Raw genomic sequence first — 72,089 nt, 5'->3', positions numbered from 1 at the left:
CATGTACCAGAAGTTTACTTGCGATCCACACGGTCACCAGCATAGTCAGAATCAGAATACCCTACTAGATGAAGATTTGAGCCCTTGGGATACCATAATCCTAGTGTTGGTGTGTGAGCTAAGTATCGAAGAATATGCTTCACAGCCTTATGGTGTGATTCCTTCGGTTTTGCTTGAAAACGTGCACACATGCAAACACTAAGCATTATATCTGGCGTAGATGCACATAGTTACAATAAAGAGCCAATCATAGAGCGATATACCTGCTGATCGAAATCTTTACCATTTTCATCAGTGCCGAGGTGGCCGTTGGTAGGCATTGGAGTCTTGGCACCCTTGCATTCATGCATGTCGAATTTCCTCAGAACATCCTTGAGGTATTTCTCCTGTGATATGAAGATTCCATTGTGTTGTTGACGAATTTGAAGACCTAAGAAGAATTTCAGCTCCCCCATCATAGACATCCGATATTCTTCACTCATCATGTAAGCAAATTCATCACTGTATCGTTTGTCAGTATAGCCAAATATGATATCATCGACATATATTTGACACACAAATAGCTCATTATCATAGGATGTAGTGAAAAGGGTTGGATCGAGTGAACCAGGTTTGAAGCCTTTCTTCATGAGGAATTCCTTCAATGTATCATACCATGCCCGAGGTGCTTGCTTGAGACCATAGAGAGCCTTTTTGAGTGTGAAGACTTTGTCTGGATTCTTTGGATCCTCAAAACCTAGGGGCTGAGTAACATATAGTTCTTCCTCAAGCTTACCATTGAGGAATGCAGTTTTCACATCCATTTGATATAAGATGATGTTATGATGATTAGCATAAGAAAGTAGTATTCGAATAGCTTCAAGTCTAGCAATAGGTGCAAAAGTTTCATCGAAATCTATTCCTTCAACCTGGGTGTAGCCTTGGGCTACAAGTCGTGCCTTGTTCCTCACCACTTGACCATCCTCATCTTGCTTGTTTCGGAAAATCCACTTGGTGCTGATGATGTTGTGCTTGCAAGGATCTGGTCGTTTGACGAGCTCCCATACGTCATTCAGCTTGAATTGAAGAAGTTCGTCTTGCATAGCTTGGATCCACTCCGGTTCCAGAAAAGCCTCAGCAACTTTCGATGGTTCTGTGATGGATACAAAGGAAAAATGCCCACAAAAGTTAACTAAGTGTGAAGCTTTTGAGCGAGTGAGAGGACCTGGCGCGTTGATGTCGTTGCGGATTTTGTCAAGTTCTACTTCATTTGCAATCCTCCGATGAGCTGGTTGAGGATTTCGTCTGGGCTGAGGAAGTGGTTCTGGTGCAATTTTCTCAGGAGCATCTTCTTGATTTTCATCAGTGATGGGGATTGTTTCTTCACCAATTTCCTCAGTGGGGACAATGTCTTCAGTAGGTTTGAGCTTTATTGCTTCCTCAGGAGACAGCTTATCTGGATCAGAAGGCAATTGCTCTCTTTGCGAGCCATTAGTTTCATCGAACCGCACATCTACAGTCTCAACAACTTTGTTGTGATAGTTGTTGAAGACTTTGTATATGTGCCAGTCCTTTCCACAACCGAGCATAAAACCTTCATGTGCCTTAGGTGCAAATTTTGAGCTATGGTGAGGATCTCTAATCCAACATTTTGCACCGAAGACTTTGAAATAACTTACATTGGGTTTCTTGTCAGTGAGGAGTTCATATGAGGTTTTCTTGAGGAATTTGTGAAGATATACCCTGTTGATGATATATCATGCAGTGTTGATTGCTTCAGGCCAAAAGCGACGAGGAGTCTGATATTCTTCAAGCATAGTTCTTTCCATTTCAACGAGAGTCCTGTTCTTCCTTTCAACGACACCATTCTGTTGAGGAGTATAAGGAGCAGATAATTCGTGAGTAATACCAAGTTCATCGAGATAATCATCAAGACCAGTGTTTTTGAACTCTGTTCCATTATCACTCCTGATATGTTTGATCTTGATGCCAAAGTTCGTCGAGGCCCTTGAAGAAAATCGTTTGAAGATTTCCTGCACTTTAGTTTTATACACTATGATATGCACCAATGTATATCTGGAATAATCATCAACTATGACGAAGCCATATTAAGATGCTGCATTGGTTAGTGTGGCATAGTGAGTAGGTCCAAATAGATCCACATGAAGCAATTCGAATGGACGTGTAGTGGTCATGATAGTCTTCGAGGGATGCTTGTATCTAGTCATTTTCCCAGATTCACAAGCATCGCAGAGATGATCCTTGAGGAATTTGACTGATTCGATGCCGATGACATGCTTCTTCTTCGCGAGCGTGTGCAAATTCCTCATGCCTGCATGACCTAGTCTTCAGTGCCATAGCCATCCTTCTGAGGTTTTTGCTAGTAAGCAAGTGGCTGGTTGAGGACCTGTAGAAAAATCAACGATGTACAAATCCCCTCTTCTTACACCTTCGAAGACTTTGGATCTGTCAGATTCCATGAAGACTACACATCTATATCTACCAAAGATAACAATCATATCAAGATCACAAAGCATTGAGACTGACATGAGGTTAAAACCAAGGGATTCAACAAGCATCACTTTGTCCATATGCCTATCCTTGGAAATAGCCACTTCGCCAAGTCCCAATACCTTGCTTTTACCTTTGTCAGCATATGTGATTTGCTTCAGAGGTGATGGAGTTAGTGGCATATTCATCAGCAAGATTTTATCACCAGTCATGTGATGTGTGCAGCCACTATCAAGAACCCACTCAGTATTCTTGGGTTTGTCATCCTGCAGATGAATTAGTAGAGCTTACCATCTCATATGCTTCAGATTTGAAGAATATGATATCAATTTCATCAGATAAGAATTTCATCACAACAGAATTATAAGGACGTGTGAAGTATTTCTATTTCATCAACATTAGCTTGCGTCCTATCAAGCATTTCCTCAGGTCTCCAGCAAATTCTTCAGATGATGACTTTCATCTGGAGATCTGACCTGCAGAAGTGATTAGTTCGATTTCTTCACCACCCACATCTGAAGGGGTGGCAAAGCATTCATCATCCTGCGAGCACCATATGAGAAAGGTGGCATTGAAGCTAATGCACTTCTCTTAACAGTAGGGGGGTTAAAGTACTCATATGAATATGCAGAGAACTGGTTTGAGGATTTATGAACATAATGATTTGAAGAGTAGCGCTCATATTCATATTCCTTGTAGTTTCCCTGCATGTTAGACGCATTAGCACGGGTACGAGCATAATTTTGACAGTTGAGGATTTTGATCCTCTTGAAGACTTTGGTCCTCCTGAGGAATTTGATCTGGGGTTCAGATTCTTTAGTGGTGGTGTCATGAGGACATTCACCTGAAGATTTTCAAGACAGCTTTTGGGAACCCAGATTTTCCTCAAGGGAGGGCCACTCCTGCAGTTAGTTCCAATATATCGAGCAAATACTTCACCAAATTGATTTTTGAATAGTTTATAGTTGGAGTCAAATGACTCATCTGAGGAATAGGATAATTCACATGAAAAGTCAGTTAGATTAGATGGATCAAAAGGAGGCCCAGTAGCAGCAACCCATGAGGTTTTGGGATACTGCTCAGGTTTCCAATAAGATCCATCAGCATTTAATTTCCTCTCAAAGGCAATTCCTTCTTTCCTCGGGTTCCTGTTCAAGATCTGCTTTTTGAGCACATCACAAAGGGTTTGATGTCCTTTGAGGCTTTTGTATATGCCTGTCACATACAATTCCTTCTACCCTGCATTTTCATCAGTAACATTTGTGTTTTCCTCAAGTGAGGAAATAGACACTACAGGTGCAGTTGAAGAATTTGTAGCAATAGAAGCATTTGATGATTCTGGTGAAGAATTAGCAGTTTCGCGTTCAATGCATTTAAGACATGGAGGAATGAATTCAACTTGACCAGCGCTGATCTGTTGAGCTAGTAATGAATCATTTTCCATACGAAGATCATCATGAGACATCCTCAGCTTCTCTAGATTAAGCTTCCTTTGAAGAAATTCATAGGAAAGCTTCTCATGATCAGCGAGGAGTGTATCATAACGATCCTGAAGAGTATAAAATCTAGACTGAAGACTTTTCACATCTTAAGTGAGGATTTGGGTAAGGTTCATTTCATCATTCAACAGATCATCACTTTTATCTAGCAGTTTCTGAAGCTTTTCCAGGGCAGTTTGTTGTTTGGTGGCAATTATAGCAAGTTTACTGTAACTGGGTTTTTTATAATCATCAGGTTCACAATCACTTGAATCAGACGAGGAGGCATTATTTGGTACCTTTGAACCTTTTGCATGAAGCAATAGGTTGGAGCAAAGTCATCAGCATAGTCATCAGTGTGGATGGTGCAATTATTTTCTTCAAGATTGAAGATTGACTTGCTGACGAAAGTGGTTGCCAGTGCAAGACTAGCCTGTCCGGATTCTGAGTCTTCATCAGAACCCTCTTCTTCATCACATTCCTCTGATTCTGCCTCAGAGTCCATTTCCTTGCCAATAAGTGCCCGAGCCTTTCTGAAACTAGTCTTCTTGTGCGATGAGGGCTTTGAAGATGAGAATTTTGAAGATTTCTTCTTCTTCTTCGAGTCATCAGAACTGCCATCTTTGTATTTCTTCTTCTTTGATTCCTTTCCCCAACGGGGACAATCAGCAATGTAATGACCTAATTTCTTGCACTTGTGGCAGGTTCTTTTCTTGTAGTCGATGAAGATTCTGATTTCCTCATGTCTCTTCTTGAAGATTTACCGAACTGGCCGCGTCGTGTAAACCTCTGGAATTTCCTCACGAGCATTGCAAGCTCCTGTCCACATTCTTTAGGGTCACCAATGCTGTCATCCGAATCTTCTTCTTCAGATGAGGAAATTTCTCTAGCCTTCAGTGCACGTGGTCTAGAATAGCTTGGTCCATATAGATCTTTCTTTTCTTCTAGCTGGAATTCATGAGTATTTAGCCTTTCGAGTATATCAGCTGGATCAAGCATCTTGTAGTCTGGTCTTTCTTGAATCATCAAAACTAAAGTATCAAATGAAGAATCCAAAGATCTCAACAGTTTCTTCACAACTTCGTGATCAGTAATGTCTCGATCTCCCAGTGCTTGCAGTTCATTTGATATGTGAGTGAGGCGATCAAAAGTGTCTTGGCAGCTTTCATTGTCATGCCTCTTGCAGCGATTGAAGAGATTGCGAAGAATATCAACACGAGAGTCACGCTGGGTTGATACTCCTTCATTTACTTTGCACAGTCTCTCCGAGATCAGTGTTGCAGAGCTCAAAGCACTCACTCTTCCAAACTGGCCTGGGCTCAGATGGCCACAGATGATATTCTTCGCTTGAGAATCGAGTTGCTTGAATTTCTTCACATCAGCAGCACAGACACTAGCAGAGATGATGGGAACACCATATTCCACAATATACCAGAGATCATTATCAATAGCTTGTAGATGCATTTGCATCTTGTTCTTCTAGAAGGGAAAGTTCTTTCCTTTGAAGGTAGGACATGCTGCAGTCACCTTAAACATGCCTGTAGTCGACACAACTAAAACTCTAGGTGGTTAAACCAAAATCACACAGAACAAGGGAGTACCTTGCTCTGATACCAATTGAAAGTGCGTTATATCCACTAGAGGGGGGGTGAATAGGAGATTTTTAGAATTTCATCACTAAGGAAATTCCTTTTGAGGAAATTCCTCACTGATGACTAACTTACAGCGTAAACAGTAAAGGATGGGAAGTGCAAAGTTTCACAACAGCAGTATTTCAAAGTGAGGAATGTGAAAACAGATTGCATAGTAAGCACGCACGCAGAATACAGATGATGACTAACTATCGTGAAGAATTTGGGGTTGAGGAAATTCAGAGGAAGTCTTCAGCAAATTCTTTAAACAGTAGTAGTGAAAGTCATCAACACATAATCTGAGGAAAGTAAGGAGTTGAGAATTAGAACCCGTTTCTCAGTGAAGACAGTAGTTGATGACCCAGTTCCAACTGTTGTGACAGTCGTACATCTGGTTTGGAGCGCCTTGGTATTGAAACCAAAGGACACACAGTCCCGGGACGCACAGTCCCTACCGTGTTCTCCTTGGGCTAAGAACACACAGTACTCCCCCAACACTCGTGCTAAGTCTTCAGGGCAGACTTCCAAACCCTCACAAACTTGGTCACCCGGCGATCCAGAATTGACTGCTGGAAAGCACTAGACCATGACGCCTAGCCGTGTGGAGGATGCACAGTCCTCAAAGGTAAAAGGCTTCAACCCCACACAGGAACAACTTCTTCAGTGATGCTCAATCACTAGGTTTGTTTGTGGTTTTGGTGTATGGGGTATTTCCTCACTGATGAATTACTCTCGAAGACTCTGAGGAATTTGGGTTGCTCTTATGACAAGTGTCAGTTCCTAGCGGAGTAGCCAACCAGCTAATGGTTGTGGGGGGCGGCTATTTATAGCCTGGGAGCATCCCGACATGATTTGACACTAATTCCCTTAAATAATATAACCGTTGGTGTGGATAAGACCAATGACTTGGCGTGGCTATCGAAACGGTCAGAACCCTCAACTATGAGAGTCCTCATGTCACTCGTATTCCTCACTTGAGGCTTTTGGTAGGATTAGGCTTGGGTTGAGCATCATGAGGAAATTCATTCCAAAGTGTAACTTCGACCCCCTTTAACAGTATGGTGTTGCTATTACTCAAGTGTGCAGAAAATAAAACAAAAAGAGTAAATCTTCATGCTTCAAAGTCTTCAAAATGATTTTCTTCAGGACACACCGAATTCCTCAATTTCAGTATCTTCATGAGGGATATCCATTTCATCGCAGATTCCTCGCGATTCATTTCTTCAGCTTTAGACCAATTTCTTCAACCAAAGATATACATTTTTGGGGGTCGATATTCATCAAATATCTCAAACTCCTCAATGACTTATAGATCCTGTGTACACTCATAAACACATTAGATACTTAACCTATAAGTCTTCAAACCACCAAAATCACTGAGGGGCACTAGATGCACTTAGAGGTGCTCATGGCCAAGGCGGACAAGTACGCCACGGCCGACTCCGTTATGCGGGTCAAGGTGACCGCCTCGGACAAGGCTATCCCTACGCCGGCTACTCCCAAGCCGGCTGGAGACAGTCGAGGTGGCCAAAACAAAAACAAGCGTAAGGCGGATCAACTAGATTCGCGCTCCAACAACAAGTTGGTAGCGAGCATGGAGGGTGAGGTATCGGCTTCTCAAGCCGGCTCTCAATGAAAGCGGGCCAATAGCGGCAATACGAACTGGTTTCCCAAGCAGAGTTTCGAGCAGCTGCTTGACGCCCCCTGCAAGATACATTCTGGGGCACAACCTTCTACCCACACCCTTCGACACTGCAGTTTCGCACGACGGCTGTCGCAAGGGGAGGGCCTGCCGGCTGCCCCAAGTGCGCAGGTTGCGCCTCAAGCCCCGGCTCCTTGTCCTGCTTCGGCTCGACCGCCGCCGCCTCGCGACAACGGCCGCCTCCACGGCGACTACCCCCGTCAAGACGGAGCCTTCGTCGTCTTCACCGGTGAAGGCGACGACAAGCATAGCCTGCTCTAGCGACGACGTGAGGGAATGCTACGGTCCCCCCGGTTTCCAATACATGCATTGGTCTGATAGGCCAATCAGATAGAGTCGGGTAGACCATCCTGCGGTGATGACCAACCCAGGCTCATACGCGATCGTCCTCGACCCCAGCTTCGCCTCCAAGAGGCTCACCTGCCGGTTCTCCCGGGTGCTGGTCGATGTCGGCAGCAGCATCAACATCCTCTACCTCGACACTCTCCGCAAGCTCGGGCTCACGGAGACGGACGTCCTGCCGACCAGCACTGTCTTGCACGGCATCGTGCCTGGGCAGTCCTGCTCGCCTATCGGCAAAATCCAGCTGGACGTCCTCTTCGGCGACAAGGCTCACTTTCACCGCGAGTCCATATGGTTCAAGGTAGTGGACCTCAGCAGCCCGTATCACACGCTGCTGGGCAGACCGGCTCTAGCCAAGTTCATGGCTATCCCGCACTACGCTTACCTGAAGATGAAGATGCCGGGTCCAAAGGGCATCATCACCATTGCTGGCGACTACAAGAAGTCGCTCGAGTGTGCACAAGACAGCAGGCACCTAGCCGACGCCCTGGTGATTGCTGAGGAGAAGAGACAGATCGACCGGCTCGTGGCTCAGGCTACCGAGCAGCCGGCGATCCCTTCTCTTCCGTCCTAGTCGGCCGGCGAGGGCTCCTTCAAGCCGGCCAAAAAGACCAAGCAGGTGCCACTCGACCCTGCAAACCCCAAGCAGTCCGTCACCATCGGGGCTGGCCTCAGCCCCAAATAGGAAGGCGAGCTCATCGACTTCCTCCGTGAGAATCGGGAAATCTTTGTATGGTCCGCCAAAGACATGCCGGGTGTTCCGAGGAAGTACGCCGAGCACAAACTTCACGTGCGACCGGATGCAAAGCCGGTAAAACAGCCTTTGCGTCGCTTCGCCGAGGGGAAGCGGCGCACAATTGGAGAAGAGATTACCCGGCTCCTTGCAGCCGGCTTCATCATGGAGGTTTTCCACCCGGACTGGTTAGCTAATCCAGTCCTGGTGCTTAAGAAAAACAATACCTGGCAAATGTGTATCGACTACACTAGCTTGAATAAGGCCTGTCCAAAAGACCCTTTCGCATTGCCTAGGATAGATCAAGTGATCGACTACAGTGCAGGCTGCGAAATGCTGTCATTTCTGGATGCTTATTCCGGCTACCATCAAATCAAGTTGGATCCAGCTGATCGCCTGAAGACCTCCTTCATCACACCCTTCAGGGCCTACTGCTACACCAGCATGACGTTCAGTCTGAAGAATGCTGGTGCGACGTTCCAACGCTGCATGCAGCAGTGCCTACTGCCACTGATCAGCACAAACATCCACGTCTATGTGGCTGACATCGTCGTCAAGACGAAGCAGCACTTCAGTCTCCTCGATGACCTGTGGGAGATGTTCGCCAACCTGCACGAGTACAAGATCCGGCTCAACCCGGAGAAGTGTGTCTTTGGGGTTCCGGGCGGCAAGCTCTTGGGGTTCTTCGTGTCCGCTCATGGCATCGAGGTGAACCCCGAGAAGATCGGCACCACCGAGCGGATGGTGAAGCCGGCTCGGATCCTAGACCTCCAGAAGTTCGCCGGCTGCTTGGCGTCCCTTAGCCGGTTCGTCAGCCGGCTCGGCGAGAAGGCCCTTCCACTCTACCAGCTCATGAAGAAGAAGACGAAGTTCGAGTGGAACGACCAAGCAGACGAAGCCTTCCGCGAGCTTAAGCGGGTCATCTCGAGCCTGCCAATCTTGGCAGCGCCGGCTAAAAGGGAACCCATACTCATATACATTGCAGCGACCACTCGCGTGGTTAGTGTATTGCTGGTAGTTTAGCGCAAGGAGGAGGGCAAGGTACTGTTAGTTCAGCGCCCTGTCTACTACCTCAGTGAGGTCTTGTCCGCCTCCAAGCAGAACTATCCCCACTACCAAAAAATGTGTTATGGTGTTTACCTTGCTGCAAAGAAGTTGAAGCAATACTTCCAAGAGCATGCTATCACCATGGTGAGCACTGCTCCACTTTCAGAAATCATGGGCAACCGTGATGCAACTTGCAGGATCGCCAAGTGGTCCATCGCCATGGCGGATCACGATATCGGCTACGAGCCTCGCACCGCCATCAAATATCAGTTGGTGGCCGACTTCCTGGTCGACTGGGCCGAAACCCAGTTTGAGCCACCACCTCCATACTCCAAGCATTGGTGGATGCACTTCGACGGCTCAAAGATGCGGACTGGTCTGGCAGCCGGCATCGTCTTGACGTCTCCGAAAGGAGACCAGCTCAAGTATGCTCTCCAGATCCACTTCGCCGCCTCCAACAACGTCGCCGAGTACGAAGCGCTCGCTCATGGCCTCCGGCTCGCCAACGAGATTGGCATCCGGCGGCTATTCTATTTCGGCGACTCAGACCTTGTCGTGCAGCAAGTTTTTGGCGAATGGGACGCCAGGGGCGCCAACATGGCAAGCTACCGCTTCCTCATCCAGCAGCTCAGCGGCCCCTTCGAGGGTTGGGAGTTCCACCACGTTCCCAGGGCGGACAACGAGGCAGCCGATACATTGGCCAAGATTGCCTCCATGAGACAGGCTATCCCAGCCAACGTCTCCCTCGAGCAGCTCCACAAGCCGTCTATCAGGCTGTCTCTAAAGTCGTCATCTATCTTCCTGTCGGCTGATTCTTTGGTGCAAGCGCCGTCGGCTTCACCAGCTACGCCGGCTAGATCTCCTGTGCCGGCTACATTGGCGGCACCGTTACAACCATCTCGCCGGCTACGACTACTTCGCCAGCTACAAAAACAAATCCGGCTCCGCCCTGCCTCGAATCCTGTCGTCTCGACACCCAGTGGGTGGACGTCATGGAGGTAGACGGCGAGCTAGCCGCCATGGCGGCATCAGAGACACCTTGTGTTGAGCCCACGACTACTTCTTCATCAAGCGCTGGGGCTGCAGAAGCCCGTGACAGTCAGGTCAAGACGGAGCCAGCCCTTGTGTCGGTTCCGTCATGGGCTCAACCCATCCTGGCCTTCCTCCTTCGCGACAAACTTCCTCAAGATGAGGCGGAGGCGAGGCAGATCCAGCGCAGATCTGCAACCTACGCCATCATCAATCGCGAGCTGGTTCAGCATAGCGTGACTGGCGTGTTCCAGCGCTACGTCGAATTAGAAAAGGGACATGAGATCCTCAGAGACATTCACCAGGGGGAGTGTGGGCATGATGCCGCCTCTAGAACCCTGGTGGCCAAGGCAGTCCGCCACGGATTCTACTGGCCCATGGCCCTCGAGGAGGTCGTGGACATGGTCAACAAATGTGAGGGCTGCCAATTCTTTGGCGCAGAGCCACATGCCGTCTTCGGCCCTCAAAACCATCTCCTTGTCATGGCATTTTGCCGTCTGGGGGCTGGACATGGTGGGGCCTTTCAAGACGGCTCGCGGTGGCATGACTCACCTCTTGGTGGTCGTCGACAAATTCACCAAGTGGATCGAGGCTAGGCCCATCAAGAAGCTTGATAGACCCACGGCTGTCGACTTCATCACGGGAATCTCTGTTCGATATGGCGTCCCCCACAGCATCATCACCGACAACGGCACCAACTTCGCCAAGGGCGCACTGGCGCTCTACTACTCCAAGGTAGGCATTCGGCTCGACTTTGCATCAGTGGCACATCCCCAGTCCAATGGCCAGGTGGAGAGGGCCAACGGCCTAATCCTGGCCGGCATCAAGCCAAGACTGGTGGCACCACTTGTCACGGTCAGCCGGCTGCTGGATCGATGAACTGTCGGCTGTACTGTGGAGTCTCCGCACCACGCCCAACTGGTCAACTGGCTTCACTCCGTTCTTTCTGGTGTACGGGTCCGAGGCCATCATCCCTACGGATATCGAGTTTGACTCACCTCGGGTCACCTTGTACATGGAAACGGAGGCGAAGGAGGCAAGAGAAGACGGTGTTGATCTCCTCGAGGAAGCAAGGGACCTGGCCTTGAGCCGGACGGCCATCTATCAACAGAAGCTGAGATACTACCACAGCAAGAAGATCAAGCCTCTCTCTTTCAGAGAGGGAGACTTGGTGCTCAGAAGAATCCAACGCACCGCAGGCCAGCAAAAGCTTTCATCCCCATGGGAGGGACACTTCATCATCAGTAGGGCATTGCACAACAACGCATACTACTTGATCGATGCCCAAAAGCCAAGGAAACGCAAGAGGGACGACTCCGGCCAGGAGACGGAACGTCCATGGAAAGCGGCGTTGCTTCGCCCGTTCTATTGCTACAAGGCAAGTATCAAACATGGAAAGAGCATGTACATATGTATCTTTATCCTTCTTCAGGGATTTCCAATGAATGCAATGAAAAGAGCATGCATTATGCTTCTTTTTAAGTTCATATCTAGAGTGCTCACTCTGTGAGCACCTGTCCGGCTCTAATAAGCTCGGGGGCTCGCTAGCCGCTCAGACGACTTCCTTATGTTGTATAAAAACACATAGTGTACGCCGGACCGGTCCCTGGCCACCTCGTAACAGCTATAGACTGGCTCCCGGCTGTCCGGCTAGCGAGGCGACGCCAGGTAAGGCCATATGCATGTAAAGTTTCACTACAAAAAAGGTTGCAGGCTCGGGTTGGCTTGATCTATTTCAGGATCTCATTCTAGCCAGCCTCTGCTAGTTTATGTCTACATCTTTAAGTCTCGATGGCTTCGAAAAATCAAAGTCTGATATTCTCGAAGTCAGGAACCTCGACCCAGTCACAAACCGACTCCCGGTTGTCGGGCTGGCGGGGTGGAAACATGGGGGGTAGAGGAGTTGGAGAAAAAAAGTCAAACATGAATCAAAAGATAAAGATATAAAACAACACGCATGGCAATACGAATATAATGCTGAATCCATACATTCAAAATGCATTGGCCCACGGCCGAAGTTCATTCCACCCCCAGTGGGTGGAACTGTTGCACTGACAAGATAATTGCAGAAAACAAAAAGAAAAAACATGATCGGCTAAGGGGCTGCGGCCTCGTCGATCGCCCCGGCTGCTGCTCCTGAAGTGGTGGCTTCACCATCGCCGGCTGCTCCCAAGGCGGTGGCGCCATCTCCTCCGCGAGGGCTTCCGGCTCCATCCGTGTCGGAGTCGGCATACGCCCTGCCGCTGGAGGCGGCAACATTCTCCACCTCATGAGCCGCCTCGTCGGAGCTGCCATCGGCGCCATAGGGCTGAAGGCCATGCAGATCCTTAGGGATCACATTGCCGCCTTCGCCCCGCTCCAAGTTGAGCTTGTCCCAGGCGGCGTACGAGGCGATGTCGCTGGCCCTCACGCCCAGCTCCTCCTCCACGGCCTGCAGCTCCACCTCCGAGCCGTCGCGCTAAGCGGCGAGCTTGCCCAAGTCCAGGTTTCGGTACCAGGACTTGGCCAAGCGCAGGGCCATGTAGGCTCCAGCGCGCGCAGCTGAAGCGCGCCAAGCGTCAAGACGGTCTTCGCCAGCCGCGAGCCAGCGGGAGAGCCGGCGCATCGATGCCGGCTCCACGCCCTCAGGCAACAGGGCCTTCACCATCGACGAGCCTGTGATCTGGAGCCGAGCCACGGACTGGCCCAAGACGCGCAGGAGGGCTCTGAGGCCCACCTCGATCTCCTCCACGCTCCAGCCGGAGGTAGCGTCTACCTCCTGCCCAGCCGCGCGGTGCTCCTGGCGGCTCACCTCGACGACCATGTCGGCCGCGTCCCTTGTCTCAGCGAAGAGGCCTCAGATAGGGGAGGGGGCACAAAGAAGAGTAAGAAGAGGAGACGACAAAGAGAATTCAAGACAGAACAAAAGAAGACTCACAGTCGAAGTTGCTATCAGTCTCATGGGTGCTCTCGAGGGCCTCGAGCTCCCGCACCTTACTTGCTTGAGTGAGGTGGGCGACTTTGTCCTGGAGGGCCGCCGCCGCGTCCAAGGCCTTGGCCAGCTGCGCCTGCTTCTGGACCAGGGCGTCCTCCTTCTCCTTCCAGGAAGCGTCCTTGAGCTTCAACTCCCCGAAATGAAGCGTCTCACGACGCTCCACGTCGGCAGTATGGGAAACGTCCTTCTCCCACAGGGAGGCGCGCAGCTGCTCCTGCTCGGCCTGGCGGGCCGCCTCGAGCTCCTTCTTCTCCGTCCGGAGAAGAGTCAGCTGCTGCTGGAGCCGGCCGTCCGCCTCACGCAGGGCGTCCCGCTCCATGACAACCTCGCCCAGTCGGGCTTGAATCTCGCCAACCTGGCCATCAACCGCGTGGTTTTGAGCCCGCAACATGTTGTAGGCTTGCACCTGGGTATCATAAAGATCCTACAAAGCAAGGAAGAAGCAGAAGTAAGATTCCGCCTGGTTAAATCATAACCAGCCCGATTCTCGGGGGCTACACCCAGTGGGTGCGCTAGCGCGCCCCCACTAAAGAAGCAAACCAAGAGAAGAATCTCAAAGAGATTCGGCACGGCTGATGCTCGGCCGGCCCGAGTCTCGGGGGCTAGACCCAGTGGGTCCGCTGGCGTGCCCCCACTGATTCAAGAGGAAGAAAATAAAAAATCAAACATAGAGACGAGGCACTAACCTTGGTGCGCTCCTCCAAGCGCTCCAGATCGCCGCTCACCACGCGGGCCACCTTGAACTGGCTGCTCGCAAACATCGATACCAGCTCCGCGACGCCATGGAGCACGGTGCCTGCGGGCAGCTTCTAGCGCTCCAGGTTAGCCGCTCGCCAAGCCTTCATGGGCCGGCTCCCGACTCTGGGACCGGCTCCTGGAGCAGCCGGACCACGGTTGGAGATGACGATGGTACCGTCTCCATGTGCTGGCATGGCGGACGGCTCCACCGACGTCCCAGCCCGGCGCCGCCTCCTTAGCAGGAGGTGGATGGGCCGCGTCCGGCGCATCCATGTCCACTCCTGGCGCATCCGGGGTCACGTTTGGCGCGTCCAGGACTAGTTCCGGCGCGTTGGGCGCCGCCTCGGCCCCAGGTGAATCAGGGATCACCTCAAGATCCACCGGCGCAGAGGCGTCCGCCTGGGAGGGATGGGCCTCCTCGGTCCTTGGGGAGCGCTTCAGGGTCGCCTCGCTAGCTGGCTCCTCCACGCGAGCACGTGTGGAGGGGTCATGTCTAGCCCTCATACGCTTCTCCTCCGGCTTCTCGGCCCGACTAGAGCGCGACTGGCCCTCGGCCGTCTACCTCGCGGCCGCATCCCACCGGCGGGTGGACTGCTCCTCGAGCTCCTTCCGGGCAGCGTCAGCCGCTGCCCAGCCGGCTCGCTCGGCTGCGGAGGCAGTGTCTTCCTCTATGTCTTCTGCCTCCCTGCCAGGCGACATTTTGAGGAACGAAGCTTCACACAAGACAAAATAAAAAGAAGGGAGGGGAACCCTTACCCTGCGACGATGGGCACCTGCCTCCTGCCAACACCAGCACGACGCTTCTTAGCACCACCTGCTCGTGTTTTGGCTGGAGGACCCATCATCGGGCACTTAGGAGCCAGCCTGGAAGCTGTGGCACCCTTGCCCTTCTTCCGGGCCGCCTCATCAAGTCCGGCCGCCTCGGCCCTATGACGCCGTCCGCGCGTCAGAGGCGGGCTGGTGACCTCCTCCACCCCGTCGGAGTCTTCCTCGAAGGCTGCATCAGATATGGAGGAGGGAGTCTCGTCATCGCCCGTCCAATCTACAATGGAGGGCCGCATATGCTCACCATACGGCTCCGTCCCTTCCGACTCCAGTGAATTCTCCGAGCCTTCGTAGGAGGCAGAGTGGGACTCGATCATGCCCTCGTTGTCGATCTCCGAGGCGTCAAACGTCGCCACGTCAGGGGCAGGCCAGTTGAGTGCTGCCTCCAGCTTCTCGAACACCTGCGCGAAGGAGTTGACGGCCAGCTCAACAAGATGGCCAACCATTAGACAAACATCAAGAATAGAGCAACGAAGTATGCTTACCACCAGAGGAGGATGGGACCTGCTGTAAGGGATCATCCCCCACGCCCAGTTCCCACTATCGTCCATGCGGGCGACGGAGATCTGGTTCACCCCCCGCGCCACCGCGCCCGGGGTGAATCTCTTGGTGGAGGTCCGGCAGGGGTCATGCCAGCCACTCATCTGGCAGACCAGATGGGGTTGCCTCTGCAGCGGCAGAATCCTGCGGGTAACCATGGTGGTAAGCAGGTCACGGCCAAGGAAGCCGCGATCTTGCAAGACGCCGAGGTGGGCGCCGATCTGCACCACCTCGGGAATCGGCTTCGGGAACTTCACCCCCAGTCCAACTTCGTCGGAGGATTGATGTTGAAAGGGGGCATGTTGAGGGCGTCGCTTGCAGGGTCGGCATTCTTCACGTAGAAGAAGCCCCTCTGCCACTGCTTGATGGACTCCTGCAGCGGCAGCTGGGGGAAGTCGGACTTCGAGCGATGATGCACAAGTGCGGCTCCGCACGGCGTCATCGGGTGTGGCCCGGTGAGCTTCTCCAGCTCAGCCTTCTCCATCGCAATGGACAACTGCTTGAAGAAAAACAAGCTTCGCCAGAGGTCGAGGCGGGGCTCGATCCCCAGGAAGCCCTCGCACAAGATAATGAAGGCCGACAGCTGCAAGATGGCATTCAGCGCCAGGTGGTGTGGCTGCAGGCCGAAGAAGTTGAATCAGTCGGAGAAGAATGGGCTCACCGGGAGCCCAAAGCTTCTGTAGAAGTGCTCGTCGAATATGATGATCTATTCCTCTTACGGTGTTGGAGCTGTCTCGGCGCCACGGATCCGCACCAACACCTGGGAGGTCGGCGGCAACATCCGGCGCTGGCGGAGCGCCTCGATGCGGCCTTCGCAGATCTCGCTGCCAAACCAGGCTCCCTGAGACTTCTTCAAGGAGGAGCCGCCTGCCATAACTGCGGGCGGCGGATGCTCGGGAAGGCTGGTGGCGCAACGGCGATGGAGAATAAGAAGACGAAGGTGGACGGGCTCTTTCTCTCTGGGCTCAAGGAGGAAGAGGGCGTTGATGTGGGGCGAGAAGGGGGCGAGTGGCCTCTTGGAACCCCCGCATCCCATTTAAACCCCATGAAGCGTCACGGGGAGGGGATCCGGTGCGCGCGGAGCCCCACTAACCCCGTGTATTACGGGCATAACGCTTCCCGAAACCAAGCCATCGCGGAGTAAATCCGCAGAGGATCTTCCGCGCGGAGGCCGAGGGGGCGTCGTGCCGGGGCCCAGGGCCCAGGCTCGGTCCCGTCACCAGTAATAACCATCATTACGTCAAGCTGGGCCTGGCACGTGGCGCGACCTGTGCGGCCTGTGACGAAGCCGAGGTGTCGCTTCCAAGCCAACCGGCTCCCGACCCGGCGAACCCTGTCGCAGGTGGCGGCAGAAATACAATGACGAAAATCAAGCCGGTGAGGCCACCCGCCAGCATGCGGCGGGCCTCTCCAGCTTCAGGGACTACTGTCGGGGGGATAATCCCGGGGTAGGCTCAGTGAGCCTGCTCCCTTATCTCCGGCCTCAAAGGAATGACCAAGAACCATTCTGCAAGTCCCAAGTCCTTTGGCCGGCTAGGCCACACCTATCGGCTAGGGGCCAAGACGGCTAACTCTCTGGCCGGCCAGGCAACACCTGCCGGCTAGAGGCAAGACGACTACATCTTCCTGGCCGCCTAGGCCAAGCCAGCTGGCTAGGAACGAGGTGGTCGTGCCTAAGCCGGCTAGCCAAGCAACCTAGCCGGCTGGGGATCTCAAGTCACATCCGATCGTAAGTCAGGACGAGACCCTACGATTAAAGGTGGCTACGTGTCGGCAAAGGTACTGGATTGGAGTGCGCGACAGGTACCAGCGTCGGCGTCCACGCCGCTGACCTACCCCGGCTCTGATCCATCACCCAGCATAGTGTCGGCCGTCAAACTCCCACTCCATTACTGCACTCGGTGTGGGAACAGTGGAGGCGGCCGTACCGTCTGCCCATGACGAATCTCGCTGGACGACGCCGGACATACCGCGCGTGCCCCGTGTCAACCTTAAGCGAGAGCTCCATTGGCTAGCCGGCGGGTCCCACAGCCAGACGGGACCTCGCAGCCGGCGGGCCCCTCAAGCGACAAGACGAGACCCTCGTGGCCCCCCTGGCAAGCCGGTGAGGCTGCCATCAGGTCCCACTCTTGTACCCTTTATCCATATTGTAGGCCGGTGGGTTCGTCTATAAAACCCCCCGGTCCCCCTCCATGCAGAGGGTCGGTCAACAGATTACACACACCTTCACCAACCACATAGGAGAGGCAGAGACGAGTCGGCTGCTCCCCTCTTACTCCTCGACAATACAGCTCCAGGAGCAACCTTGTAATCCCATCCATATACATCATACACTCCGGCAGGGCTAGGGGTATTATCTCTACGGAGAGCCCTGAACCTGGGTACATCGTGCGTTCCATGCTTGTACCAACCTCGTACCCAGCGCCCTCAGTTGCCACTTCGGTTCTCACTGACTTTAGCCTACCTATGGCATATGTTGTGAGTATTCACTGACAAACATATTGGCGATGATGATGAGTCAGAAAAATTGGGTGCCGAATAGGACGATGGCTAAAACTGATGGCGGGTCACAAGTGACTTTTCCCCCACAAATAAACTTTATCCTCTCGTATTTTTGTATCAAAACATCTTTGGATTTTGATGAATCCTGATGTGACTCTGTAATAGGTGAGTAAATACTCTGAGACGCTTCTGGTCACAACATCGAGCGTGCTTATTTTAACTAGTCACCAGAGTCTTTATTGCCATAACTTTTATGACCCGGTTGTGCATGATGATCCAGTAATGCAGCCTCTTCCCGAAAGGTTAAGATATAATGCTTTTTACCTTGAATCTTATATGCAATAGTCCAGCTCAATGGAACACGGTAAAAACGTCGATATGAGCTTGAGTTGCACAGCCTACCATCATCTCACGTCATTGTTGTAGGAGAAAATAAACTTTAAAAACTGGTTCAACATGTCATAATCCTATTTTATGAAAACTTGTAGATGGTACTCGCTACTGAAAAATTTCTAAAAAAATAACATATCACGTAGAGTATTAGTCATGATTCATAGGCCGACTTAGTGAGACGCGATTAAGAAAATATAACTGACTTTTGAGGCCTATCCTTGCTTCAACGAAGCGGGTATATTAACCCATGATTTATCCTAGCTTTCGATATGCCGACTCTCACGTGACATACCCGTGTTTCAACCTTGCTAATTCAGGGTCCATAATGGATTGATTAGTCAAGATTAAATGGAGTCACCTTCTTCGGAGTCGACAAAGCATACCAACAGGTTTAACCATTTTGTGTCGTCTTTGCCGATCAAGAGGGTGAGAAGCTAAAGTCATTGAGTTAGAAGCCCCCAAGTGACCTATGATCATAATTGAAAGGCTTGGCATATGATTGTAGAAGACAATGCTGTTACTACTAAACAACCCTCGGGCAGTTAGCCCCCTAGATAAGCCGGGTTGATTCTATTGACCATGATAATTTATTTGAACTTTGTACCCCCAGCTAACATATTGGATGGTAAAAATCTCAAGCTCAATTTTTTGCTAAAAATGAGCTTTATTAGATTCAAATATCATAGAAGTAGGAACAGTATTTGTGGATCGGTACAAAAGATAATGAGCCGGTAGCTCCTAGTATGATAAGGTCGAAAATGGGCCGGGTTGGATTACTCAAACATGTGGCTTACTTGAGGGAGGCTATACCATGGTTATCTATTAGGACTTTATCTTTTCCAGAACACATGCTGATTCAGCATAAGCCGCGTCCCCTTCCTCACATTCTTGAGCTATCTTGATGCTGCCTCCTACTGTTATGGTGCCTTTGGGACCCGATATCTTGAGCTTGAGGTAGATATAACAAGGACGGGACATAAACCGAGCGTAAGCCGGCCTTCCAAAGAGAGTGTGATAAGGACTCTTTATTTTTACCACCTCAAACATTAGGGGTTTACATCTGGAATTATGTTCACCCCGAAAAGCAACATTAAGCTTGATACGCCCAACCAGGTATGTTGACTTCCCAGGAAAGATTCCATGAAAAAGTATGGAAAAAGTTTGCAAGCTGTTGTCCCTCAGGTTCATCCATCAGAAAGTGTCATAATATAATATGTTGATGCTAATCCCTCCATCCATCAAAACTTTTGTGAGGGTGTATCCACCAGCCTAAGGTGCTACTACCAAAGCTAGGGGTTATCGACCTGGGGCGAGTGATCCTCACGGCTACAAATAATTGGTTGTTCGGACCAATTGAGATATCTGGGAACTGCTGGCTCAACCATGTTGATGGATGTCTGCTTACGCTTCATGCCCTCCTTGCGGCCATTGGTGGTGAAAACGTGGTATTGACTATTTTTCAGCTGTATAGGATTGCTCTGAAATCTAGACTGATTTGTATTTTGTTGATTTCCTTGGTCAGAACATTGCCTATTACCATCATTCCCTTGGTGCTGATAAGCTGATCTAGAGCCGACTGGTTCATTAAATCTCGACCTTGAGAAACCTCTAGACAAGACGCCTTGCAGGTCGGGTTGTCCATACTGATCCATATGTCCACCGTTAGCCCCCTGGTGGCCCTGAAAGGCTTGATTCATAAACTCCTACATGATATAGCAAATCTCCCATGAATGATTAGACAACTTATCCTAAGTGCAATGCTTCGAGAAAGGCGCTGCAAGTGCCTCCTCATAGTGGTGCGACTTATTCCCGTTATAAGGCCCTCTGAAACGGCGCTGGTGTTTGAACCCAGTCTTGGTATTGGCCACAAACTCTGAACTGCCCTCAGGCTGCTTCCGTTTATTCTTGTGTCTTCCCTGGTTTCCACTTTATTGGTTACCGTTGGCACCTTCGCCTTTCTTGCCCTTGTCGGCCTTGTCCTCATCTGATCTGCGGTATTTTGTGCCATCTGACTCGGCATACCTAGTGTGAACATCCATCAAGTCACCCATCTCTCGAGTCTTCCGCTTCAAACGACCCAACTTAAGCACAAGTGGATGGAAATGGCATTTTTTCTCCAGGATCAGAATGGCTTGCGAGGCTGTTATACTATCCATTGAATGGATATTTTATGAAACCCGACAAGTCTAATGATGGGCTGACTCACCCATGCATTGAATGCAGTACCGGAGATCCACAATTGTCATCGGGACCTTTCACGTTCCTTGAATTTTTTTATGAAATGTTCCTTCAACTCTGCCGAAGTGTTGATGGAATTGGATGGAAGATTTTTAAGCCAATTTAGAGTCGGTCCTTCTAACATCATCGTCAAATACTTTGCACATACTAAATCACTAACGTCGAGCATGTCCTTGGCTAGCTCGTAACTTTCAATCCACGCCACCGGCTCGAGATCTGCTGTATAGTTTGGTATTTTGCGAGGTACTTTCAAGTCTTTCGGGATGGACTCACTCCAAAGAGTCAGAGATAATATGGGAATGCCAATATTCCTGGTGCTATTTATGTCTCCGTGCGTAGCTGACCGGGGTTCCGTTACCTGTGGTTGAGCCGTCTGCCTTGTGGCCGCTTCTGCCTCCACCTGATGAGCGACTCTTGCTGCGTCCACCAAGTCTTGGGCATTCTGCAATCCTGGGTGGGTCAGGGAAACCTAGATTGTCGTTGTCACGCATTACTAGAAACAACCAGCGACTCCCCATGGCGGCTAATATAAGGTGTGGAGTGCATTCGATCTCGACTTTATGAGTACTTCACCTGTTGGGCCACTTCCATGTTCAGCATCTCAATGGCATTCCTACCTTCAATTTCCACCGGGGTGTGTCCGTCTTTAGGGAGCGCCTCCAAGTTATGCGTTGGAGCCAACATATTGTCAACTGGGTTTGAAAAATGACCCTACGGTGTGTCAAAATGTTGTGGCAATGCCTGAGCCGGCTGAGCCTGACCCAGCTGAGCCTGAGCTGGCTGTCCCTGACCATGCGACGGGTTCTGCATAGAACCAGGAGTGCGGGGACTACCGAATAGGCGCGTCGGTGTCACGTCTGGTGGTAAACGAGATTAATGCCTCCTCGGGTGAACCATCTCATTAGCCTCTTTTCGAAGTCCAACCTGCCATGCCTCTACCCGTAAACGCTCCAGCTCATCATGGATTAAATCCTGCTTATCTTCCATCCGAATGTTTTCAGCGTCGATCTCTTTCAGGACCTTGACCATTTGTGTGCGGAGTTTTGCTAGTTCTGCATTATGGTCTTCCCGGTTCTTGTCGGTGATTGTATCCTCCAAGAGTTTAGTCATCTCGATCCCCAGGTCGCTCATGGCTTGAGCCGGCGTTTTACTTGACCTACCAGCCTGATTGGTGGCTCCCTCCGTAGGTGGATCTGGTGATGGCGTGGCTCCACCCATGTAAATAGTGACTTGCCGAGGCGGGTCGCCTCGCTCCCCAGCATCTTCTCCCTCCGGAGCTCCCCCCAAGCTCGTTGCTGAGGGTAAAGATGGTTTTGGTGTCTCCTATGGAAGACTTGCGGTCATGGTTGTAGTTGTCAAGGATATCCTCACAACTTTTCGATTCATCCACAAGGCTGAGCCCTTGGGTGAGTCCAATGAAGACATGATGTCGACCAGCTTGACATCGACCACATCGTTCGCGTCAAGTCGGCTCATTGATGTGGTGCAGATGTCCGACCCGAGCGCCATTGCACATATGTGACAAAAGGGGACCTGCAAATTAGTTTGTGCTAAGCCGACCTTAAGTCCCCAACCCGCATAGTCGATGTAGCAATCGTTGCAATGACTCATGATCATCATGGCCACCAAGAGACTCCCAAATCCAGGAAGAGTTCCCTCTGAGAACTCAACTCCACCTTGCGATAGCTCCGCGGTGGGCACGAAATGTCGTGGTTTTGTCACGGCAGATGTCCTCGTGAACGGACTTAGTGGTGTGGACATCATCACGGTGTGGTGAGTTGAAGGGGTTGATTGGAAAATGAGAGGTGGATTTACCTAGGTTCGGCCCCTCCGATGGAGGTAAAAGCATGCGTCCTGCTTTATATCTGTATTGATGGGAATCTTGATTACAAGGGTGCCGAATTGCTAACCAAACTCTCGAGGGTTTTATTTCTGAATCTTTCTGACTAGAGGGTTCTCCTTTATATATAGGTAGAGTCCCTAATCTTACAACAGAGTCTGGGTCAAATAAACACCCGTGACTTGCTATAAATCTACCTTATCTTTCTTCCTAACTCAGGAAAGCTTCTAGCGTCTCTTTTCTTGTACGTCTTTGAGCCTCCTTCTGGTGATGGGCCGCTTGATGTCTCATCCACTAAGTACTCTGGCCCATCTTCTAATATTGTCCTTGCGTCTTGACCGCCCCCATAGGGCTGGTTGAATCCTGGGGTTATATCCCCAACACTTGGGAACACACTCGACCTTGTCTCGGGGTTCTTCCTCAAATAAGTCAACACGTTGCTTCTTCTCATAACCAGCTTGCTTGCACAGAATTTCTTCGAATTACTTACTTTCGGCAAGTCTCTTGAAGACACCTCTCTCTATAATCCCTTTCAATAAATCATTTTCTTTCTCAAGTGTAACTTGGCTAAGAGAATCATTAGTGGAATCAAGAGAGCTGCTAGAAACAATATCATTTGATCTAGCTTTAGCATTGTTGTTACTAGATGAAGAAACTTTCTTGCCTTTGTGACTAGTGTTCTTTGGTATAACGTGTGGAACAAAAGGAGACAAGAGTAATTATTTGGCTAGATATGAGGAACTTTTCTTTCCAAGTTCATTGTTGATTGCTTTTAGAAACTCATGCTCTTGCTCTAAATTTAGCTTCTCGAAGCGTAGCTTCTCATGAGTTTTTGCAAGCTCTCTATGATCTTCTAGTGTAGTTTCATGAGCTAACTTAAGAGTGTTTAATTCATTAGTTAGTCGTTCAATCTCTTTCTTATCATCATCATTCAATTTCTCTTGACTAGCATGAATATTTTCAAGTTCATTTTCAATGTTATCACTAGTCTTACAAAAGAGAAAGTAATCATCTCCTAACAAGTCATCCTCATTACTATTAAAGTCAAAGTACTCGAGGTGTGATACCTTGGGGCCTTTTGCCATGAAGTCGTTTCCAATCCCTTCATTTGGTGAATCAAATAAGTCGTAGGAGTTGGAGGAAATGAGTGCAAGACCGGCAACACCTTCATCTTGACTATAGTCGGAGTTGGAGTGATAGCTTCTCTCGGTTGGTTGTTAGACTAGGAGCCGGAAACCCATTCACCAACGTGAGCTTGATGTCTTCTTGTTGAACTGCTCTTGGTCTACTTGTCCTGCTTCTCCGATTCTTTGCCTCTCCGGGAGTGTGTTCGTTCATTATTAGCTTCTCCACTCCTTCTCTGTCTGCGAGGTGACTCATCTATTGAGCTTCATCTTCTAGGTGACTCATTTCTTCGTTTGTGGGGAGCCGAGCACTCATTCTAATAGTGTTCGTGCTTTCCACAGTAGTAGCAGTTTTGGTCACGACTAGACAAACTCTTCTCATCATATCTTGAGCTTGAGCTTCTTTTTTTGCATCTACTTTTGTAGAACTTGTTGAATTTTCCGATCATAAGGATTATCTCTTAATTGGTAACAAGGTTGTCACTTGAAGTAGCCGGAGTATCACTTGAAGCTTTGTAAGAACCGTTTGACTTGTTGTGAAACTCATCTTTGTCTTTGAGTGACATTTCATGAGCAACAATCCTTCCAATGACTTCAGTTGGCTTGAGATCCTTGTAGTTTGGCATCATTTGGATTACTGTGCACACTGTGTCGTATCTTCCATCCAAGGCTCTAAGTATCTTCTTGATGATGAATTTCTCGGTCATCTCTTCGCTTTCTAAGCCGGCAATCTCATTTGTGATGAGAGCTATCCTAGAGTACATCTCAGCTAGTCCTTCAGCATCCTTCATCTTGAACTTGTCAAGCTGACTTTGCAGCACATCCAACTTAGATTCCCTAGCAGAATCAATACATTCGTGCGTATCAATCAAAGTATCCCAAATTTCCTTTGCATTCTCAAGGTGACTGATTTTGTTGAATTCTTCGGGACACAAGCAGGTGAACAGGATATCACGGGCTTGAGCATTGAATTGCAACATTATCAGTTCTTCCGTTGTCACATCATGATCCGGTTCTTTTCCTCGGAAGAAATCACCTTGCACACCAACCTGAACAACACCCCAAACGGTAGGATTATGACCAAGAATATGCATTTTCATCTTATGCTTCCAACTAGCGAAATTAGTGCCATCAAAATATGGACCTCTACGGTGATAATTTCTCACACTACGCGGCATACTCTCGTAGGTTGTGAAACCAATGCAATGGAGACCAAAGCTCTGATACAACTTGTAGGATCGAAAGAATGTCTAGAGGGGGGTCATTTGACTACTTGACAAGATAAAAACTTAGCCTTTCCTAATTTGAAGTGTGGGCCAGTTTTAGCAATTATGACTAGTCAAGTACACCCTACACATGCACATGTAAGAGTATAGCAACGGAAAGTAAAACATACAAGTGTAAAGTAGAGGGTAAGGTAGGGAGATCAAACCAAAGTTGTCAGAATCGTGATTGTGAATCGGATCGGAGCTCTGTTGCTAGGATCATGAATCATAGAGTCTTAACTATCAGGATCATAGAAACTTAGATTGTATGAGCAAAATCCTAGAAATGGAGGGGCTAGTATGGATCCTAAGATCGTAAGATTCTAAGACTTGAGTTGCGATTCTGACAATGTTTGATCAAACGCAAAGGTTGACACGACGATTTTTGGCATGGTTCCGATAGGTGGCGCTACCATACGTCCATGTTAGTGGAGACATCAACCACATAGGGTAATGGCTGCAAGAGTCCACGTAGGGCTCCACCCACAAGGTTCCACGAAGAAGCGGCCTTGTTCATTCTACCACGGATTGTGTCCACACAGGACTAGCCTCACTCACGGCAGACATTCAGGAAGTAGGCGATCTCCTTGCCCTTACAAACGTCTTGGTTCAACTCCACAACACGAAGTAGGAGGCTCCCAAGCGACACCTAACCAATCTAGGAGGCACCACCCTCCAAAAGGTAATAGATGTGGTAGAATGATGAACTCCTTGCTCTTGTGCTTCTATAGATAGTCTCCTCAACACTCAATCACTCTCTCTCATATTTGGCAGGGCTAGGAGAGATTGATCTTGTGGAGAGTAACTTGGGGAGGCTAGAAATCGAGGTTCAAATGGTTGGAATTGAATATCTTGATCTCAATACATGAGTAGGTGGCTCTCTCTCAGAAAAATGGATCTGATAACTGTAAGTGTGTTCTCAGTGCTTCCTCTACGAATAAGAGGTGGGTGGAGGGGTATATAGAGGCATCACCCAAAATCCAACCGTCACAACATTATTTCTCAACTTGGTGACACCGAAATGAATCTCGGTAGTAATGAATTGCACTAAATGTGGCAACTTTTGAATTCTCGATGAGAATGATATAGAATCTCGGTGGTATCGCTACGATGACCTAGACAAGATTCCAAATCTCAGTGAGACCAATTTCAAACTCAGAAATTCCGATTCTTGAAATCATCTCAACAGAAAGTTGGTCACGGAATCTCGGTGGCAGTGATAGGAATGTTGGTGGTACCGAGATGGTAGGGTTTGGCATAGGTTTTGTAAAGTGTAATATCCATAGTGACGAGTGGAAATACTTGGTGGCACCAAATTTGCTGGTTTGTGTTTGGACAGATATATTTTGTGGGAGAATGGTTGAGTATTTTTGGTGGCTACCTTTAAGCACTTCAGCAACCAATTCATCATAGTACCTCATCCCCTTTTAATAGTATTAGCTTTCCTATGGATTCAAAGTGATTTCCCACAAACGTAAAATGAAGAGTCTTTTTGCTTGAAGCTTGATCCAATCCTATTCCTTACTTGCATCAAGGGGCATCTCCTCACAATCCTATAGCCAAAGCATATTTGAACTTTTCTGAAATATACTTGAATAAACTCATTAGTCCAATGATGCATATGTTGTGATTAATTATCAAAACCACCTTAGGGAGAAATTGTGCTTTCAACAACCTCTTGCCAAAGCCCATTACCAGTATCTAATTTCGACCACAATTTTTTATGTAGGGCAACATTTTGTCTATGCAGATTCTTGACTCCAAGACCCCCTTTCTTAATTGATCTACGCACTCTACCCCATTTCACTAAATGATATGTTTTTCTCCCTTGTCCGCGCACAAGAAAAAATTGCATTTGTACTTGTCTATCCTCTCAATGAAAGTTTTTGAGTGGAGGAACATAGACATATAGTAGTAAGCAATACTAGATAAAGAGGAATTAAGCAGGGTAAGTCTCCCTTCTAAGAAATAAGAATCCCCAATCCAAGAGTCGCATCTCTTTAAGTATCAAACAACAAAAAATTCCAGTCCATATTTCTCAAGGTAGAGTAATTGATAGGTACTACAAGTTATTTCATAAAAAAATGCCCAATTTGACAACCAAAAATATCAACTTATTTGTGGAGGGTCGAATCACCCCGGACGTACAACACCTTTCTTGAAATTGATTTTTAGGCCAGACATAAGTTCAAACAGATTAAGGAACAACTTTAAGGTTATAAGATCTATCAAAATCATCCTTAGTGCAAAGGACCATGTCATCTGCATGTTGTATGATAGCAATCCCATTAGGGACAAGATCATCAGTCAATCCTTTAATGCGATTGTTGTGTTATGCATTTATTATCATCTTAGTTAGGCTGTAAACAACTAAATTAAACAGGAAACTGGACATGGTATCTCCCCGACGAACACCTTTACGGTTCTGAAGATATGTTCCTACAATATTGTTAATTTTAAGACTAATAGTCCCATGATTCTAGTCTTTTCTATCCACCCACACCATTTTTCATTAAATCCTCTAAGCTTATGACATTGAAGGAAAAATTCCTAGTTGACTTTGTCCTAAGCTTTTTTACATTAACCTTTAGGACTATGGCAACTTTTTTCTTCACATGAGTATGATGTAATATCTCATGTGAGGTTAGGATACCATTCATAATGTTGTGCTTCTTAATAAAAGCATTTTGATGGTGACTAATGAGGTTATCAGCGAAAATATCAACCCTGTTATCATGCACCTTAGTGGTCAGTTGATAAGGACAACATAGGAGACAAATGGGGCAAAACTCTTGAATTCTTTTAGCCCCATCATGTTTAGAAATCACGATTATAATCCCATAATTCAGTCTATCTACATCCAAAGTCCCCTCATGGGAAGCTACACACAAGTTTATTATGTCATCTTTGACGATATCCTAACAAAACCGATAAAACTCCACACTTATTGTCACACCCTGTGTTTGTACCACGTTTTCACATTATGTTTTACAAAATTTGGCTTTTCGAGTGATTGTGATGACTAAGTTGATTGCAACTTGCTTGTGTGCTTGATTGTGTTTTAATTCACCAGAACTACTTTATTTCTAAAAAATCCTATCTTTTGCCCCAAACCATTGCCCAATGATCATGCAATGTGTATAGGATCAGAAACTGTTCTTAATAAAATATTATTTCAGCAAAAGGCATTTATTTATTTTTAAAGCTTCAAAACACTTAATTGGGATTTGCACTACAAGTACTTAATTTAGGAGGGATATTTTACCCCAAAGATTTTCCTTTGATACTATTATTAAAATGACTTCCCAAAACCACAAAATAATTATTTTAAAGGTTATTTTCCTATTTTATTTAAAAATTCTTTTTTGAGGCCAGAAATGGTATTTCATAAGAAAAAAATATTTTCCTGCCTTAAAAATATTTGAGAAAATTTAGGGAAACTGAGAGGACATGTATTTTCCATATATGTGAGTTTCAACACATGGTCTTGTTTTTAGGATATTGGGAAAAACCCCTCAAACCCCTTTCTGCCTATTATAAGCTTTTGAAATATTTCCTAAGGAAATATTCTCGATAAATCCTAGGAAAACTCTAGCATGTCCCACATGTTATATGAGGTGACCTTGCAAAGTTTCATCCCCATCCAAGGTGATTTGCTTCACCCACTAAACCGAAAAGCATTCTTGTCCAGAACCACGTTGGAACAACTCTACATTGCCAAGTTTGCTCTATTGCTCTCAAATGTTGAAGGAGTGATCCAACCCCCAAATAAGGATGCCACGCCAATTTGTGGATTTGTGGGAGTTGGTGTACTCACCTTGGTTCACAGAAACCTGATTCTTCCCATTTCTAGGGTTTTCCATGTCTACATTGTCAAGCTTGCTCAAATGAGCTAAAAATTGGTGAATTGTACTATTTTCCATCATTTAATCCCGTTAATGCTCATTACATTTGGTGAGGTTTATCTTGCTTAAACAAGCATCAAACACCTTGTGGTGCTTTAGTAAAATAGCTACTTTCAACCATTCTATCTTCTTCCTTCACTACAAACTTTTATCACAGGTCTGTGTTTCAGCCCCACATGTACAGCCAAGAGCCCCAGATCTAAATCAATGGGAGAAAAACAAAATACTCAATTCCATTTCTGGTACATCACAAGCAGAGACTGCCTCTCACTTTTACTTTGACTCCCACTTCTCTCTTCTGCTCCAAAGTATTCCACGGGCATCTCCAAAGCCCACAGACACTAGTAGACACAGTGGGGGCGCACCAGAGCACGCCCGCATGCCGTGGCATGCCGAAACTATGCTTTGGACGCGCCACAGTGCACACCCACATCAAGGGAGGCCAGCCCCTCCAGGCCTCGCGCCCACAAGCTGTGTGGATTTAACTGCCTCAACGACCGTTGCCACCGCCGCGTCGGGCCCCTCCTCTCTCCCTTTCTCCTTCCCTTGGCGACGCATGCCCGTGCTCGCCTGAAGCAGCCAGGTGGCGCTTGCCACCGTGATGCGCCTAAGAGTCAGCCCCGCTCCTCCTCAGTCCCTCATTCGGATGTAAACCACGCCCATGAACACCATGGGCTCGTTCCCGAGCCTTCTCTCCTCGTCTAGTCATTGCCACGGCCTCGCCGGCACATCACCTTTCGGTTCGCATTGCCCCGCCTATATAAAGGTCACCCCAGCCTCTCTCCACCCTCTGGAATCTCTCTCTCACCTCCAATCAACCACCCAATCACCCCATTTGAGCTCCCCGAGCACGAGTCCTCGAGATCGACCGAGGCGCCGCCGTGTCGGGGCTCCGTCGATCTCAGGACACAAGCCCACTCCAGCCTCCATTTCACCTTCATCGTGACAGCATCAAGCCCTAACTTCATGCCCACCACTTCCCCGCTCCTTTCCCTTTGCTGATCATAGGCACCAACCACCTCCAGACACCCTCCGTCGCGGCCTCATCATCACCGGCGACTCCGGCCACTGCAACCATTCCTTGGACGCTCATCTCGAACGACCAAAGTGCAAGGAGTCCATTCTTGCGCTCACTTTCCCTCGCCATCGACGGTGCTGACGCCGGTGATCTCCTCCCCCTTCTGTAGCGAGGTAGAAGTTGACCCTGACAGGGTGACCCTACCTGTCGGCCTCAGTCTCCTTTCTCTCCTCTCCCAATTACTAGCCATGGGGCCCCGCGCGCCAGGTTCAAACATGATGATGCGCGCGCCTGGGCTGGCTGGCTGGCTGGGCCGGCGCAGCTGCTCGCCAAGTCTGGCCTAGGGTGCCGAGCCCTTTTTATTTTTCTATTTTTTGGCATTTGCCAAATTTTCTAGAAGGAAAATTAATCTGCCAAATCCAATTATTTTCCCACAATAAATATTGCGAAAATATGTAATATTTAATAAAACCACTTGAGTAATTTGTACAAAACAAATTATACACACTTTTATTTTAAAACCTAGTTTTAAGTATTTTTAGCCTCTATTAAAATAGATTTTAAAACCTTTTTTTACTCTAAAACCAAAGACAAATATTTTTAGATGTGAAGTTAGTATTTTACAAGATAGGGTAACATTTTAGGAGTGAGTTTTTTGTCGTATTTTTGTTGTGGTTGATGGAGGAGTTGGACATGAAGACATCGAAGACCGTGGAGACTTTGCTGACCAAGGCAAGCAACCCTTTGACCATTCCTAAGAAACATTTACTTGCATGTCATATGGTACCTTAGTTATGCATATATTCCAGTTGGATGGGAGACCCCCCTTGTAGGGTTGTCGCCAAAGAACACCTTATTGAAACCTGCAATTGGGCATGAGCCTACCACCTATGAGGGTTGTGCATATGGTATGTAGATAGTTGCTAGTAGTTGCTACACAAGCGTGGACGGGAATATGCATGGTGACGATGAAGGGTATGTTACGAAGGCTTTTCAAAAAACCCGTCGGGTGCCACTAATGCCCGAGGGTGATGGTGTTGAGATGGATGACCACTTGAGAAAGTAGTGGTGTATCAAGAAAGGTTTTTTGTGTGTGATTTCGGAAATGGGATTAGATTTAAGAATTGTGGACCGTCCCAACCTTAAATGTGTGACCACGATACCCCTTATAGGATGGGGATTTGTTGAATACTTTGGTCGATAATAGCAGAGAGAGCACATTACAAGTGGAGGGAGTGACGTGGTCACTCTCATGACGGGGCCGTGGGGTCCTGCCAGGTAGGATTGTAACACCCAAGATACGACCCTATCCTTATTTTGGCGCGAGGGCCTCGACAGGGATAGGAGCGCATCCCGTCGTTTCGCAAGAATGGATATCGTTACAAGTAGATGTACTGAAGAGAAGAGTATATGGAATGGGCTTACACTCTCCACAAGCTACATCAGAGTCACATCGGTACAATACATAAATATCACGAAGAAGAGTAGGGTTCGACTACGAACGAAAAGAAACTGTAACATCCCAAATTTTGGAATGTTAATAAAATTATAAGATTGTTTGTTTGTTTGCTTGAGTGATTGAAACTTGAGTGAAATTTGAAACTTTTCAAAACTTTTGAATGAGAGGGAATAAAATGACTTTCCCCTTTTTCCTGTGAATTCAAATTCATCTTTTTTTAAAAATCAGCGAGAGGAGATAGCATGACTTCTTCAACTATAAAGAATTTGAATCAAGGTGGCATTGGAATTCCTTTCGATTTTGCTTTGCATTTTGTTTCTTCCACACTCACGAAATGCCGGAACCATATCTTGTCAAGCAAGAAAAAGAGAGGAGAGACATGACCCTCCAAAACCCAGGGATATTCTTTGAAATATTTGAGCTATGAAACCCAAGATTTATTTGAGAAAATATTTGCAAAAAGAAATAAACCAATTTAGGGATTTTCTAAAAAAACATTTTTTTGAAGTATTTATTTTGGTAGTGGAAAAATGCCCATCTTTTTGGATTTATTTTTCTGAAAATTTTAATATATTATACCCCTATATTCCGAGGATATTCTATTTCCTTTTAATCGTATTAATTCCTGTTTTAATAAAAAGGGAAAGAGATCTCTTATTTTAGGAATGTACTTGGGCCACGTTAGGAAACCAATCTGGCCCAATCCCACCTTCTTCTTCCTCCTCACGAGCTTCCTTGTGTGGCCATGGTAGAAGCTTCCTAGGAAGCTTCCCTCCCCCAATTCGCGGGCTACACTTCCTTCCCGAGCATCCCACCACCTCTATAAGAACACCCCTCCTCTCCTCGTTCCATTTTACCCATCACCTCGCCTTCTCCCTGCCCGTAGCCACGACGCCCCCACCATTGTTGTTCCTGCAAGGAGCCGAACAGAAGAACGCCCAGGAGCCCCTGACGCCCCCTTCCTCGCCTCCGGGACCCCCTCCAACGTTCCCCCTCCCCGCCGGCGACCTCCCCACCTCGCCGGAGCAGCTACCTCGCCGGAGTTCTTCCTGTGTGTCACCCATGGTGAGATTCACGAAATCCCGTATTGCAGTTTTTCAGAAAATTGTAAACTTAGAAAATTCATATCTATTAGTCTATAACTTCGAATTAGGTGATTCTTTTTGCGTTCGATCACAAATTTTATGTAGTTTCTGTAGTTATATAATTTGTCTATGTTTGGATTTATAAAAATTGAGTTAGATCAGATTTGAATTAAAGCTTGTTTTGCTTATTCCGGGAGTTTAAAAATAGCTTTTAATTTGATTATTTTTGCTGCTGCTTCCTATTGATCATATCTTTCAGTAGTTTAAGTTTCAGTTTTTTTTACATATTTTTACTTGGGGTTTTTACCAAAACAGAGTCTGTTTTAGCCTTTTTTGTTTTCTTGCTATTTCTTTTGTATTATTTGTTCTTAATTTGTTTTTTTTGTAATTGTGACAAGTTATATTTTGTTTTCTGATATTTACCAGTAAATTTTCAACAACAACAAAATTTTATTTTATTTTTTCTTATTTGTTTGCCTGGAATCAATTCTAGTTCTATACTAACTTGCGAATTGATTTCATTGCTAGTTTGATTTCCTATTTTGAAAATACTTATAAAATAATATTGTTTTGTAAGTTTTACTTCTGTTATCTTAGTTATTTTATATTTTGTTTTCTGTTATTTTTTCTATTTTAGTGTTTTATTTTGAGTTAGAACAAAAAAAACTATTTAGTGTTTGATGTAGTAGAAGACTCCTAGTTTTAGTTGAAGTTTCTTTTGGATTCTTATTCGCTCTCTCTTTTGTTTTGATTGCTAGAATGATTGCTAGTATGAGTGATTATGTGAATGATATGTTTGTTATATAGATTTCATCGGAGAGTGGCGAGTAGTCTATCAAGTTATTTTCTCGAGAAATCTTCTTCGTCAACATCACCAGGCAAGTCATTTTGATCATACTATCACCTATGTTTTATGCATCGTAGTTCTACCATCCTATGCCCAATTGCATGCTGCTTAGGTACTTGGAAATTTTAGTAAAGGTTGTAGTATCATGTGGTAGGCACACAACAACCCCGATACTTGGCCCCGGGACGATAAATTTCATATTGCTATGCTTGAGTAGACGGGATCTCGGTTGAGTGCATAACACGAGTGATGCAAGGTTGATTAAATAATCAAGACCGGTTAAGACAAGATTTTCAAGACCTCGGACGCAATGCAACTCTGGGTGAAGGACGGTTGATCGGCTCCCTGGAGAACCCAGTGGATGACCCGGGATGCTGGAGAGGCCATGAGATCCTGCGGAAAGCTTCACCCAGGCTCAAAGAGACGGACGGATATTTTCAAGACCCAAGGCTTACGTGCACAGCCACAAGTCATTATGGGCTCTGGCTTGGTTGGACAACGCGGCAACTCTGGACAGGCGGTGCTAGCAGATGTAGAAGAATGGTAGGATTGGATGGGCACCGACAGGGATTCAGAGGGACCCGTTGAAAGACCATGTTTTGATCATCCGGTCTTCAAACACCCTGAAGTGCGAGGACATACACGGAGGTGATCAAATCTTGTGGGGAACGTGTGCAAAACTCTACAGAGTACTCAAACCTAATCGATTAGCCGTGTCCACGGTCATGGACAACTTGAGCCAAAGGAACTGAAGTTATCTGAAATTCTCAACACAAATAACAATATTGATGTGGGTATTATTGACAACATGGGTACGAGAATTGGTTGGTGGAACCATCTCGTTAACAACCAACAATGTAGTAACATTTTGCTTTTAGCCCTGTCTTGATGTAGGAGAAAACTTGCTTTTCCCTAAAAACTTATAGCCCCACCTGCCATATATGCATATAGTATAGATGATTACTTTTCACCCCTCTCTTATGTGACTTGCCGGCATATTCAATATGCTGACCTACACGGCCGCAACGTCTTATGTTGCAGATATCTTTTTTCTTCGATGAGTAAGAGTACGATTCAGGGTTACGGTCTACACTCAACTTGTCGTTGGTGTTTATTGGGACTCCACTCCCTTGACTGCTTCCGCTGAGATATTTAAGGTATATATAAGTTTTACGCTATTTGCATGTGATTGCACTTTGATATATACACTGATGTACTGTGTGTGCCAGCATACTGATCCAGGGATGGCACAGATACATAGAGGCTTGACTCGTTTTGAGTCGGGTCGCTACAGAAACGAGAAAAGAACGACGTCCATCCTTGCTATCCCAGGCTGCCGGCTTGGAACCCATCCTAGATCGATGATGAAGAAGAAGAAACTCCAAATGAATAATCATCGCGCTCACGTCTTAATATCCTTACATGTACATGCAACTGGTGTTGTAGTAATCTGTGACCCACAAGGGACTAAGAAATCTCATTTCCAAAGGTATCAAGACTAGCAAAGCTTAATGGGTGAGGTAAGGTTAAATGGTGAGGATGCAACAAGCGACTAAGCATATATTTAGTGGCTAACTTATGAGTACAAGAATAAAGAGGCGGATGAACTACGCATAGCTGACGTGAACTACTGATGACCAAATGAATGATCCTGAACACCTACTTACGTCAAACATAACCCCACCGTGTCCTTGATCAGAGAAGGAGCTCACGAAAGAGACAGTCACGGTTACGCACTCAGTTGGCAATTTTTAATTAAGTTAACTTCAAGTTATCTTGAACCGTATGTTAAACAAACTTTCCACGTTGCCACATAATCGCGGGCACGGCTTTCCGAAAGATTTAATCCTGCAGGGGTGCTCCAACTAGTCCATCACAAACTACCACACGCTGCGACGGAATGACCTCGATCAGGGAAACCCGTGATCTCGTCGGGTTCCCATTGGAAAACCTCAACCTCGAGTTAGCTCAAAGCATCCTCGGCATCCCTCGCACAAGACGCTCGAGAAAGGTAAAACAAGTCCAGCAAGGCCGCCCGACGTGCCGACAATCCCGATTGGAGCCGCGTATCTCGTTCTCAGGGCACAATCGGATGAGCGCAGTGTACAGTGGCCTGATAGAAATCACCCGAGTTTCCCCGGGTTGTCCCCGCAAACGACTTTGTTTTGGACCAGCACCATCAGCACTGTCCCTCCCTGTATTATGTTGAATTACTCCTCGGGTAGCGCTAACTCCCTATGTTTTTCAATATTAAAAGAATTATTATTTTGGGAAAATATAGTACCAATGTTGGGCCTTGCCACACGAATTTTATCCCGAAAGGAGAATCTAGGGGGTCCCCATAACAACCCCAAGCATGTTAGGAGCGCTCATTTATAGAACGTAACAATGGTAGCCGAAACTAAGGGGCAAAGGTGTAACAAAACAGCAGGCTAGAAAGGCCGAGCCTTCCACCTTTTACCAAGTATATAGGTGCATTAAATTATTTAACAATAATATGGTGATATAACAAGGAACCCATGTTATCCCATGGAAGCAACTGCACCTGCAACTAGCAATGCTAACACATGGTTAAGCAAGCGGTAATATAGCCAATCAGTGGTTCGCTAGGTTGTGAACAGGTTGAAGGTTTTCTTGGTAATGTTGAGAGGCTGACATTTAACAGGTGGTAGGCAGTGAGAAATAACGATAGAATCGAAAACAACTAGCATGGCAATGATAGTAATGGTATCTAGGGAAATGGTCATCTTGCCTGAGATCCCTCTTGGAAGAAGAGTGACTCCATGAAGCAGACGAACCGACGTAGTCGAACGGGACTTCACTTTCTGACATGCTTGCGGAACTCTATCGAGACAAAGCAAACCGGAAACAAGAATCAACACACGATATTCACCACACGATGCACAACACAAATGATGCATGAGCGGTTTCATATATGCACGGTATGACATAGCAAGTCACACAATCAAGCACTACACATTAAGTGGAGTTCAATATGCAACGAGTTGCATATTGACAAAACTGCAAATATGAATTATTTAGTTCTGTCCCGATTAGGTACACGACAATATTGAATGTGGTTAAACATTGCAAGAGGTGAAGCATAATTAATCTACCTATCTAGGCATTTTAAATCAGGCCGGAAACGAGATATAGCATCTCCGAGATGACACCACACGTTAAATTAGAATTATGTCCAGATCTGAACTAACATGTTTCCATATTTGTTAAACAGCAAAATAAATAGGTTCACATGATTCTACGCAACGTTCCAATCAATTTACACATAGAGAACATCTCCGACGGGGCTACGGTTCAAAAGATACGAACACCGCAGGATATGATGGCATGAATGTAATATGCATGCAATGACAGTCACAAGCATTGAAAACCATGAAGGCAGAAACATATTGTTAAACTACACGAGATTCTAAGAAAGTTTCATATAGGACACGATCAAAACGAAGCAACGGTTCAACAAATACAAGCTACACAAGAAATAGTCATAATCTGCCAAAAACAGCAACATGGCATTTTCTACACCCCAAAACAACAAGTTACATAAATCTAAAATGCTCAAACAAGACATGAGGCAGTAGTGGTCAAGATGCACAACAACATACTACCGATAACATCTAGCATGGCAGCATGGATCACTAGGAAAAAACTTACAAAATGGCATCTCACACACAGTTTTAGACTTAGAGAAAATAACAGTTCTGGCCTGGCTGCGGCTCGGCGACTGGGCCGGGCGACTCGAGAGGCCGGCTGGGCCAGCGGAGGGGCAAGCTGTCCCAGGCGCACAAGCAGGACGCAGGGCAGACCGACACGATCTGGATCCTTGATCCAGATCGGGCAAGGCGTGCGACAGCGGCGGGCCAGGTGGCCGGTGGCAAAGACAATGCGGGGAGGCGATTCTGATTTTGCGGCGGGGGCCAGCGGCGAGGACTGGGGTGGCCGGATCCGGGCAAGGAGGTTCCGATCCCGGCACGGACAGGGCCAACGGCGATCTCGTCATGCAGCGACGGGGCGAGCTCAGCATGTGGTGGCCGACAGGGCTGCAAGCAGCTGCGATGGCTCAAGCCGGCGCGCGGCGAGGGCGGAGGCTCGTGAGGTGTTTGACGGTGACGGGAGGCGGAGCGGTGGCTGTGGCCAGAGGCTGGGGCGGCGGCGAGCGACGGAAGGCAGCCGAGCTGCTGCTACTCTGGTTCCAGGCGGCGCAGAGCGATGGGCTCGGCCGGGCCCGATCTAGGCCTGGCGGGCCCGCGCGGCTGGATGGAGGAGGCTAGCATGGGGTGGCAGCTAGGTTAGGGTTTGGCATAGGAAACGAGGTGGGAGAGGGGTTTGTTGTCTTTTATAGACAGAGGGGCTAGGGTTAGCTAATCATGGCATTTTCGAACCCTCTGATCTCGATCGGACGCTCCGGAAACGTCCCAGGATTAGGTTAGGCTCTGTAGAGGGGTGTAGGCTAAGACGAGAGGGAAATGGTGCGGCGCGGCAACGATATATAAAACCGAAAAATGTCCGACGAATAACCGAAGATGGTGCCGTTATGGTCGACCGTTCGGGTACCACACGGACTCCGATTGCGAGAAAATTGGCAGGCGGCCTACCAATATTAAAATAAGACCGGATGCCATGTTTCAACTCAATCCGAGAATATTTTATACAAATTTTATTTAAAAACAAATATTTAGCAATGTCGCGGGCGCGTGCGTGTGTGGTTGGTCTCAAAACGGTCAACGACGAACACGGAGAGAACCGACAACTAATGACGGATGCAACTTGACAACTGGCGGCAACGGAGTGCCGATGCAATGCGGATGATGCGCATGATGCGATGATGATGCAACAATTAAAAAAATAAACACACGCCAGCAACGGAAAAGAGGGGAATTTTCTGGAGCGTCGGTCTCGGGCTCTCTCAACTCTCCTACACTACAAGAGGATCTCGCTAAGAGATCCAACAATGAAAGGGGAAGAGGTAGAGAAAGAGCAAGAGGTCAAACTTAATTGCTTCTTTGACAAACGAGTGAAACCCATGATCCTTGAAGGTTTCCAAGAGATGAAGAATGATATGAGGAACAATCAAGAATTCAAACAAAAATTTGGCAGCACTTCGGTAGGAAAAGGGGGAAAATTCGATACAATGGAAAGATCTTGAGAAGATTCACAACAAACTAACTAAATTGATAAACAAGGAAACAATATGATCTTGAAAAGCCAAAAAGATAGATTGAAGAGAGCAACATCACAAGGCCTTCGTTACACGGAATAGAAACTAGATCTTTGAAAGAAAGAACAAAGAAGAAAATGACAACTACTACCACAAGAATCTTGAAGAACACCTTGAGAATGAAGAGATCTTGAGCCGCCTAATAGAAAACTGAACAAGGCATCAGAATAATTGAGAGATGAATGAACAGACAACAATTGAGAAGAATTTGAGAACGAAAGCTGAAAGCTGAGAACGTAGAAATCTTCTAAAATGATGGCCTTCGAAGGATCAAGAATGAAAACAACTCAGAAATGCAACGGACAGCAAGAAAGGGATTACTCATGATTGAGAACAGTTCAAGATAATGCCAGAAAGCTGAAATGATGAATCTTCAAGAGAATGGACCAATATTTTAGAGAAACACTCCTTCGATCTTCCAAGCAGAAAATGATGAGGAGAACACCACTAAGAATAACTAAGACGCTCCGGAATAAGAACAAGGAAATGTTGAGCCAAATATGAGAATTAATTCTAATATATATTTAGGAAGGAATATGACTGATGAAATTCATACTTACGTCATAGTTGAAAAGAATTAGAGAGCACCGGAAGGATTCCAAGAGCCAGATAAGATCCTGGGAAAAGCCTCTGGGTTATGGGCCCACTGAAAAGTTACAGTTGAAAACATTGCTCAGAAAGAGATATATTGCACCGGTACAAATTAAAACTAGATGAGGTTGGGACCCTAGAAATAATAGAAAGAATTGAAAACAAGAACTTTCTGAGATAACTTCAACACTCCGGATATAACAGAGATTGATGAATAACAAGAGAGGCTTGAGTAAAAATTTCCAACACGGAAAATAATAAAATGAACACCGAGAGCTCGAACTGAATTCACCGCGAACAGAAGAACAGAAAAGCTAGTAGAAGGAACAATGAAATGAAATGCACTTGGATGATAATTGAAACACTGAAGAAAAGGGTGGGAGGGCGGGGAAATCAAAGACAACTTGGAACAGATGAGATGAACTGCAGAAGGAAATGAGAGAATGATCTTGCAAAAAAATTGGAGAATATAGAATTCACTTGAAGAGAAGCACACCGGTTTAAAAAGAATTGATATGACAACTTCGGTTGACAAGAATTAATAAGACAACTTGATTAGGTAAAGAATTTGCATTCTCATAAAAATATGAGAACACCTCTTAGAAAAAGATATGAATTCACCATTTGACATAGAAGCAACTCGAATTACCATACTCAACAAAACCAAGGGTGCGGCTTATGAAACAACCCAGAACAAATTCATGAGAGAGATTTCGTCCAATATTTTCGTGGATGAGGCTCGCACGAGCTCTATGCTACAGTAGCCATCATGTACAAGGCAGTGCACACGACATACGAAGCATCCCCGAGTCGTAGCAAGCTACAAGGCTCTTTAAGACACAACGAGAACCACTGTAAAACGATCGTGAACAAACGAATCCACTAGATGTTGAACCCTAACCTAACATCATGCATTTGTTGGAAGATTGTCCTATAAGTAACTACTTGAATTCCCACCTAAGAACTCCCGAAATTTCTGGTCATGCAATCTGGTCCACGGATACAAGGAGTAATATATCACTCAACTCCTATACTAACCCGTCCAGTGTATCTCATCCGTCAACACAAAACCAGAGATCTCAAAAACTCGTCTATCTCACACACTCGTAATCACAATGATATTAAGTATAGTGATTGCTACTGCGACAACAGACCGTCCCTGGTACGGCGCCAGGAATCCTGCTACTGCGGCTACGCCTTTAGGGACTTCCTTGGCAAATATGCAAAGGATTCCCCCGTGGCCTTGGAGACTTGCGTTGGTGTTCCCTCGAAGCGGAAAGGGTGATGTAGCACAGCGGCGGTAAGTATTTCCCTCAATTTTGAGAACCAAGGTATCGATCTAGTGAAGGAGTGTCACAAGTGCCTGCACAAACACAAAGAGCTTGCTCCCAACACTATGAAGGGGTTTTCAATCTCTTATAGATTGTTTGCCAAGTGAGAACTGAAAGCAACAAAGTAACAAAGCAAAGTAAAAGCGGAGGTGTAAACGATAGGTGTGAATAGACCCGGGGGCCGTAGTATTCACTTGTGGCTTCTCTCATGAAAGCAAGTATACGGTGGGTGAACAAATTACTGTCGAGCAATTGATAGAACCGCGCAAAGTCGTGACGATATCTATGGCAATGATTATATCTATAGGCATCACGTCCAAAACAAGTAGAGCGATACTTTCTGCATCTACTACTATTACTCCACACGTCGACCGCTATCCAGCATGCATCTAGTGTACTAAGTCCAAAAGAACAGAGTAACGCCTTAAGCAAGATGACATGATGTAGATGGACAATCTCATATCTACGACAGAGCCCACCTTGTTACCCTTGATGGCAACTACACGATGTGAGCCTTGCTTCCCCTACTGTCACTGGGAAAGGTCACTGCTACTGCAACAAAATACCTTCCAACGGCGCCAGAAATAGGAGTGTTGCTTGATACTCCTCAGCAACGGCACCAGGAACCCTTCTGCTACGGCTATGCCTTAAGGGACTTCCTAGGAAAATATGCAAAGGATTTCCCCCGTGGCCTTGGAGCCATGCGTTGGTGTTCCCTCGAAGCGGAAAGGGTGATCTAGCACAGAGGTGGTAAGTATTTCCCTCAGTTTGAGAACCAAGGTATCAGTCCAGTTGAGGAATATCACAAGATCCTGCACAAAAACAAAAGCTTGCTCCCAACGCTATGAAGGGGTTGTCAATCCCTTATAGATTGTTTGCCAAGTGAGAACTGAAAGCAACAAGTAACAAAGCAAAGTAAAAGCGGAGGTGTAAACGATGGATGTGAATAGACCCGGGGGCCGTAGTGTTTACTTGTCGCATCTCTCATGAAAGCAAGTAGACGATGGGTGAACAAATTACTGTCGAGCAATTGATAGAATCGCGCAATGTCTTGACGATATCTATGGAAATGATTATATCTATAGGCATCACGTCCAAAACAAGTAGACCGATACTTTCTGCATCTACTACTATTAATCCACACGTCGACCGCTATCCAGCATGCATCTAGTGTATTAAGTCCAAAAGAACAGAGTAACGCCTTAAGCAAGATGACATGATGTAGACGGACAATCTCATATCAACGATAGAGCCCATCTTCTTACCCTTGATTGCAACTACTTAATGTGTGCCTTGCTGCCCCTACTGTCACTTGGAAAGGTCACCACATGGTAGAACCCAAAACCAAGCACTTCTCCCATTGCAAGAATCATAGATCTAGTTGGCCAAAAAAACCAAGACTCGGAGAGACTTACAAGGATATAAAATCATGCATATAAGAAATCAGCAAAGACTCAAATATATATCATAGATAATCTGATCACAAATCCAAAATTCATCAGATCTCGACAAACACACCGCCAAAGAAGATTACATCGGATAGATCTCCATGAAGATCATGGAGAACTTTGTATTGAAGATCCAAGAGAGAGAAGAAGCCATCTAGGTACTAACTACTTACCCGTAGGTCTGAAGTGAACTACTCATGAGTCATTGGAGGGGCGATGATGATGATGAAGAAGCCCTCCAACTCCAAAGTCCCCTCTGGCAGGGTGCCCGGAAGGGTCTCCAGATGAGATCTCACGGAAACAGAAGCTTGTGGCGGCGGAAAAGTATTTTTGAGGCTCCCTTGATTTTGTGCTGAATTTTTGGGAATAAATAGGCCAAGGATCTAGGTCAGGGGCGGCCCGGTAGGCCACAAGCCCTGACACCGCCGCCTCCCCCCTGGTGGCGGAGTGGGAGCTTGTGGGCTCGCTGGAGCCCACCTGGCTTGGCCCAGAGGCCCCTTGATCTTCTTCCGTTCGGGAAAAAATCATTTCGGGGTTTTTATTCCGTTTGGACTCCATTCCAAAATCAGATCTGAAAAGAATAAAAAACACAGAAAAAACAGGAACTGGCACTTGGCACTGATTTAGTAAGTTAGTCCCCAAAAAAGATATAAAAGGTACATAAAACATCCAAAGATGACAACATAACAACGTGAAACCATCAAAAATTATAGATACGTTTGAGACGTATCAAGCATCCCCAAGCTTAACTCCTGCTTATCCTCGATAGGGAAGTGATAAAGAATGATTTTTTGATGCTTTCATGCTACCTAGCATAGGTGTCCTTTGTAACTCCTCTTATGTGACGTGAATTTTCAGATCCATTAGATTCAAAACAATAGTTTGCTATTGACGTGGAAACAATAATAATTCAAGCAAAGTAGCAAGGTAATCATGAACTTTCAAAATTACAAGGCCAAAAGAAAGTTATCCCTACAAAAGCATATAGTCTGGCTATGCTCTATCATCATTGCACAATGAATTTAAATCATGCACAACCCCGGTATTGGCCAAGTAATTGTTTCACACCTTTACTTTCTCAAACCTTTTCAACTCTCACGCAATACACGAGTGTGTGCCATGGTTATAGCACTATAGATGGTGTGGAGTGTGGTGGAGGTTGCAAGACAAAAAAGGAGAAGATAGTCACATTAACTAGGGATATCAATGAGCTATGGAGATGCTCATCCATAGATATCAATGTGAATGAGTAGGGATTGCCATACAAATGATGCACTAGAGCTAAGAGTATGTGAAAGCTCTTAAAGAAAACTAGTGCTTGTGCATCCAACTTGCTTGCTCACGAAGACCTAAGGCAATTTTGAGGAAGCCTATCATTGGAATATACAAGCCAAGTTATATAATGAAATTTGCCCACTAGCTATATGGTGGTGAAAAAACGAGAGACTCTCAATCATGAAGATCATGGTGCTTAATATGCACAAGTGTGGAAAAAGTGGTAGCATTGTCCCTTCTCTCTTTTTATCTCATTTTTTTATTTGGTGGGCTTCTTTGGCCTATTTTATTTCCTCACATGGGACAATGCTCCATTAATGATGATCATCACACTTTCAACACAAACTTAGAGCAATTATGACTCTATATGGAATGCCTTCGGTAGTGTACCATGGCAATGATCTAGCATGGCATAGACATCAATGGAAACATCATGCTAGCTATCTTACGATCATGCAATCGCAATGTAGACGTGGTGGCACATGTCATGGTGGTAGTTGCATGGCAATATATCTCGGAATGACTTTGAAAAAGCCATAGTAGGTAGGTATGGTGGCTGTTTTGAGGGAGGCTAATGGTGGGTTTTGTGCACCGGCGAAAGTTGCACGACACTAAGAAGATAGTGATGGTGAAAGGTGAAAGTGCATCTAAACCATGGACTCAACATTAGTCATGAAGAACTCATATACTTGTTGCAAAAGTTTTATTAGTAATCGAAACAAAGCATTCAACGCATACTCCTAGGGGAAGGGTTGGTAGGTATAAACCATCGCGCGATCCCGACCGCCACACAAAGGATGACAATCAATATACTAATCATGCTGAGATTTCATCACATAGAGGTCCACCATACGTGCATGCTACGGGAATCACTAACTTCAACACAAGTATTTCTAGATCCACAACACCTTACTAGCATGACTTCAATATTACCATAACCACAACTCAAAACTAATTGAGGTGAATCAAACTTCTCTAACTATTCAATGCACATGAAGGTGGAATTTTTCGTATCCCTTTGGATAACTACCCCTTTTGAGACTACTTTCAAACCATAGATCAACTATCAAGCCACGCACCGCTATGCTGTAAAAGATATAAGTGAAACACATAGAGAAAAAGTGTCTAGCTCAAAAGATATAAGTGAAGCACATGTGAGTTGAATTGTCTACCAAAAGATATAAGTGAAGCTTGACAAAATCATGGTCAGTGCATGACTCTCTCTCTAGGTGTGCAGCAAGGATGATTGTGACACAACAAAGACTCCTACGATACAAGACTCTCCAAGCAAAAACACATAACACGTGGTGAATAAAAATATAGCCCCAAGTAACATTACCGATGGATTGAAGACGAAAGAGGGGATGCCTTCCCGGGGCATCCCCAAGCTTAGGCTTTTACGACATCCTTTAATCTCTTGGGATGCCTTGGGAATCCCCAAGCTTGATCTCTTGACACTCTTTATCTCTTTTTCCATAAGAACTTCACCCAAAACTTGAAAACTTCACAACACGAAACTTAAACAGAAACTCGTGATAACATTAGTATGTGAAAGCAAACTACCACTTCCTTAGGTACTGTAGCAAACTTAAATTCTACTTGTGCTGATGTTGGGTTACTGTATTTTCAATCTTCCATGGCTAATACCCCCCGATACTATCCATAGTTTCATCAAAATAAGCAACCAACACAACAAAAATAGAATCTGTTAACAGCAGACCAGTCTGTAGCAATATGTATATTTAGTATAACTCTGTTACTCCAACAATTCTGAAAACTTACGACCGTGTGAAGAATTGGCGTAGAAATCAGCCGCAAAAAGAATCAACTCAAAATATCTTACAGAACAAAAATGAAAATTCTTTTTGTGAGCAGAAAGTTTCTGTCTTTTCCAACATGACCAAACGATCATCCCCAAGACTAATCATAACGGTTTTGCTTGGCACAAACGCAAAAAGGAACACAAAAAACACAATCATAACAGAATTATGGAAGTGTGGAAAACAAAAAACAGAAATAAAAAGGATAGATTCGTTGGGTTGCCTCCCAACAAGCGCTTTTGTTTAACGCCCTTAGCTAGGCGAAAGTTGATAAATCACCTATAGTCATCTTTGGTGCTCAAACCATAGGTAGTGTGATCATTTATCATCTTAAGATCTTCATCTTTATTGGATGACTCACCACTAGCTTTAGAACAAAAACAGGCTTGACGGTCTTTTTGAGAGTAATATTGGGAGTATTTTGCACAGCGGCAAAAGCGGAACCCAAGTTGGTTATGACATCTTCTAATTTGCCAATTCTAGAAGAATCATTAACTATAAGTTCCTTCTCCTTTAAATTTTTTAAAAAGTTTCCCACTTTGGATCCGCACTGAGTAATTTGATTGTGGATCTTTCTATCCAAACCCTCAATAAGTTCAACTGTGGCAATTTTGTTTTCAATAGCGTCAAGCCTTTGCATCACGTGTTCCAAGGTCAAGATAGTTCCATTAACCATGAGCGGGGGTGAGCCTACCAAATTCATGATAGCTCTATAGGAGTCAACAGTATGGCTCCCCAAAAAGTTCCTGCCTACAATGGTATCAACGATATACCTATTCCAAGGAGAAATTCCAACATAGAAACTGCAAAGGAGGACGGTAGTGGATTGCTTACGAGTAGATCTACTTTGAGCATTGCAAATCCTGTACCAAGCGTCCTTCAAATTTTCTTCCTCATTTTGCCTGAAATTGAGAACTCCATTTTCAGGGGTGTCGGTTGGAGTGGTGGGTCTAGCCATTGATGGACTATCTCACAAACAAACGAACAGGAAGAGAGAGTGAAACGGGCAAAAGAAAATGGCAAAAGAGAAAGGCAAAAGAAAACGGAAAATGTGAAGTGGGGGAGAGGAAAACGAAAGGCAACTGGCAACAAAAGTAAATGCAGGAGATGAGTTTGTGAGACCTACTTGGATAGATCTTGATCTCTCCTCCCCGGAAATGGCGCCAGAAATACTTCTGCTACTGCAACAAAAGACCTTCCAACGGCGCCAGAAATAGGAGTGTTGCTTGATACTCCTCAGCAACGGCACCAGGAATCCTTCTGCTACTGCTACGCCTTAAGGGACTTCCTAGGCAAATATAGAAAGGATTTGCACCGTGGCCTTGGAGCCTTGCGTTGGTGTTCCCTCGAAGCGGAAAGGGTGATCTAGCACAGTGGTGGTAAGTATTTCCATCAGTTTTGAGAACCAAGGTATCAGTCCAGTTGAGGAATATCACAAGATCCTGCACAAAAACAAAAGCTTGCTCCCAACGCTATGAAGGGGTTGTCAATCCCTTATAGATTGTTTGCCAAGTGAGAACTGAAAGCAACAAAGTAACAAAGCAAAGTAAAAGCGGAGGTGTAAACGATGGATGTGAATAGACCCGGGGGGCGTAGTGTTTACTAGTGGCTTCTCTCATGAAAGCAAGTAGACGGTGGGTGAACGAATTACTGTCGAGAAATTGATAGAACCACGCAAAGTCATGACAATATCTATGGCAATGATTATATCTATAAGCATCACGTCCAAAACAAGTAGACCGATACTTTCTGCATCTACTACTATTACTCCACACGTCGACCGCTATCTTGCATGCATCTAGTGTATTAAGTCCAAAAGAACAGAGTAACGCCTTAAGCAAGATGACATGATGTATACGAACAATCTCATATCTACGACACAGCCCACCTTGTTACCCTTGATGGCAACTACACGATGTGTGCCTTGTTGCCCCTACTGTCACTGGGAAAGGTCACCACACGGTAAGAACCCAAAACCAAGCACTTCTCCCATTGCAAGAATCATAGATCTAGTTGGCCAAACAAAACCCAAGACTCGGAGAGACTTACAAGGATATCAAATCATGAAAATAAGAAATCAGCAAAGACTCAAATATATATCATAGATAATCTGATCACAAATCCACAATTCATCGGATCTCAGCAAACACACCGCCAAAGAGGATTATATCGGATAGATCTCCATGAAGATCATGGAGAACTTTGTATTGAAGATCCAAGAGAGAGAAGAAGCCATCTAGCTACTAACTACGGACCCGTAGGTCTGAAGTGAACTACTCACGAGTCATTGGAGGGGCGATGATGTTGATGAAGAAGCCCTCCAACTCCAAAGTCCCCTCCGGCAGGGCGCCGGGAAGCGTCTCCAGATGAGATCTCGCGGAAACGGAAGCTTGCGGCGGCGGAAAAGTGTTTTCGTGGACGCCCTGATTTGTTCTGGATTTTTAGGGAATATATAGGCCAAAGACCTAGGGCAGGGGGGCGCCAGGGAGGCCACAAGCTTGGTTGTCGCGGCCTCCCCCCTGGCCGCGGCAACAGGGCTTGTGGGCTCCCTGTGGGCCCACTTGATTGGCCCTCAAGTCTCCTGATCTTCTTCCGTTCTGGAAAAAATCATTTTGGGGATTTTATTCTGTTTGGACTCCGTTCCAAAATCAGATCTGAAAAGAGTCAAAAACACAGAAAAAACAGGAACTGGCGCTTGGCACTGATTTAGTAAGTTAGTCCCCAAAAAAGATATAAAAGGTACATAAAACATCCAAAGATGACAACATAACAACGTGAAACCATCAAAAATTATAGATACGTTTGAGACGTATCAAGCATCCCCAAGCTTAACTCCTGCTTATCCTCGATAGGGAAGTGATAAAGAATGAATTTTTGATGCTTTCATGCTACCTAGCATAGATGTCCTTTGTAACTCCTCTTATGTGACGTGAATGTTCATATCCATTAGATTCAAAACAATAGTTTGCTATTGACGTGGAAACAATAATACTTCAAGCAAACTAGCAAGGAAATCATGAACTTTCGAAACAACAAGGCCAAAAGAAAGTTATCCCTACAAAATCATATAGTCTGGCTATGCTCTATCATCATTGCACAACAAATTTAAATCATGCACAACCCCGGTTTGGCCAAGTAATTGTTTTCACACCTTTACTTTCTCAAACTTTTTTCAATTCCCACGCAATACATGAGCGTGAGCCATGGTTTTAGCACTATAAGTGGTGTGAAGTGTGGTGGAGGTTGCAAGACAAACAAGGAGAAGATGATCACATTAACTACGCATATCAATAAGCTGTGGAGATTCTCATCAATAGATAACAATGTGAATGAGTAGGGATTGCCATACAAATGATGCACTAGAGCTAAGAGTATGTGAAAGCTCTTAAAGAAAACTAGTGGGTGTGCATCCAACTTGCTTGCTCACGAAGACCTAAGGCAATTTTGAGGAAGCCTATCATTGGAATATACAAGCCAATTTTTATAATAAAAATTTCCCACTAGCTATATGGTGGTGACAAAACGAGAGACTCTCAATCATGAAGATCATGGTGCTTAATATGCACAAGTGTGGAAAAGTGGTAGCATTGTCCCTTCTCTCTTTTTCTCTTTTTTTTGGATGGGCTCTTTGGCCTCTTTTTTTTATTTTGGTGGGCATCTTTGGCCTCTTTTATTTCCTCACATGGGACAATGCTCCATCAATGATGATCATCACACTTTCAACTCAAAACTTAGAGCAACGATGACTCTATATGGAATGCCTTCGGTAGTGTATCGTGACAATGATCTAGCATGGCATAGACATAAATGGAAACATCATGCTAGCTATCTTATGATCATGCAATCGCAATGTAGACGTGGTGGCACATGTCATGGTGGTAGTTGCATGGCAGTATATCTCGGAATGACTTTGAAAAAACCATAGTATGTAGGTATGGTGGCTGTTTTGAGGGAGGCTAATGGTGGGTTTTGTTCACCGGCGAAAGTTGCACGACACTAAAGAAGATAGTGATGGTGGAAGGTGAAAGTGCATCTAAACCATGGAATCAATATTAGTCATGAAGAACTCATATACTTGTTGCAAAAGTTTTATTAGTAATCAAAACAAAGCATTCAACGCATACTCCTAGGGGAAGGGTTGGTAGGTATAAACCATCGCGCGATCCCGACTGCCACGCAAAGGATGACAACCAATAAACTAATCATGCTCACACTTCATCACATAGCGGTTCACCATAGGTGCATGCTACAGGAATCAGTAACTTCAACACAAGTATTTCTAGATCCACAACACCTTACAAGCATAACTTCAATATTACCATAACCACAACTCAAAACTAGTTGAGATGAATCAAACTTCTCTAACTATTCAATGCACATGAAGGTGGAAGTTTTCGTATCCCTTTGGATAACTACCCCTTTGAGACTACTTTCATAGCATAGATCAACTACCAAGCCACGCACCGCCGTGCTCTAAAAGATATAAGTGAAGCACATAGAGCAAAATCAACTAGCTCAAAAGATATAAGTGAAGCACATGTGAGCTGAATTGTCTACCAAAGGATATAAGCGAAGCTCGAGAAAATCAGGGTGAGTGCATGTCTCTCTCTCTCTAGGTGTGCACTAAGGATGATTGTGACACAACAAAAATAAAAGACTCCTATGATACAAGACGCTCCAAGAAAAACACATAACATGTGGTGAATAAAAATATAGCCCCAAGTAACGTTACCGATGGATTGAAGACGAAAGAGGGGATGCCTTCCCGGGGCATCCCCAAGCTTAGGCTTTTACGGCATCCTTGAATCAACTTGGGGTGCCTTGGGCATCCCCAAGCTTGAGCTCTTGCCACTCTTTATCTTTTTGTCCATAAGAACTTCACCCAAAACTTGAAAACTTCACAACACGAAACTTAAACAGAAACTCGTGATATCATTAGTATAAAAAAGTAAACCACCACTTCCTTAGGTACTATAGAAAACTTAAATTCTACTTATGTTAATGTTGGGTTACTTTATTTTCAATCTTCCATGGCTAATACCCCCCGATACTATCCATAGTTTCATCAAAATAAGCAACCAACACAACAAAAACAGAATCAGTTAACAGCAGGCCAGTCTGTAGAAATCTGTATACTTCGTATACTTATGGTACTTACAAAATTCTGAAAAATTACTACAGACTGAAGAATTTGCGTAGAAATCAGAAGCGAAAAGAATCAACTCAAAATCTCTTACAGAAAAAAAACGAAAATTCTTTTCGTGAGCAGAAAGTTTATGTCTTTTCCAGCATGACCAAACGATCATCCCCAAGACTAATCATAACGGTTTTGCTTGACACAAACTCAAAAAAGGAACACAAAAAACAAAATCATAATAGAATTATAAAAGTGTGGAAAACACAAACCAGAAAGAAAAAGGATAGATTCGTTGGGTTGCCTCCCAACAAGCGCTATTGTTTAACGCCCTTAGCTAGGTATTGATAAATCAATGATGCTCACACAAAAGACAAGAATTGAAGCACAACGACAGCATCATAAATCATGTGAAAATCACATCTAAGTCTAACATACTTCCTATGCATAAGCATTTTATAGAAAACAGATTGTCAAGACAACCAATAGTTGCCATATGCAAGGAAGAAGAAAGAGACAATAGCAATCTCCACATAACGAGAGGTAATTGGGTAACATGAAAGTTTCTACCACAATATATTCCTCTCTCATAGCAATTCCATGTGGGATCATAATCAAATTCAACAATATAGTTATCACAAAGGATATTCTTTTCATGATCCACATGCATGCAAAGTTGACGCTCTTCAAAAATAGTGGGATTATCATCACCTAAAGTCATGACTTCTCCAAACCCACTTTCAATAATATTGCAAATATCATATTCATCATGAGGCTTAAACAAATTTTCAAGATCATAAGAAAAATCATCGCCCCACTCATGATCATTGCAACAAGTAGTGGACATAGCAAAACTAGCATCCCCAAGCTTAGGGTTTTGCATATTTTTAGCATGATTGTCACTAATAGAATTTATAGTGAAACCATTGCAATCATGCTTTTCATCCAAGGAGCCCTCGTGAATCACTTCATAAATTTCTTCCTCACAATTTTCAGATTCACGCATCTCAAGCAAAACTCCATAAAGATAGTCAAGTGCACTCAACTCACTAGCAATTGGATCAACATAATTGGATATCTTAAAGAGATTAGCAAGTGGATGAGGATCCATATCACTAGATTTTCAGCAAGCGAAGATGCAAGCATATTGAAGGCACATGGCACACAAGCGAACAGAAAGCAAGCAAGAGAAAAGGGCGAACAAAAAAGGCAAACGAAAAAAGGTAAACGAAAAAGGCAAATTGGTGAAGTGGGGGAGAGGAAAACGAGAGGCAACTGGAAAAAAAGGTAAATGCAAGAGATGAGTTTGTGAGACCTACTTGGATAGATCTCTCCTTCCCCGGCAACGGCGCTAGAAATTCTTCTTGCTACTGCGACAACAGACCTTCCCTGGTACGGCGCCAGGAATCCTGCTGCTGTGGCTACGCCTTTAGGTACTTCCTTGGCAAATATGAAAAGGATTCCCCCGTGGCCTTGGAGCCTTGCGTTGGTGTTCCCTCGAAGCGGAAAGGGTGATGTAGCACAGCGGTGGTAAGTATTTCCATCAGTTTTGAGAACCAAGGTATCGATCCAGTGAAGGAGTATCACAAGTGCGTGCACAAACACAAAGAGCTTGCTCCAACGCTATGAAGGGGTTGTCAATCCCTTATAGATTGTTTGCCAAGTGAGAACTGAAAGCAACAAAGTAACAAAGCAAAGTAAAAGCGGAGGTGTAAACGATAGGTGCGAATAGACCCGGGGGCCGTAGTATTCACTAGTGGTTTCTCTCATCAAAGCAAGTATACGGTGGGTGAGCAAATTACTGTCGAGCAATTGATAGAACCGTGCAAAGTCGTGACGATATCTATGGCAATGATTATATCTATAGGCATCACGTCCAAAACAAGTAGACTGATACTTTCTGCATCTACTACTATTACTCCACACGTCGACCGCTATCCAGAATGCATCTAGTGTATTAAGTCCAAAAGAACAGAGTAACGCCTTAACCAAGATGACATGATGTAGATGGACAATCTCATATCTATGACAGAGCCCAACTTGTTACCCTTGATGGCAACTACACGATGTGTGCCTTGCTGCCCCTACTATCACTGGGAAAGGTCACCACACGGTAAGAAGCCAAAACCAAGCACTTCTCCCATTGCAAGAATAATAGATCTAGTTGGCCAAACAAAACCCAAGACTCGGAGAGACTTACAAGGATATCAAATCATGCAAATATGAAATCAGCAAAGACTCAAATATATATCATAGATAATCTGATCACAAATCCACAATTCATCGGATCTCGACAAACACACCGCCAAAGAGGATTACATCGGATAGATCTCCATGAAGATCATGGAGAACTTTGTATTGAAGATCCAAGAGAAAGAAGAAGCCATCTAGCTACTAACTACAGACCCGTAGGTCTGAAGTGCACTACTCACGAGTCATTGGAGGGGCGATGATGTTGATGAAGAAGCCCTCCAACTCCAAAGTCCCCTTCGGCAGAGCACCGGGAAGGGTCTCCAGATGAGATCACGCACAAACGGAAGCTTGCGGCGGCGGAAAAGTGTTTTCGTGGATGCCCTGAATGTTTCTGGATTTTTAGGGAATATATAGGCCAAAGACCTAGGGCAGGGGGGCGCCAGGGAGGCCACAAGCTTGGTTGCCGCGGCCTCCCCCCTGGCCGCGGCAACAGGGCTTGTGGGCTCCCTGTGGGCCCACTTGATTGGCCCTCAAGTCTCCTGATCTTCTTCCGTTCTGGAAAAAATCATTTTGGGGATTTTATTCCGTTTTGACTCCGTTCCAAAATCAGATGTGAAAAGAATCAAAAACATAGAAAAAACAGGAACTGGCGCTTGGCACTGAGTTAATAAGTTAGACCCAAAAAAGATATAAAAGGTAAACAAAACATCCAAAGTTGACAAGATAATAGCGTGAAACCATCAAAAATTATAGATACGTTTGAGATGTATCAGCGATACATCCGAATCTATCTACACCAGTACTGGAGAAGCCGGAATCCTCTCGCCACTACTAGTATTCAAGCAATTTCGAACATCCTTCGTCGTGAGATACTAAGAAATCTGAATGATAGCGATGTGCTCGAGAATCCGCTGGAGCTCAACTCGCCGGAATAAATCCAGTCAGACAGGAGGCACCAAGACAGAACTCAGTCACATCAACATCGTATAGATTCCAAAAATATTCGCATGATCCTAAGTTTTTTTGAGTGAGAAGAGGAGTAGAATTAAAACCTTACGTTGAGATTCCTCATGAGATCATAGAAGAGGAGAAAAAAGAATCCTACTCTCCGATATATAACTAGACTAAAAGCAGTTTTTTTTCACTAGACTCGACTCGGCCATGTTCGATCAATCAAGGGGGTTCCTAGGTCGGTACTGCTCTGATACCAACTTGTAACGCCCAAGATACGACCCTATCCTTATTTTGGTGCGAGGGCCTCGACAGGGATAGAAGTGCATCTCGTCGTTTTGCAAGAATGGATATCGTTACAAGTACATGTACTGAAGAGAAGAGTATATGGAATTGGCTTACATTCACCACAAGCTACATTAGAGTCACATCAGTACAATACATAAATATCACGAAGAAGGGCAGGGTCCGACTAAGGACGAAAAGAAAAGAGAAAAGAACGACGTCCATCCTTGCTATCCCAGGCTGCCTTCCTGGAACCCATCCTAGATCGATGAAGAAGAAGAAGAAACTCCAAATGAACAATCATCGCGCTCACGTCTTAATATCCTTACCTGTACCTGCAACTATGTTGTAGTAATCTGTGAGCCACAGGGGACTCAACAATCTCATTTCCAGAGGTATCAAGACTAGCAAAGCTTAATGGGTGAGGTAAGGTTAAGTGGTGAGGCTGGAGCAAGCGACTAAGCATATATTTAGTGGCTAACTTATGAGTACAAGAATAAAGAGGGGGATGAACTACGCATAGCGGACGTGAACTACTGATGACCAAATGATTGATCTTGAACACCTACTTACGTCAAACATAACCCCACCGTGTCCTTGATCGGACAAGGAGCTCACGAAAGAGATAGTCACGGTTAGGCACTCAGTTGGCAAGTTTTAATTAAGTTAACTTCAAGTTATCTAGAACCGGATGTTAAACAAAGTATCCACGTTGCCACATAATCGCGGGCATGACTTTCCGAAAGATTTAACCCTGGAGGGTTGCTCGAACTAGTCCATCACAAACTACCACACACTGCGACGGAATGACCTCGATCAGGGAAACCCGTGATCTCCTCGGGTTCCTATTGGAAAACCTCAACCTCGAGTTAGCTCAAATCAACCTCGGAATCCCTCGCACAAGACGCTCGAGAAAGGTAAAACAAGTCCAGCAAGGCCGCCCGACGTGCCGACAATCCCGATAGGAGCCGCGTATCTCGTTCTCAGGGCACAATCGGATGAGCGCAGCGTACAGTGGCCTGATAGAAATCACCCGAGTTGCCCCGGGTTGGCCCCGCACACGACTCTGTTTTGGACCAGCACCATCAGCACCGGCCCACCCTGTATTATGTTGAATTACTCCTCGGGTAGTGCTAACTCCCTATGTTTTTCAATATTAATAGAATTATTATGTTGGGAAAATATAGTACCAATGTTGGCCCTTGCCACATGAGCTTTATCCCGAAACGAGAATATAGGGGGTCCCCATAACAACCCCAAGCATGTTAGGAGCGCTCATTTATGGAACATAACACCGGTAGCCGAAACTAAGGTGGCAAATGTGGAGCAAAACACCAGGATAGAAAGGCCGAGCCTTCCACCTTTTACCAAGTATATAGGCGCATTAAATTATTTAACAATAATATGGTGATATAACAAGGAACCCATGTTATCCCATGGAAGCAACTGCACCTGCAACTAGCAACGCTAACACATGGTTAAGCAAGCGGTAACATAGCCAATCAGTGGTTCGCTAGGTTGTGAACAGGTTGAAGGTTTTCATGGTAATGTTGAGAGGCTGACATTTAACAGGTGGTAGGCAGCGAGAAATAACGATAGAATCGAAAACAACTAGCATGGCAATGATAGTAATGGTATCTAGGCAAATGGTCATCTTGCCTGAGATCCTGCTTGGAAGAAGAGTGACTCCGTGAAGCAGACGAACCGACATAGTCGAACGGGTCCTCACTTTCCAACACGCTCGTGGAACTCTATCGAGACGAAGCAAACCGGAAACAAGAATCAACACACGATGTTCACCATGCGATGGACAAACCAAAAGATGCATTAGCGGTTTCATATATGCACGGTATGTGTGTTGGAAATATGCCCTAGAGGCAATAATAAATTAGTTATTATTATATTTCCTTGTTCATAATAATTGTTTATTATCCATGCTAGAATATGGGCATCCAGGTCCCGCTATTGGATATTGACCGAGGAGTACCTCGGGGCATGTCTACATAGTTCTCGAACCCGCAGGGTCTGCACACTTAAGGTTTGATGATGTTTTAGTATTGTTGAGTTATATGTGTGTTTACCGAATGTTGTTCGTTGTCCTGGATGAGATCGTGGACGTCATGAGGGTTTCTGGAATGGTCTAGAAACGAAGATTGATATATAGGATGGTTTCATTTGGTTACCGGAAGGTTTTTGGGCATTACCGACATTGTACCGGGAGTGACGAATGGGTTCCGGGAGTTCACCGGGAGGGGCCCACCCACCCGGGAGTGAGCCGAAGGCTATAGGGTGGCGCCATCATCCCTTAGTGGTCTGGTGGGATAGCCCAATAAGGCCTTGGCGCCAAAGAGAGAAAAAACCAAAGAGAAAGAAAAAAAGGAAAGGGGAGGTGGGAAGGAAGAGAAGGACTCCACTTTCCAATCCTAATTGGAGTAGGAATCCTCCTCTCCTCCCGGCCGATGCCCCCTTGGGGACTTGGTCCTCAAGGCAAGCCTCCTCCCCCTCCATCCCATATATAGTGGTGATTTAGGGCTGATTTGAGACAACTTTTGCCACGTGCAACTCAGATCTAGACACCATACTTCTTCCTCTAGATCATATTTCTGCGGAGCTCGGGCGGAGCCCTACAGGATTGGATCGTCACCACCACCGAAGCATTATCACAATGCCGGTGAACTCATCTACTTCTCCGTCTTGCTTGCTGGACCAAGAAAGCCGAGATCATCGTCGAGCTGTACGTCTGCTGAACGCGGAGGTGTCGTCCGTTCGGCACTAGATCGGAACGGATCGTGAGACGGATCGCAAGACGGTTTGTGAGACGGATCGCGAGAAGGTTCGTGGGACGGATTGCGGGATGGTTCATGGGACGGATCGCGTGACGGTTCGTGGCACGGTTCGTGGGGCTGATCGAGGGACGTGAAGTCGTTCCACTACATCAACCGTGTTTCTTAACGCTTCCTGCTGTGCCATCTACAAGGGTACGTAGATCCAAATCTCCTCTCATATATGTACATCACCATGATAGGTCTTTGTGTGCGTAGGAAATTTTTTGTTTCCCATGCAACATTCCCCAACAGTGGCATCATGAGCTAGGTTCATGCGTAGATGTTATCTCGAGTAGAACACAAAGGGTTTTGTGGACGGTGATGTTCGATTTTCTGCCCTCCTTAGTCTTTTATCGATTCGGCAGTATTGTTGGATTGAAGCGGCCCGGACCAACATTATTCGTACGCTTACGAAAGACTGGTTTCATTGATTGACATGCAACCTCGTTGCATAAATATGACTGGCGGGTGTCGGTTTCTTCAACTTTAGTTGAATTGGTTTTGACCGAGCCGGTCCTTCGAGAGGTTAAATAGCAATGTGCACATCTCCGTTGTGGATTGTGCGTAAGTAAGATGTGATCATACTAGATACCCATTGCAGCCACGTAAAACATGCAACAACAAATTAGGTCTAACTTATTTTGCAGGGTATGCTTGTGATACGATATGGCCAGTGACGTGATGTGATATATTGGATGTATGAGATGATCATGTTGTAATAGTTAATATCGACTTGTACGTCGATGCTACGGCAACCGGCAGGAGCCATAGGGTTGTCTTTAAACTAACGTTTGTGTTTGCATATGCGTTTACTATATTGCTAGGACGTAGCTTTAGTAGTAATAGCATAAGTAGCACGACAACCTCGATGGCGACACGTTGATGGAGATCATGATGATGGAGATCATGGTGTGGCGCCGGTGACAAGAAGATCATGATGGTGAGTGATGGAGATCAAGAAGAAGAAGATGATGGCCATATCATGTCACTTATGAATTGCATGTGATGTTAATCCTTTTATGCACCTTATTTTTCTTATAACGGTGGTATCATTATGAGGTGATCTCTCACTAAAATTTTAAGACGAAATTGTGTTCTCCCCGACTATGCACCGTTGCGACAGTTCGTCGTTTCGAGACACCACGTGATGATCGGGTGTGATAGACTCAACGTTCACATACAACGGGTGCAAAACAGTTGCACACGTGGAACACTCGGATTAAGCTTGACGAGCCTAGCATGTGCATACATGGCCTAGGAACACATGAGACCGAAAGGTCGAGCATGAATCATATAGTTGATATGATTAGCATAGATATGCTTACCTCTGAAACTATTCTCAACTCACATGATGACTGGACTTGAGTTAGTGGATTTGGATCATGTACCACTCAAATGACTACAGAGATGTACTTTTTGAGTGGGAGTTCTTAAGTAATATGATTAATTGAACTAATTATCATGAACATAGTCTAATGGTCTTTGCGAATTATGATGTAGCTTGCGCTATAGCTCTACTATTTTTTTATATGTTCATAGAGAAAATTTAGTTGAAAGTTGATAGTAGCAACTTTGTGGACTGAGTCCATAAAACTGAGGATTGTCCTCATTGCTGCGCAGAAGGCTTATGTCCTAAATGCGCCACTCGGTGTGCTGCACCTTGAGCGTTGTGTGTGGATGTTGCAAACATCTGACATACACGTTTTTGATGACTACGCGATAGTTCAGTGCGTAATAGTTAATGGCTTAGAAAAAAAGAGATGAAGACGTTTCGAAACGTCAGGGAACATAAGAGATGTTCTAGGAGATGAAATTGAGATTTCATGCTCGTGCCCTTGTTGAGAGGTGTGAGACCTCCGACAAGATTCTTTGTCTACAAAGTAAAGGAGAAAAGCTCAATCATTGAGCATGTTCTCAGATTGTGTGAGTACAACAATCGCTTGAATCAAGTGGGAGTTAATCTTCCAGATGAGATACTGATGGTTCTCCAAAGTCACGGCCACTAAGCTGCTAGAGCTTAGTGATGAACTATAACATATCAAGGATAGATATGATGATCCTTGAGCGATTTGCAATGTTTGACACTACGAAAATAGAAATCAAGAAGGAGCATCAAATTGTTGATGGTTAGTAAAACAACTAGTTTCGAGAAGGGCAAGGGCTAGAAGGGATACTTCATGAAACAGCAAACCAGTTGCTGCTCCAATGAAGAAACCCAAGATTGAACCCAAACCCGAGACTAAGTGCTTCTGTTATGAGGGGAACGGTCACTAAGGTGGAGTAACCCTAGATACTTGGTAGATAAGAAGGCTGGCAAAGTCGACAGAAGTATATTTGATATACATGATATTGATGTGTACTTTACTGGTACTCCTAGTAGCACAAGGGTATTGGATACCGGTCCGGTTGCTAAGTGATTAGTAGCTCGAAAGGAAAGCTATGGTATAAACGGAGACCAGCTAAAGGCGAGGTGACGATACGTGTTGGAAGTGTTTCCAAGGTTGATGTGATCAAACATCACACGCTCCCTCTATCATTGGGATTGTTGGTAAAACCTAAATAATTGTTATTTATTGCTTGCGTTGAGGATGAACATGATTGGATCATGTTTATTGCAATACGATTATTCATTTTAAGAGAATAATAGTTATTCTATTTGCTTGAATAATTACCCTCAATGGTTTATTGAATCTCGATCATAGTGTTACACATGTTCATAATATTGGTGCCAAAATATACAAAGTAATAATGATAGTACCACTTAGTTATGGCACTGCCACTTGAGTCATGTTGGTGTAAAATGCATGAAGAAGCTTCATGCTGATGGATCTTTGTACTCACACATTTTTGAAATGTTTGAGACATGCAAACCATACCTGTTGGTATAAATGCATGAAGAAGCTCCATAGAGATGGATCATTTGGACTCACTTGATTTTGAATCACTTGAGACATGCAAATCATGCAACATGAAAGAAGAGAGTAACTTGTTGGGAGTGATACATTTTTGATGTGTGCAGTCCAATGAGTGTTGTGGCACGCAGTGGATATCGTTATGTTCTTACTTCACTGACGATTTGAGTAGATATACATGAGTATTTACTTGATGAATCACAAGTCTGAAATATTGAAAATTTCAAAGCTATTTCAGAGTGAAGATCGTCGTGACAAGAGGATACACTGTCTGTGATACGATCATAGAGATGAATATCTGAGTTGCAAGTTTTGGTACACAGTTAAGACAATGTGGAAATTGTCTCGCAATTCATGCCACCTAGAACACCATAATATGATGGTGTGTCTGAACGTCATAGCCACGCCCTATTTTGATATTGTGCATACTATGATGTCTCTAATCGAATTACCACTATCGTTTATGGGTTACGCATTAGAGACAACATCATTCACTTTGAATAGGGCACCGCGTATTTCCGTTGAGATGACACGGTATAGACTATGGTTTGGAGAAACTTAATCTATCGTTTCTTAAAAGTTTGGGCTGCGACCCTTATGTGAAAAAGTTTCAGTCTGATAAGCTCGAACCCAAAGCGGATAAATGCATCTTCATAGGATATCCAAAACAGCTGGATACATCTCCTATCTCAGATCCAGAAGCAAAGTGTTTGTTCCTAGAAATGGGTCCTTTCTCGAGGAAAGGTTTCTGTTGAAAGAATTGAGTGGGAGGGTGTTGGAACTTGATGAGGTTAGTGAACCGTCACTTCAACCAGTGTGTAGCAGGGCGCAGGAAGATGTTCCTGTGGCGCCTACACCAAATGAAGTGGAAGTTGATGATGTGATCATTGAGCTTTGGATAAAGTTACTACAAACCTCGTAGGTCGACAAGGTCGCGTACTACTACAGAGTGGTACGGTAACCCTGTCGTGGAAGTCATGTTGTTGAACAACAATGAACCTACGAGCTATGGAGAAGCGATGGTGGGCCCGGATTCCGGCAAATGGCTGGAGGCCATGAATTCGAGAGAGGATTGATGTATGGAAACAAAGTGTAGACTTTGGGAGAACTACTTGATGGTCGTAGGACTATTGAGTAAAGATGGATCTTTAAAAGGAAGACACGCGATGATGGTGACTATGCACCAAAGCTCAACTTGTCGCAAAGATGTTTTCGACAAGATCAAAGAGTTGATTATGATGAGACTTTCTCACTCGTAGCGATGGTGAAAGTCTGTTGGAATTATGTTAGTAGTTGCTGCATTATTTCTGAAATATTGCACATAGGATGTCAAAACATTGTTTCCTCGACGGTTTCCTTGAGGAAAGGTTGTATATGATAGAACCAGAAGGTTTTGTCGATCCTACGGATACTAACAAGTATGCAAGCTCCAGTGATCCTTTTATGTACTAGTGCAAGCATCTCGGAGTTGGAATGTACGCTTTGATGAGATGATCAAAGCTTTTGGGTTTGCGCAAGGTTTATGAGAAACTTGTATTTCCAAAAAGTCAGTGGGAGCACTATAGAATTTTTGATAAATATATGTGGTTGACATATTGTTGATCGGAAGTAATGTAGAATTTCTGTAGAGCATAAAGGTTGTTTTAAAGGGGGTTTTCAAAGGAAGACCTGGATAGAGCTACTTGAACATTCAGCATCAAGATCTATGGAGATAGATCAAAATGCTAAACAGAACTTTCAAATGAAATGCATGCCTTGACAAGTTTTTGAAGGAGTTCAAAATATATCAGCAAAGAAAGAGTTCTTGGTTGTGTTGTAAGGTGTGAATATGAGTAAGACTCAAAAGCCTGACCACGACAGAAGAAAGAGAAAGGACAAAGGTCATCCCCTATGCCTTCACCGTAGACTCTACAGTATGCCATGTTGTGTACCGCACCTGATGTGTGCCTTGCCACAAGTCTGTTAAGAGGTACAGAGACTGATCCAGAATTAAATCACTGAACAATGGTCAAAGTTATCCTTAGTAACTAATGGACTAAGGAATTTTTCTCGATTATGGAGGTGGTTAAAGAGATCGCCGTAAAGGGTTACGTTGATGCAAGCTTTGACACTAATCTGAATAACTATGAGTAGTAAAACGGATTCGTATAGTAGAGTAGATATTTGGAGTATTTCTGAATAGCATGTAGTAGCAGCATCTATAAGATGACATAAATATTTGTAAAGCACACACGGATCTGAAAGATTAGAAATGTTGACTAGAACCTCTCTCACGAGAAAGACGTGATCAGACCCCAGAACTATATGGGTGTTGGATTCGTTGAAATCACATGGTGATGTGAACTAGATTATTGACTCTAGTGCAAGTGGGAGACTGTTGGAAATATGCCCTAGAGGCAATAATAAATTAGTTATTATTATATTTACTTGTTCATAATAATCGTTTATTATCCATGCTAGAATTGTATTGATTGCTAACTCAAATACATGTGTGGATACATAGACAACACACTGTCCCTAGTGAGCCTCTAGTTGACTAGTTCGTTTACCAAAGATGGTCAAGGTTTCGTGGCCATAGGCAAGTGTTGTCACTTGATAACGGGATAACATCATTAGGAGAATCATGTGATGGACAAGACCCAAATTATATACGTAGCATATTGATCGTGACATTTTATTGCTATTGTTTTCAGCGTGTAAAGTATTTATTCCTATGCCCATGAGATCATATAACTCACTGGCACCGAAGGAATACCTTGTGTGCATCAAACGTCACAACGTAACTGGGTGACTATAAAGGTGTTCTACAGGTATGTCCGAAGGTGTCCTTTGAGTTAGTATGGATCAAGACTGGGATTTGTCACTCCGTGTGACGGAGAGGTATCTCGGGGCCCACTCGGTAATACAACATCACACACAAGCCTTGCAAGCAATGTGACTAAGTGTAAGTCACGGGATCTTGTATTACGGAACAAGTAAAGAGACTTGCCGGTAACGAGATTGAAATAGGTATGCGGATGATCGAATTTCGGGCAAGTAAGATACCGAAGGACAAAGGGAATGACATACGAGATTATATGAATCCTTGACACCGAGGTTAAACCGATAAGATCTTCGGAGAATATGTAGGATCCAATATGGGCATCCAGGTCCCGCTATTGGATATTGACCGAGGAGTACCTCGGGGCATGTCTACATAGTTCTCGAACCCGCAAGGTCTCCACACTTAAGGTTCGATGATGTTTTAATATAGTTGAGTTATATGTGTGGTTACCGAATGTTGTTCAAAGTCCCGGATGAGATCACGAACGTCACAAGGGTTTCCGAAATGGTCCGGAAACGAAAATTGATATATAGGATGGTTTCATTTGGTTACTGGAAGGTTTTCGGGCATTACCGGCATTGTACCGGGAGTGACGAATGGGTTCCGGGAGTTCACCGGGAGGGGCCCACCCACCCGGGAGTGAGCCCAAGACTATAGGCTGGCGCCATCAGCCCTTAGTGGGCTGGTGGGACAGCCCAATAAGGCCTTGGCACCAAGGAGAGAAAAAACAAAAGAGAAAGAAAAAAAGGAAAGGGGAGGTGGGAAGGAAGAGAAGGACTCCACTTTCCAATCCTAATTGTAGTAGGAATCCTCCTCTCCTCCTGGCCGGCGCCCCCTTGGGGACTTGGTCCTCAAGGCAAGCCTCCTCCACCTCCCTCCTATATATAGTGGTGATTTAGGGCTGATTTGGCACAACTTTTGCCACGTGCAACTCATATCTAGACACCATAGTTCTTCCTCTAGATCGTATTTCTATGAAGCTGGGGTGGAGCCCTGCAGGATTAGATCGTCACCACCACCGGAGAGCCGTCACGCTGCCGGAGAACTCATCTACTTCTCCGTCTTCCTTGCAGGATCAAGAAGGTCGAGATCATCGTCGAGCTGTACGTGTGCTGAAAGCGGAGGTGCCGTCCGTTCGGCACTAGATCAGAACGGATCATGAGACGAATCGCAAGACGGTTCGTGAGATGGATCGCGAGACAATTCGTGGGACGGATCGCGGGATGGCTCGTGGGATGGATCGCGGGACGGTTCGTGGGACGGTTCATGGAGCTGATCGAGGGACATGAAGACGTTCCACTACATCAACCGCGTTTCTTAAGGCTTCCTTTTGTGCGATCTACAATGGTACGTAGATCCAAATCTCCTCTCGTATATGGACATCACCATGATAGGTCTTCATGTGCGTAGGAATTTTTTGTTTCCATGCAACGTTCCCCAACAATTACATGGCAATTCACACAATCAAGCACTACACATTAATTGAAGTTCAATATGCAACGAGTTGCATATTGACGAAACTCCACATTTGAATTATTTAGTTCTATCCCGATTAGGTGCACGGCAGTATTGAATGTGGTTAAACATGGCAAGAGGTGAAGCATAATTAATCTACCTATCTAGGCATTTTAAATGAGGCCGGAAACGACATATAGCATCTCCGAGATGAACCCACACATTAAATTAGAATTATGTCCAGATCTGAACTAATATGTTTTAATATTTGTTAAACAGAAAAATAAATAGGTTCACGTGATTCTACGCAATGTTCCAATCAATTTACACATGGAGAACATCTCCAACGGAGCTACGGTTCAAAAGATGCGAACACCGCAAGATATGATGGCTTGAATGCAATATGTATGCAATGACAGTCACAAGCATTCCAAACCAAGAAGGCATCAACATATTATGAAACTACACGAGATTCTAAGAAAGTTTCATATAGTACACGATCAAAACGAAGCAACGGTTCAAAAAATACAAGCTACACAAGGAATAGTCATAATCTGCCAAAAACGACAACATGGCATTTTCTACACCCCAAAACAACAAGCTACATAACTCTAAAATGCTCAAACAAGACATGAGGTAGTAGTGGTCAATATGCACAACAACATACTACTAATAACATCTAGCATGGCAGCATGGATCACTAGGGAAAGAACTCACAAAATGGCATCTCGCACACAGTTTCACACTTAGAGAAAATAACAGTTTTTGACAGTGCAGTTTTCGGTCTGAAGGCATATTGACAACAGCAAAATTATATGCTATAGGGCACCAAATGGCATGAAAATCTAAAGCATGCTAGAGAAGCTTAAGGACTACAAATAACTCCATTGAACCAACCTCAAAGGAGTTGTATATCACTAGAAAAATTCATGGCAAGACAACAACAAAATATAACAGATTTCAGACTTAGAAATATTTCCGCATCTCCAAATCAACACTATTTTCTAGCATGTTGAGAACAAGCAAACAAAACCTAAACATGGATTTCTATTGCAACCAAAATTACCAGGGGCTATCATACATATCCAAGGGCATATCTCTAGTTTACAACTCATGTATATCATGCACGGAATAAATCCCACAAACTAGACAAGAGGGCAACATGGCAGAAATATCTTGCACACTAACTTGCTCGGAAGGCAAAACAAAATGCATAGCTAAATTCTATGGATTTTATACCTCGAAAACATATATAATATGTGGGGTTCGGAAAATAAACTAACGCCACACATATATGCGAGAATATGTCCTAAACACGACATAGCAAACTAGCGACGGAACCTACCTATAAAATGCAAACAACTACTCTAAAATACATGGCAAAGGTTCCCGAACAACATGAACATTTTATCTATAGTACTTGAACAATCCGTACATGCACAAAAATATCTACAGAATATCTAACATATTAGGACAACATGCAAAACTAGGCAAACAGCGGGTCAAACCACTCCAAACATGCATGCAAGTTGCAAAATATTATTCTACGTGAAAATCTAGTCAAGTTACATATATAATTCGCCTCGATCCGACGCACGAATAAAAAGATAAGGGCATTTAAAAATTGGATCTAATCCTGAAATTAATAAATCCGAAAATCCTAAAAAAAATACTACCGGGCCTAATTTGACATTGGGCCGATTCTGGCAATGAGCGCAACATACTATATTGTGCACACGGAGCAAGATAGTGGGGTTGACGAGGTGGCTCATCTTGGGCCGGTTCTGGCCTGGCTGCGACTCGGTGACTCGGCCGGGCGATTGGAGAGGCCGGATGGGCCAGCGGAGGGGCAAGCTGGCCCAGGCGCACGAGCAGGACGCGGGGCAGACCGACGGGATCTGGATCCTCGATCCAGATCGGGCAAGGCCTGCAGCGGCGGTGGGCCGGGTGGTCAGTAGCGAAGGCGGCGCGGGGAGGCGATGCAGATCCGGCAGCGAGGGCAGGCGGCGAGGACTGGGGTGGCCAGATCCGGGCATGGAGGTTTCGATCCCAGCGCAGACAGGGCCGACGGCGAGCTCGGCATGCGGCGACGGGGCAAGCTCGGCACGCGGCGGCCGACAAGGCTGCAAGGAGCTGCCATGGCTCGACCCGGCACGGCGGCAAGGGCGGAGGCTCGCGAGGTGCTTGACGGTGACGGGAGGCGGGGCGGCGGCTGCGGCCAGAGGCTCGGGCGGCGGCGAGCGACGGGAGGCAGCCGAGCTGCTGCTACTCGGGTTCCAGGCAGCGCGAAGAGATGGGCTCGGTCGGGCCCGATCTGGGCCTGGCGGGCCCGCACTGTTGGAGGGAGGAGGCTGGCACGGGGTGAAGGCTAGGTTAGGTTTTGGCATGGGAAACGAGGTAGGAGAGGGGTTTGTTGTCTTTTATAGACAGAGGGGCTAGGGTTAGCTAATCAGGGCATTTTCGGACCCTCCAATCTTGATCGGATGATCCGGAAATGTCCCAGGGTTAGGTTCGGCTGTGTAGAGGGGTGTAGGCTGAGACGAGAGGGAAATGGTGCGGCGCAGCAACAATATATAAAACCGAAAAACGTCTCACGAATAACCTAAGATGGTGCCACTACGGTCGACCGTTCGGGTACCAGACGGACTCCGATTGTGATGAAAATTGGCACGTGGCCTACCTATATTAAAATAAGACCGCACGCCAAGTTTCGAATTAATCCGAGAATATTTTATACACATTTAAAAAAATATATTTAACGATGCCGCGGGCGCATGCGTGTGTGGGTTGTCTCAAAACGGTCAACGACGAACACAGAGAGAACCGGCAACTAATAATGGATGCAAGTTGAAGACTGGCGGCAACGGAGTGCCGATGCAATGCGGATGATGCGATGATGATGCAACAATTAAAAAAACACGCCAGCAACGGAAAAGAGGGGAATCTTCTAGAGCGTCAGTCTCGGGCTGTCACAAGGATGATCATGTTATTTTTACTGGTTCCGGGCACACCGCTGCGTGCCCTCATGGATGGTATGATCTAGAGAGAGGCTCGTATGATGTAGATCATGAGGGATGGCACCAACGAGTGGACTCTTTGTTTAGTGTCGCCATGGGAAAGGCATTGTTCGGGTGCTTACCTCAGGTATGTTATATACCGTGAGTCATGGATGACACGAAAATTCCGCGAGTCTTGAGGGTACATCGCGCAACCTCTGGAGAGCGTAAAACTATTCGAATAGCCGTGTCCACGGTCAAGAACAGTTGGGTGGTTCTTCTTAAACTACGTATAGTTGTTTTCACATAAACCCAGTGTGTGTGGGGGGGGTGGTAGTATGAGGAGAAGATGGCGACTTGGGTTACATGATGCTCGAGCTAAGTCAGGTGACTTGGTATGATGGATGGACATGGGATGTTTGACCCTCAATTGATATTGATATTTGTAACCTGTTCATTGGGTTACCGCTATGCCTTGGGGTGCATGTCGCCCAAGAAATTGATCATATTGTTGCACTAGGGAAAACCTTCTTTCCCGCAAAATAAATTCAACATACTAGTGTTATGTCATGATTTGTTATTGTCTTGTTCCACATCTTGGGTTGCTTGCGATTACATTCAAAGTACTCATTGGATTGCCACTGGTTATTTAATTGGCATTGCATGGCAGAATCGAAGTTCGGAGAAGAGTTCGTCGGGGACGAACATGCGATCTAGGACGCTTTCTAGTCAGAATGGATGTAGATTAAGGCAGATGGCATGGGTTCATGCTATCAACCAAGTTATCTGCAGCTAGTAGTGTTTTGGTGTGTCGGCCTTCGAGGTCGTATTTATGTAATGACTTGGCCCTAATGGCCCTATTTTTATTAGACTTTATGTATGGATGTAACACTCTTGTTATTCAGTACCCGTGTGTTCATTGAGCATTGATCTCTAGGATCACTGTACACGTGCATTCGGCGATCTCCATTTACAAGTCGGGTCCCCATAGAGCTGGTATCAGAGCCATCCTGACTGTAGGAAGCCTTAGATAGCATGGACGTGTGATCAGACGATCCCCCCTCTCAAAAGCTACACCTAGCCTTTACACTTCGGGTTTTATGCAGCCGTCACCTCTTCCACTATGCCATTCAAACCCCTTTTACTAACACCTCTCCCTAAACCTTGTAGATGGCCGTCATACCCGAGAGCCTCCTAGAGTCCGACTTTCCCCTACTCCTGTAGGAAAGCTTGGAAAAGTGTTGAGTACACCAATCACCAGTTTTTCTCTACCATGAGCACTGTGTCAATGCCACCACGAAGGAGTACCACGTTGATGTGGTCGTGAAGGCAAATGACTCCCCGACTAGTTGGTTCTTTGAAGGACCATAGATGGAGAATCTGGTGTCAGCAGTCGAGAAAGCGGAGCGGAACGCGCCCATCCACCTTCGCGACATCCTTCCTGAGAAGGCCAACGAACCTGCTACCCGTCACTTGCCTTTTGTTAAGGATGATGTTGACGGGACTTGGATGTTGACTCCATCCCCGAAAGAAGGAACACCACTCCAGTTCCAGACCTACTTCAGCCTCTCCGCCGATAGTCTAGCTCACAACCTAATCGAGGAGTTAGTGAAGCTCCGCCAGGGAGTTCACCACGTTCCCGAGCTACTCCATCAAGCGAAGACGAAGACATGCAAGATCAAGAAGGGCGGAGCCCCCGAGGGACAACATGTTGTCGCATAGAGAGGAGGAATACCACCTCTTAAGGTCACCCCCATTCGGAGTCGTCACATTAGTGCCAAGGAGTATCGAGACCTCCTCACCGCTCCCCTGACGAAGCGTCAGCGGGATGGACCTCCTCGTTCCCCGACACCCTCGACAGGAGACAATGTTTGTGCAGATGATGACCAGGAGGAAGACCCAGAGGAGCGTGAGTACAAGACCGAGCACACTACTACTTGAGTCCAAGAACTCATAGGGTCAGACAAGCTAGGAACCCCTCATGCAAAGTCGAGTCCATGTAATGGTTCGGATGAAACCATGTGTGCTTGTTGGTTGCTTTTTTGTTTGTGTCTCGATGCAAGCCGAAATTTTGCCTTAGGCGGCATGTAACGGCTACATCACTAACCTTACTTAATGGTTATGTGATGGGCCTTTCAGTCCTTTTGTTTGCCACACTTGCACGTAGCACCTCCTCTATTTAGGCACGTTCCCCTCTTGTGTTGTTCGTTTTGACTGTTCCAGATGTTGACTTGGCTGCTCCAAACAGGATGGTGCCTCCTACCCGTGCTAGTACCTTTGACCACCCCAGTACTGGCGACTCTAGCCAGCAGCCAGGAGCCGGTGGGTCTCCTCAAGCTGAATCTCACCAGGAGCAACCACAAGGCAACATTCCCCCGAGACCGCCTCCACCAGAGAACATGACCATGGCTTAGTTTCTCCAAGCTCCCCGGGAGGAACGCCAAGCCAACAATGCCGCTATCCAGCAGATGGCTCAATTCCTTGTGAACAACTCGCAACAGGGTGGAACAAAAATGGTCGCTCCATTTTGTCGGAATTCACGAGGACTTCGCTCTCGACCTTCACTGAGACAACTGAGACTTTGGATGCCGATGACTCGATCCGCACCATCGAGGACCTCCTTGCACTGGTCGACTACAATGAGGACCGTGAGAAGGTTCTATATCCCTATCACCCTCTCAGAGGTACCACCAGAGCTTGGTGGGACGGATTCAAGGTCATGCAAGGCGAACATGTTGTCACCTGGGCTGAGTTTAAGGAAGGATTCTGTACTACCCACATTCCCTCTGGGATGATGGCTATCAAGAAGTGGGAGTTTCATGCGCTGAAGCAAGGAAGTGGCTCAGTTAAGGAGTACATGCAGAAGTTCAACCTCTTATCGAGGAACGCACGTGACGAAGTCAGCACTGAGGCCGCTAAGATAGAATGCTTGATGGAAAGTCTTCAACAATCGCTGCAATACCAACTTGTTCTCTGTGACTGCCGAACCTTCTGCGATCTGGTGAATAAGGGCCTCATGATTGAAGATAAACGCCTTTCTATGGAAGACGCGTGCAAACGCAAGCTGATCAACATCGATGGTTCAAGCAACCAGAAGACTCGCCCTTGGCAATCAGCCCTGGCAAGCCCAAGCTACAGCCTGAGCACCACATGAATCCTGCACCTCGATCAAGCTACTAGACTGAGTTGTATGCCAACCCAAGCTGGCATACAACCGTCCCAGCCAAAACAATGGCGGTAAGACCAACAACTTCGGGCAGGTCACCTGCTTTGGGTGTGTTCAGCCTAGACACATCTCGTAGCAGTGCCCCAACAGGGAGCCCAATGCACCGCGCCCCAATGCGCGAAATCAAGGACAAGATTGTGGACCACCAACCAAGAACCAAGCCCCCCACAACCCGCCCTACAACAGCAAGGGTTGTGTGAATCACGTCACCATAGAGTAAGCCCACAAGGACCCGAATTGCATACTGGGTACATTCCTTGTCAACTCAACTCCTGCAATAGTACTATTCGATTGTGGTGCTTCTCATTCTTTTGTCACCGAAAAGTTTGTGATGGAAATTGGCTTGAAGGCTACATTCCTGAATAGTCATATGTCGGTACAAACCCCGGGTGCAGTATTGAGGACCAATATAGGTTGTAGAGGAGTTGGGTTCAACATCAACGGGGTAGACTTCATAGCGGATCCCATCATCCTTAAGTCGCCAGGCTTGGACGTGATCCTTGGCATGGATTGGTTAGCCAAGCACCAAAGCATGTTGGACTGTGCCAAGAGGAATATTAGCATGACGAGTGACTAAGGAGTCGAGGTCAAGTATGTTCCCAAACCCACCTCCGCTCAAGCCCCTCGGGTTAATTGCCTTTCAAGAATTGAGTTGGACCAAGTGCTAGTGGTATGTGAGCACCCAGATTTCTTTCGTGACGAACTGCCCGGGATGCCTCCCGACCGAGCCATAGACTTCATTATTGAACTAATGCCCGGATCAAGACCCATCTATAAGAAGCCCTATTGAATGGGTTCCAAGGAATTGGCAGAGTTGAAGAAACAACTGGCCGAGCAGCTCACGAAAGGATTTATTCTCCCTAGTGCCTCTCCTTGGGGACCACCTATTCTATTCGTGTCCAAGAAGGACGGGACTATCAGACTTTGTGTTGACAACCGTTCCCTCAACAAAGTCACGATAAAGAACAAGTACCCACTTCGGAAGATTGAAGACGTGTTCGATTAGTTGAATGGTGCCAAGGTGTTCTCCAAGATCGACCTCAGGTCTGGGTACTACCAACTAAAGATGCGACCCAAAGATATTCCAAAGACGACATTTGTAACTAGATACGGTCTGTATGAGTGCAGGATCATGTCATTTGGGTTAACAAAAGCGCTAGCCTACTTCATGTACCTCACGAACAAAGTCTTCATAGAGTATCTGGAAAAATTTGTCGTCGTCTTCGTAGACGACATACTTATCTTCTCCATGTCTGAAGAAGAGTATGGGCAACACTTGAGGATGGTGTTAGAAAAACTTTGAGAGCACCAACTTTATGCCAAGTTTAACAAATGCGAGTTTTGGCTACATGAAGTTGGGTTCTTGGGTCATGTGATGACGGCGGATGGGTTGGCAGTCGATCCCACCAAGATTACATCGGTGACGAAGTGGAGATCATCAACCAATATGAAGGAAGTTAGAGGCTTCCTTGGACTCGTGGGATACTACCGCAAGTTCGTTGAAGGATTCTCCAGCATCGCCCGACCTATGACTCAAATCTTGAAGAAGGACAAAAAGTTCGAGTGGACGCCGAAGTGCGAGGAAAGCTTCCAAGAGATCAAGAAGAGATGGACGACAACCTAAATTCTGGCCACTCCTGATATTCACAAGGGGTTTCTAATATACTATGATACATCGAGGACCGGGCTCCATGATGTCCTAATGCAAGAAGGCATGGTCGTCGCATATGTGTCCCGACAACTACAACCCCATGAGGAGAACTACGCCACACACGACCTTGAGTTGGCAGTACTGGTTCATGCCTTGAAGACATGGCGACATTACCTTCTGGGGAAGCGTTGTGAGATATACACCAACCATAAGAGTTTGAAGTATATTTTCACTCAAAAAGAATTGAACATGAGGCAACGGAGATGGTTGGAATGGATTAAATATTATGAGCTTAGTATTCAATACCACCCTCAAAAGGCCAATGTAGTACCGGATGCCTTGAGCAGAAAGGCTTGCACCTTGAATGCTATGATCAAGGAAAGGCTAGCTGCCCTATATCATGAACTTGAGAGCTCCAGGTTGGAGCTAGTTACACCATGATTCCCGGCCAACCTCGAAGCAAAGCCTACACTGATGGACGATATTAAGGAGGCCCAGAAGGGACACGACAACATTGAAGGTTTCAAGAGGAAAATCAAGGATGGCAAGGCCCCAGGATTGTCCATGGACGAGCATGGAGTTTTGTAGTTTGGGAGCCGCATTTGCATACCCAACACAGCTGATCTCAAGAACATGATCTTGTAGGAAGCACATGACACTCCATATTCTATTCACCCTGTAGGAACCAAGATGTACCAAGACGTAAAGTAAAGGTTCTGGTGGCATGTCAT

Source organism: Hordeum vulgare, chromosome 2H, assembly GCF_904849725.1.
Source record: "Hordeum vulgare subsp. vulgare chromosome 2H, MorexV3_pseudomolecules_assembly, whole genome shotgun sequence".
In the NCBI taxonomy this organism is placed as follows: Eukaryota; Viridiplantae; Streptophyta; class Magnoliopsida; order Poales; family Poaceae; genus Hordeum; species Hordeum vulgare.
Note: the sequence above shows the minus strand (reverse complement) of the source record.